The following is a 72,089-nucleotide window of genomic DNA, read 5'->3' on the forward strand; positions in this document are numbered from 1 at the left end:
TTCTCCACAATGATCAATGATAGTAATGTCTCTTTGAAAGAAGTTGTTCCATCGGATATCTGAATGAGATAAAGACATGATTCTGTAAGACCATTGTGCTCTTTGTTCATTTCTCAGTACTGATCGGGGAAGATGACATGTAAACCACCTAGCCAGCAGTGGTATACAGCACATGAGAGTTCCTCGCTTCTTCGTGGTACGAGTGTGTAGAGAGTGTAGGATGTCTCCCAGCAATGTTGGTACCGGGTTGCGAATTAGGAAAAGGTTGATGATGTGTACACTTATGAACTGGTCGGAATTAGGGAACAAAACCAACCCATAGATCAAAAGAGCCATAACTTCTTCAAAAGCTGGATAACTTTTGTTTTCTAGCAGTAGTCGAGCCTTTTCCAGTAAGAATTTGGCAAGCAAACCCTCAACTCCACTCTTTGTTTCCCAATTGGATTTGATTTCTGACTTTTGCAGATGTAAAGCAGCAGCAATGACTTCAAGTTTTGGTTTTCTTTCTAAACCAGTGAAAGGTAATTGATCTCGGATTGGTAATCCAATTAATTCAGAGAATTCTTCCAAAGTGGGTACCAACTGGTAATCAGGAAATGTGAAGCAATGATGTTCAGGGTCGAAGAACTGGAACAGGACCCGTATCATGTCTTCTTCAAACTTTGAGGTAACCAAATGGAGTAAGTGACCATGCTTTTCAGTGAATTGAGCATTCCTGGGGAATTCTGCTACCAAGACTTTGAGTTCAGATGGCACCGTTGAGATATTGATTCGGATGTAATCTCTGGTGGCGGGAGCCATTACCTGCAAAAACAAAAGTAAACTCTTTGATCCTTGAAATGTGTAGTGAAAAATGATGTGTTTATGATGCAAACATGTGGCACACAAAAACAAATCAAACAATAGCCTTAGGTTTAAAGGCTTGCATGAGGTTGATAGGTGATACCCTCCCCTCTGAAGTTGAGTTGGTTGAAAACCTGTCCTAGAATAGTATTCGGGTTCTATGATCCTTGGAGACAACATCTCAATACGGCGCTCGGACGGCCGATCAAGAATATTCCTCGAGGATAACTAGCTTCGATCAATTTCAAAGCTAGCCACTTAATAGGCCACAAGTCAAGTTCAACTAAAAGGTTCTAAGACAAATTAGTGTTAATGACACTTCGGAAGCCTAATATACTCCTTGATCGCTTTCAAGGGACATCAGTATAAACCAAAGTATCACACTAACGATGACTACCAGATCAACCGTATCGGTACATGCCGTACAGTTTCCTTGGTCTATTGTCATATACTTAAGGTATCTCGAGATTCGGGTTAGAATCTTTCACACAAGCAAAGTACCCAAGCAAACCTGTGAAAAGTAAAGCAATCAGATCAAACAATTGAAAACATCGAAATGATCTATACTCTAAAGGTAACCCCTTTTGAAAACATTTTGAATTTGTATTCCCCAGCAGAGTCGCCAGTTCTGTGGACCGTCCTTTCGGGCCATACCCCTCCGTGGGTGGGATACGTGAACTGACTCTTTTTTGTCGATCGGACGCTTTCGCGTCACTTTTGAAAAAGTTTACAGAGTCGCCACCGACCTTTTATTTTATCCAATGAAGGAAAGGTTTATAAAAGAAACAGAAAAAAGACCTTTGAGAGATTCTGGGTAAGGGGGTAGGTTATACAAAGGGAAGGTGTTAGCACCCTTTGTATCCATGGTTATCCATGGGCTCTTTAGTTTGCTTAGCTCATTTGCTTTACTTTTCAATTGATTCAGAATGCTTTACCTGTGTTTTTGAAATACCTTTGCAAATAGAATTTGTAATGATCCTTGTGCGGATATATACAAATGCTTGTTTATCTTTCGAAAGATGTTTTGAAAAGATCGTTAATTTTGTAATGATCCGTGTTTGGATGTATACAAAATATTGTCTTTTGGAAAATTCGTTTTAAAAAACAACAGTGTATGAGAATTTTGTTTGTTTTGATTTTGAGCAAGCAAACTAGGAGGTCTACCCTGAGTTAGGAGGTCTTTATCCTTGTTCCCTTTAAAAATCTATCCATTCGTCGGATATAAACAAAAGGTTCGATTTTGTACTCGAAACAGTAGAAATGTAACTTTGATTTTGAAAAGAGTGAAAAGGGGTTACCCTAGGAGGTGCAAATGTGATTGTGATTGAATTCAGATATTTATCTTTGAAGTTAGTGATCTGACGGTTCAGTTTTATCTTTGACATACACGCAGTTTATATGGGTGCTGGAAATTAAAATGCGGAAATGTAAAGTGCAGAAAGTAAATCTACGCTATTACATCGATTGTGCGGGAAATGTAAACTAGCCTATTTACATGAATTTGACATCCTATACATTTATCTAGGAATTTTAAATTGCAAGAAATAAAAGGCATATTTTTGTATTTTTATGATTTATTTTAAATATAATTAATGCATGATTAATTAATTTTAAAATAAAGAAAAGATGAAAAAATGATCAAACTTAGAAAATAAGTTTAGAATATGTACAAAATGTTTGTTAATTGATTTTAGAACAAAACTAATTTTTTTGGAATTTTTGAAATTGTTTTTGGATTTTTTAAGTTAATTAAAACATAATTATATAAATAATTACACAAATAATTAAGACTTAATGATAAAATTATCCTAAATATGTACAAAATTAGTTTATGATATATAAACAATATTTAACACAAAGAACAATTTTTTTATGATTTTTTGACTAATTAAAATAATTAATAAGCAAATATATAAATACATACTAATTAATTATGAAAAATATTGAAATTTTGAAGAAAAATAAAATATTTTTATTTCAGAAAATAATATATTATTTTAGAAGTTTAAAATATTTTTTGGGGAATTTTTTGAATTTTTAAACTATTTTTAATTAATTTATCAAAGAAATTAAAATAAAATAGAAAATAAAAAAGGATACTTATTCAGTGTGGAAGTTGACTGAGGGAGCATGGTGTAGCTGCGTGTGTGAGGCGTTGGATTGGAGATTGAATTGATCCAAGGGTTCAGATCTGAGGTCACATGAAGCACATGATTAAAGCAAGGCATGGGATTAGTGGGAGACCAAAGTCAGACTGGTCCCCACCCTCGCCTGCATGGACCAATGGAAACAGAGGAGAGAAGGTTGAAAAGTTGACTGACGAACCACGCTCGGACGCGTGGTCGTCTTCAACCTCCGTCCCATGCACTTTTTCAGACAGATAGCGGGGGTTTTTAACCCCCTCTATTTCACGATACAAAAACGTTATTTTCGGTAGCTTCCCAAACCTGCAAGAACACACGTTAGCAACATATGAAAACAACCCAGATCCACTAAACATGATGCCCTGAATCCAAATATGTCATTAGTTTCGTGGTTTGATGCTCATAGCTATAGGTTCGAAGATGTTAAAGTATGAACACTCATAAGCTTATGTTAATGGCATATGGCTATCCTCACGTGGGAGTTGGCATGTTAAGGCCCAGATCATTTGCATAGGACCTTATGAGCATGATAGGATGGTTGGTTAGCATTGAAATCAGTTGCATATACAAAAACGAAAATAAAATTCATATGTACATGAAGAGTATTATATGCTTTATACGACTCTCATGGGCCTGTGTTTAAAGTTCAATCTTACTCTATTATCTTTGAGAAGATGATTAGAATGCTTGGTTTGTATTAATATTGATTGGAAAATTGATTTTGAAAATTACAAAGTATGGAGATTTTTTGAGAATTTTGAGAGGTTTGTGGCTATTCTCTTGCTATCTCTTCGTGTCCTCCTCTTGTTGCTGAAGTATGCTACTCCTTTTATAGCCCAAAGGCTGCTTGGAAGTGAAGCAAGAAGCTATAGTTGCCTTTGTTGAAAGTTTGGTTCTTTAATATTAAAAAACTTTGAATTTTTGACCAAGCCTTGACTCCATTCAATGCTCTTGCCTTGGGCATCAATCTTCTGCAGAAAATTGAAGATTTTGGAGGTGAGTCATACTTGGAGACCAAGTCACCAATTATCCATGCAATTTTCCTTTGATTTTAATCTTAAAATAAGATAAAATCATGTCAAAAATGGATAATATAGATGTGGGCTTTGTCTTGGTCGTGGGAGGCCCATAGTAACATGGAAAAGATGTTTGGACCACAAAAACTTGGCATCTTTTGGAAAAAAAACATTTTTGAGCAATGTTGATTTCATGCATTTTCCCAAAATTTAGCCAACTTCAACAAGGTGTAAATCCTTCAATTTTTGTCATATGAAGGAGATCTTGCACTTTTTGGAAACCTCAAAGAGTCCTCTAACCAATGTCTTTGGTCTCATGTCAAAATGATTTTTGGTTCTCCTTGTGTGTCCTTTTGAAAAAAGTGTCTTTTTGTTGACTTTGAAAATGACCTGTAATGTCTTTGGCCATATTTTCCAAATGGTGAATGCAATGACCATGGGATCAATTGCATTTGAAAGATAATTGAATTTCCTTCAAAATGAGCTTTGGTTGACATTTTTTGGATGAAGGATGAGAGAGTTATGATCAGTCAAAGTTGAGTTGACTTTGCAGGCAAAAACCCTAATTTTGAATCTTAGGGTTTTGTTGATTTTTGATCTTTTCTTGATGAATTGTGATCATCCAATGATCAAATGTTGAATCCTTTGACAAAATATGGACTTTGACAAAAAATTTCATTTTTGACTGTCAGTTGACTTTTTTGGTCAAACGGGTCGTCTGTTGACTGTTTGAGCTGCTGACGGTGCGTCTGAGTGAATTGAAGTTTGAAAATTTGTATGATGGTACTTTGAGATGTATGGATGTATATGAAATCCATTTGAGCTCTCAAAACTTGTTGCTCCTGTTAAAACAAGAAAAACCCTGATTAGGGACTGTCTGTATAGGAGGCAGTTAAGCGTACCTGATTTTTGTGCAGTGTTGAGTTTCTGCTAATCATGTGATATTCAGAAGACTTCTAACACAAAAATCTTGGAAATTTGAATTGTGAATGATTGATTTGATTGATTGTACAAATCACTGAGAATTGTACTGCCAGCAGTTTGGCTGTCAACTGACTGTCCAGGTATTGATGCAGCAGTTAGAGTGAAAAATCAACAGTCAAAGTTAATTTTCTTTTTTTGTTGTTTTTGTTTTATGTTTGAAAAATTAAAGTTATTTACATGACTTGTTAAAAACACAGACATAATAAATAACTAATATATACTGTTACCAGTACAGTCTGAGTTTCCTGATTCTGCGCCTGCAAAAAGATTTAACTCTGTACCAATTGTGTCAGTACTATTTATCTGTAAATAAATAAATAGCATGTGTGAAGTAATAAACAGTATTTGGCGTTTGCGTAAGAATAAATTCAACTGCAAGCCAAATTACTGTATAAGAAAAATTCTAAAAACTAAGTATTTCATATGTCAGGATATTTGTTGAAATAAAAATCCATGATTATATGAGACCCTTAATTTTCAGATTGGAGTTTTCTTGAAAAATAGGTGGGCAAATTTTGGGGTATAACATGGGCAATACCATTTTCTTTGAAGAATTCCTCAAAGAATCTGTTCTCAAATTCACCACCATGATCACTTCTGACCTTTATGATTTTGCACCCTTTCTCAGATTGGATCTGAGTGCAGAATTCAAAGAACACTGAATGAGACTCATCCTTGTGTTTCAAGAACTTTACCCATGTCCAGCGGCTATAATCATCAACGATGACTAATCCATATTTCTTCCCTCTGACAGATGCTGTTTTGACTGGGCCAAACAGATCAATGTGCAAGAGTTCTAACGGCCTTGAGGTAGACACAACATTCTTAGACTTGAATGCAGGTTTGGAGAACTTGCCCTTCTGACATGCTTCACAAAGAGCATCTGATTTGTATTTCAGATTTGGGAGTCCTCTGACCAGATTTAGTTTGTTAATCTGAGAAATCTTTCTCAAACTAGCATGTCCTAATCTTCTGTGCCAGACCCATTGCTCCTCAGAAACAGACATAAGACAAGTCACCTTCTGCTTCTCAAGATCAGAAAGATCAATCTTATAAATGTTGTTCTTCCTCTTGCCTGTAAATAGGATTGAGCCATCCTTCTGTCTTACAGCCTTGCAAGACTTTTGATTAAAGATTATATCATAACCATTGTCACTTAATTGACTTATGGACAATAAGTTATGCGTCAATCCTTCTACAAGAAGTACATTAGTTATGGAAGGAGAGTTACCAAGACTTATGGTTCCAGAGCCAATGATTTTGCCCTTCTGATCTCCTCCAAACTTGACTTCTCCACCTGGCTTAAGCACCAGGTCTTGGAATGTAGACCTTCTTCCCGTCATGTGTCGCGAGCACCCAGAGTCCAGGTACCATGACATTTTGCTTTTTGTCCTCTTTGCCGCCAAGGATATCTGCAACAGAAATTATCTTCTCCTTAGGTACCCACAATTTCTTGGGTCCTTTCTTGTTAGTTCTCCTCAAGTTCTGATTGAACTTGGGTTTATCAGAATATTTAACAGGAGGAACAACATGATATTCTTTAGGTTTGTCAGCATGATATTTCTTAGGATGTGTCACATGCTTCTTGGTGTGAACAGTGTTAAACTTCTGTGCATGTGAAGTGAGCCTAATATCATGAGCATGGCCATATTTGAACTGATCATACAATGGCTTGTATGTGATCTTCAGATCATCAACAGGTTCAAATTTATGTGAGGTATCACCCTCATAGCCAAAACCAAACCTTCTGTTTCCAAAAACACCATATATCATAGAAGCAAGATGACTTCTGCCAATACTTCTAGATAAGAACTTTCTGAAGCTCGAGTCATATTCTTTCAGAATATGATTCATGCTAGGAATGGATTTTTCTGTTTCAGAAGGACATCCACTATCTTTGGATAGATTTAAAACTTTTTCCTTCAGTTCAGAATTTTCCAATTCCAGCTTCTTAGTTTCAAATTCAAACTGCTTTTTCAGCTTTTTGTATTTGATACTAAGATGAGCCTTGAGTTCCAGAAGTTCTGTTAAACTGGAAACTAACTTTTCTCTAGATAGTTCAGAAAATACCTCTTCAGAATCTGATTCTGATGTAGATTCTGATCCATCATCTTCTCTAGCCATCAGCGCGAAGTTGGCTTGCTCTTCTTCAGAGTCTGATTTTGATTCTGATTCAGAATCATCCCATGTTGCCATAAGACCTTTCTTCTTATGAAACTTCTTCTTGGGATTTTCCTTCTGAAGTTTTGGACACTCGTTCTTGTAATGTCCAGGCTCATTGCACTCATAGCAGACAGCCTTCTTCTTGTCAGATCTTCTGTCAAAAGATTCTCCTCGTTCAAATCTCTTTGAACTTCTGAAGCCTCTGAACTTCCTTTGCTTGCTCTTCCAGAGTTGGTTTACCCTTCTGGAGATCATGGACAGTTCATCTTCTTCATCAGATTCTGATTCTTCAGGATCTTCTTCTCTAGCCTGAAAAGCGTTAGTGCATTTTTTAACATTAGATTTTAATGCAATAGACTTACCTTTCTTCTGAGGCTCGTTTGCATCCAGCTCTATTTCATGGCTTCTTAAGGCACTGATAAGTTCTTCCAACGAAACTTCATTCAGATTCTTGGCAATCTTGAATGCAGTCACCATTGGACCCCATCTTCTAGGTAAGCTTCTGATGATCTTCTTTACATGATCAGCCTTGGTGTAGCCTTTATCCAGAACTCTCAATCCAGCAGTTAGAGTTTGAAATCTTGAGAACATCTTCTCAATATCTTCATCATCCTCCATCTTGAAGGCTTCATATTTCTGGATTAGAGCAAGAGCTTTAGTCTCCTTGACATGAGCATTTCCCTCATGGGTCATTTTCAATGACTCATATATATCATGGGCAGTTTCCCTGTTAGATATCTTCTCATACTCAGCATGAGAGATAGCATTCAGCAAAACAGTCCTACATTTATGATGATTCTTGAAAAGCTTCTTCTAATCATCATCCATTTCTTGCCTTATAAGCCTTACGCCACTAGCTTTCACTGGATGTTTGTAACCATCCATCAGAAGATCCCATAGTTCACCATCTAGACCAAGAAAGTAACTTTCCAGTTTATCTTTCCAGTATTCAAAGTTTTCACCATCAAATACTGGTGGTCTAGTATAACCATTGTTACCATTGTATTGCTCAGCAGAGCCAGATGTTGATGCAGGTGGATCTGTTGGAATTTCACCAGCCATCTTTTACTGAAGCGTTTTTCTCTTCCTGAATCTTTTCTAAACACGATTAAGTGCTTGCACCTTAGAACCGGCGCTCTGATGCCAATTGAAGGATAGAAAAACACTTAGAAAGGGGGGGTTTGAATAAGTGTAGTCTAAAAACTTGAACGATAAAAACAATTTGCACAGTTATTTTTATCCTGGTTCGTTGTTAACTAAACTACTCCAGTCCACCCCCACGGAGTGATTTACCTCACCTGAGGATTTAATCCACTAATCGCAACAGATTACAATGGTTTTCCACTTAGCCCACGACTAAGTCTTCTAGAGTATCCTGATCACAACCTGATCAATCTAGGAACAAATGCTTAGACACAAGCTAAGACTTTCTTAGAGTATCCTGACCACCACGTGATCACTCTAATTACAACTGCTTAGACACAAGCTAAGACTTCCTAGAGTATCCTGATCAACACTTGATCACTCTAGTTACTTACAAATTAATGTAATCAAATTTAAGAGTATTACAAATGCTTCTGAAAAGCTATAATCACAACAGTGATATTTCTCTTAACGTTTAAGCTTAATCTCACTAATATATTATAACAGCAATGTAGTGAGCTTTGATGAAGATGAAGTTTATGAGCTTTGAGTTGAACAGCGTTTCAGCAAGTTTTTCAGAATAAGTTCGTTCAGAATTGGTTAACCTTGCTTCTCATCAGAACTTCATATTTATAGGCACTTGAGAAGATGACCGTTGGGAGCATTTAATGCTTTGCGTATTCCGTACAGCATTGCATTTAATGTTTCACGCTTTTGTCAACTACCTCGAGCCTTGTTCACGTTGTGTCTACTGACGTTGCCTTTAATAGCTTCCAACGTTCCTTTTGTCAGTCAGCGTAGCCTGCCCCCTGTACTTTCTTCTGATCTGATGTTTGTGTATACAATGTTTGAATATCATTAGAGTCAAACAGCTTGGTGCATAGCATCTTCTTGTCTTCTGACCTTGAAGTGCTTCTGAGCGTGATACCATGAGAACTTCAGTGCTTCTGCTTCTGATCTCAAGTTCTTCTGATGCTTCCATAGACCCATGTTCTGATTCTGCCTTGACCATCTTCTGGTGTCTTGCCAGACCATGTTCTGATGTTGCATGCTGAACCTTCTGAGACAAAGCTTCTGAGCGCTGATTTGTGCATACTCTTTATATATTTCCTGAAAGGGAAATTGCAATGTATTAGAGTACCACATTATCTCACACAAAATTCATATCCCTGTTATCATCAAAACTAAGAATATTGATCAGAACAAATCTTGTTCTAACATTTGCGGCGGAAGGCCTCACGGCCTTGGTGAAGAAAGCTATTATCATGGAAGAATACGTTGGATTTCTTGTTAACGGTAAGTGTTCCATGAACATCCTTCAATTCGCGGACGACACCTTATTGATTGGTGAAGGGAGTTGGAAGCAAATTTGGGCTATAAAGGCTATTTTGACGGCGTTTGAAATGGTTTTCGGCCTCGACATCAACTATCACAAAAGTAAGTTGATTGGGCTTAATGTCTCCAACAATTTGGTCAAAGCGGCTTCTTCTCTTTTGGCTTGTAAGGTGGAAGGCAAAGTTTTCAATTTTCTTGGTATTCTTGTGGGCTCGAATCCTAGGAGGGTTTCAACTTGGAATCCGATTTTGGAGAAGGTTAAGAAGCGGCTATCGTGTTGGAAGAATCGGTATCTCAACTTAGGAGGGAGAATTACTCTTTTAAAGTCCATCCTTTGTTCGCTTTCAATTTTTACGACGTCTTTTTTTAGGATGCCGGCTACGGTTGTTAAAGAGCTCACCAAACTTCAAAGTAGCTTTTTGTGGGGCGGATCGGATGAAAGTAGAAAGATTCATTGGGTGGGATGGAACGTTGTGTGTCTTCCGGTAGAGATGGGAGGATTAGGAGTGAGGAAGATCGGCGATTTCAATGTAGCTCTCTTAGATAAATGGAGGTGGAGGATTCTTGAAGGTTCGGACTCTATTTGGTACAACCTTCTTTGTGCTAGGTATGGTGATATTTGTTTACAAGTGACCAACGGCGGAGATTTTACCCCTTCCCGTAATACTCAATCTCTTTGGTGGAAGGACATTCTCTCTTTAGGAAAGAATCCCTTTAAAGATGCCATAGTGAACAATTGCAACTTTAAGGTGGGAAAAGGCTTTAATACATCCTTTTGGCATGCAAAGTGGCTTGGCGGAGTTCCGTTGAAAGAGTCTTTCCTTTCTCTTTTCGCGGATTCCTTGCTAAAGAATGCGTCCGTCGCTTGTATGGGGGCTAGAAGGACGATTTATGGCATTGGGGAAGCTTCAGAATTCCAAATTTTGTGGCTGCCAGCACCGAGATAGGGTCTGCTGCCTGTCAAATAAAAATATGTATTTGCTAAAAAAAAATAATCCTTTTAATAGAATCCTTGCCTATTAAAAAAAATATATTTTTTAGAATTAAAATTTAGGTAATGTTTTTTCATTAAAAAATTGTGCAACTTTTTTGGCTTTGTCTTTTACAATACAATTTGTTTCCTAATAGTTTAATGAGAGTTTAAATCCATTTTTTAATAGTTTAGTGGGAGTTCAAATTGCCGTCTTTTTTTATATAAGTTTTTGGTTTAAGAAATATTCTTAGTTTTTTAATTTTTCAAAATATTTATTTTAAATATTTTATTTTATTAGTGATGAATGATGAATTGGTCACTAAATTTGTCATTAATTAAATAAAAAAAATTAATATAATGTATTTTAAAGATTGAAAAGTTAATGATTAACATGACAATTTTGTTTAAGTTAAAAGATCTAAATGAATTTGGGGTTAATCTATAGGACAAAAAAGGAATATTGGTTTTTCTTATAGAAAATTTGATATTTGTAATTCAAGACAACACATAGATTGTTAGTACATAATGGAATGTTTGAACATAAAACTTCGAGAAAAATATATTTTTAAAATCTAAATATTCACCAACAAAATAAGCGTAAAAGTGTGTTTGGATGAAACATTTTAATAAAAGAATATGGAGTTTTAAAATAATTTAAAATTATTTGTACAAAATTTATTATTTGGATAAAAAATATGAAAAGTTATTAAAATGATAAAAATCTATAATATATTTTGTTCAAATTAAATTTAATAATTTTGAAATAACATTTAAAATCAAAGAATTTAAAATTTCTCTTATACTTGATAGAATGTAGATGTTAAATTGAATATTGTTATTATTTCAAATTTTAGAAGTTAAACCCCATATTTTCCAAAATTTACAATTTATCCCTTAAAATTTTCAAAATAATTGCAAATTAATCCTAAATAATTTTTAAATTTTACAAATTAATCCTCTAAAATTTTAAAATTGAAATTTGGCTACTCTTTTTCAAATTTTAAATTTGTCATCGAAATTTTAGAACTTACAAAATAACTATAAAATTTAACAATGAAATAATCTCATACTTCATCCAAACAAAAAAAATATAAAATAAATAAATTTCAATTAAATTATTGATATTGCTTATAATTTTAAATTTTATAAAAAATTTCAATTATGTCATCCAAACGCTCTTAACATTTTTGAATCTTAGTCATTCCAATCAAATGTCTTTGTACAACTATTATTGAACTGACTTAATTTAATTAAAATAATGCAATTTAGAAGCATTAATTTGATCCAAAAAGAAATCTTTCAAATATCAAAGCTCATATCCTATATATAGATGGACAAACCCTTTGTTGAATACATCATTCACAACAATAACTACAATGGCCAACTCCAAACCAAAACTCCTTGCAACACAAACCATCTTCTCCATTTTCCTTTTAACCTTTCTCTTCCTAATCACCAATGTCAAATCCGAATCATTTTCTTTCACCTTCCCCAAATTTGAATCAGACACCGAAAGCATCCTCCTTGACGGAGATGCCAACACAACAGATGGAGTACTACATCTAACCAAAAAAGACCAACTTGGCAAACCATCTCCACACAGTGTTGGCGTCTCCTTATTCTTCGGAGCCATACATCTCTCCGATAAAACCAGCGGCAAGGTCGCTGAATTCACCACCGAGTTTACATTCGTGGTAAACCCGAAGGGCTCACAGCTTCACGGTGATGGTTTCACATTCTTCATCGCTTCATTAGATTTCGAGTTTCCTGATAATTCAACCGATGGCGGATTCCTTGGACTATTCGATAAAGAAACCGCCTTCAATACCTCCAAAAACTCTATCGTTGCTGTCGAGTTTGATAGTTTTAAAAATGAATGGGACCCTCCTTTGGTGAACTCAGCAGCTCATATAGGAATCGACATCAATACGATTAAGTCTTCCATCGTTGCTCCATGGCCGATCAATAGTCAACCGGAGGGATCGATAGGAAAGGTGCGAATCAGTTATAGTACTGCCACACAAGAACTGAGGGTAGCTGTAAGTTATCCTAATAGTCCTGTTGAGGTTGGTGTTGCGGTATCTTATCCGGTTGATTTTGCGGCGGTTTTGTCCGAGTGGGTGCTTGTTGGTTTTTCTGGTGCCACTGGTCAACTTGCTGAAACACATGACATTCTTTCTTGGTCTTTTGCTTCCAACTTATAGATATTACTTGTGGGAGAAGAAAATAAAGAATGATATTTACTGCTCTTTTATTTTGCAATTGTTGTAATGATTCGGTTGTTTAATAATGTAACACAAAAGTTATGAATGATATTTATGTTATGATGCATTTATCCTGCTGGTTATACTTCATTTGATCTATAAGGTTAATTTCATAAGATTCTGTCTATGCCCAGCAATAAGGAAAAGGCTAGTTAGATACATATTTGAAAACTAAAAAAGAAAGTGGTTTCTTCATCATCATTGATGGGCAGAAATTGACGTAAAACCTTATTATGGAATGATCCATGGGCAGATGGGACATATTGAGGTAAACATTTTGTAGGATTTTTATTCTAGCCATTGATAAATAAACATTAAAGGATGACATGTTAAACTCAAGTGTTTTTTATTAATAGGAGATAGTTGTGGTTAGTATTTGAAGTATAATTCAGTTTTTGTACATTGTTGTTAGTAACATTTTGAACGTGTTCAGGTGTTGCAACACAAGCAACTTAACTATGATGTAAAATTTATTATGGCTTCTCTAATTATATAAAGGGAAATGTTAACTAGTGTCCTCAGGACAATAGTTAAGACTTTAAAAATAGTAAATTTATCTCGGTAATCTGCGTATTTAATATCTCGAAAATTGAAATATTACATTTTTTATAAAATATTTTCTTTTTTTGGAATGCTTAACCATTGCCCTGAGGGCACTGGTTAGCAAGACCCTTATATAAATGCCAATTCTCTTGTACATGTACATCTCAATTCATTCAATTAATATAAACCTCTTCCAAATTTACTTTAATCTCTATTTAATTTATCAACTTGTGAAATAACTTAAAAGTCAAGTTACCTAATAAATTGGTATCAGGAGTATAAGTTCGATTCACAGTTTCCATCCATGACAAATGGGAGAACAACCTCCAATTAATTCCCAACCAATCTACAAGTGTTTAAAGGAGAATATTGTGATAGATGTTGTGCACATATGAGAGTTATATTCTAATTTCAATATTTGCTTGAAATCTTGAATGGTTGTTTTTTTTTTTTTTGGCATTAGAGGAAAATATTACTAAGGCACAAATATATGCTCATTGTGAATTGAGCAAGAAGGATGGAAAATATCTCTTCTTGATCGATTAGTGTGTGGATTCAAACATCTTTGAGAAGATAATTGAGGAAAAAATGGCTAAAGATATGTGGTACACTCTCAAGAAGTTGCATGGAGGTGATGAGAAATTGAAGAAGGTCAAACTGCAATTTGTAAGGAAACAATATGAGAACATGCAGATGAATAATGACGAAACAATTGTAGAGTTCTTCTCAAGATTAGTGATGCTAACCCATCAAATAAAATCATGTGGAGAGAAGATAACTGAAGTTCATAAAGTTGAGAAGGTTCAAAGATTTTTAACTGCCAAAGTCAATCATATAGTCGTGGTCATTGAAGAATTCAAAAACCTATATAAAATGAAGCTTGAAAAATTGCAAGCATTTCTGAATGCGCGTTAATTGGGAATGAAACAAAGAAACTCAAAGAAAGTTGCGAAGCAAGCTTTGCAGGCCAAAGAACAATCATTTTGCTCGAAGATAGAAAAAATTCGAAGGAACCTAACTCTATAAGGGGAGTGTACCTCCCCTCCCCCCTCCCCACAAGGAATTGAGAGACCAAATGTAACTTTATTAACAACACTATCTCGAAACCAGTCTAAGTGATCTTCTCAGGATAGAAGAATTCAGAATAACTCCATATCTAATAGAGAGAGGATATCCTGCCATATACCAGAGTCTCCCAAAATCAACCATCACTACTCCTACTTACCCAACATAGCTATATTAACTAGCCGGAGGTCGCGAACACCTAAGCCACCAAATCTCTTGGCTTACAAACATCAAACAACCTAATTTAAGCAATCTTAGCACCCACTTTAATACCACTCCACAAAAATCTTTTTTGAATTTTCATAATCTTCTTTCAAATCTTAACAAACATCTTTAAAAAAGACCAAAAAAAAAATAATATAGAAATAGCATTAAAAATATAATTGAAAAGAATCATCCGTTTTCGTAGAGACACATGCCTATGTCTCCAAGAGTGAAGCCACCTAGTGATAAGGCTAACCGAAATTTCTCACGTAGAATTCAAATGACGATTCGTTCCCACCAGAAGATCTAGATACTTGAAGAGAAAAAACTCTTAATGATAGGAAAAAAATTACAAACTAGATCAAGGAAAACTGTAATACCCGATATTATATTTATTCAATCTTTATATTTGCTAATATGATTAGTATGAAATAAGGTGGATAAATATGGTATATATATATTTCTATTAATTGGTTTATGGGACTAGCTTAACCTATTAGTAGCAATAAGAGGGGCATATTAGTAATTTCACCCTTAAATAGAAATGGGGCATGTTTGGTTGCTCATCTTCTTTCTTTCTAAAAAACCAGAATTTTTGGTTAGAGAAGAAAAGGGAGAGAAGTGTGAAAAGAGAGGAAGAGGAAGAAGAGTCCCAAAACTCAGTCCAAGCTTCATCCTTGCATGCAACCAGTTCTGTCCCAATCTTGCTCTTGTCATCATCATCTTGCTTTCAGCTCTGTCATCATCATCTTCTCCAACTCTAAGGTGAGTCCCTAGTTAGCAACCATGGGGTTTTGCATGTGGGGATTCAATTGGGGTTTAGGGATTGTGAGCAAATCATGAATCAATGATGCTAACTATGTTGTTCTGCTATAATCCTTGCATGCTGATGTTCTTAAATGTATTTGTATGATGCAATTTCGTTGGGACTGTTTTATAAGTGTAGGGGATCAACCATGGGATGTTTGGGACTGATTTAGAGCTTCTAAAACGCAGAAAATTGATTCTGCTACAGGGTATTCGGTTACGGGTCTTTGGGTAACCGATTACTCTGTTAAAAATGCAATTTTGGACTGTTTTTAGTGCCAGTAATCGGTTACTGAGTTTGGGTAATCGGTTACCCTGGGCGCAGAGGGAAAAAAATCAGCAAACTTCGGAAATTCGTAACTTTTGCGTCGTAAGTCCGTTTCGCGCAAACTTTATATCGTTGGAAAGCTAGCAACGTGTACTTTCTAATAAAATTGGTCCCCAAACCAAAATGCTAGATTTAATTATATTTGAACCCCACTTAGTGTGTCGCGTCGAGTGAAATTGAATGTTGCTATTTCCCCTGAGAACAGTTTCGTTCCGTAAAGGGAACCGAATGTCTCCTTAGTCACGTGAGACTTGTTTAATTGGTATTCAAACATGCTAATGTCATATATGATCATGGATGTGGTAATTTTAATATGTGAATTATGCATGATTAGAATGAATTAATCTCATTGCACTTAATTGCTACATTATGTTTACATGTGAATGCTATATTGTGATGAGACATGAATATATTGTTGATGCTCGTTGTTTCGGTTAAACAATTGGGATTGTGTGCCTGTGTGATTGGCGATTGATATGTGTGTATGCTTGAATCGAAACGGGCCGGGGGCTAGGTTGCATTATGTCCCGAGCTTTATGATCAATGGGACAGCCCCGATCATGTGATCTTGGGCTCACACCTGAGCTACCGTTGCAGTGTGCTTGTGAGGGTCTTGAGGCATTTTCCCACTTGGAGTTAACACACTTGCGTGCTCGGTATGGTGGCGTTGTGCGGCCAAGTAGGCCTACGCATGACAGGTAAACCATCTCTAGTGGTGCCATGTAGGCTACATCACTAGGCTTTCGCCCGATGGACCCATGTGTCAAGATGGCGTATTGTACTCGGCGTTAACACATGTGCGTGAAGATGGTTAACGGGACAATGACGCCAATTAGGCTAAGGTCATCTCGCGGCCATTTAGGCTTGTGCGAACCCGTCTAATCATCTTGCGGTGTGCTTGTACAAGTCTCTTGACAATAGGCATGGGCGTGATTCATCGAGGGTGTGTTTTTATAACCTAGTCGAGGCATTAACGCGTTTCTGGATTCCCCGTATATGGATGCGGGTTTTGCATACTTGGTTTCTTATATAATTGTACATTTGCATTATTCATCCAATGGCGGATGAATTGATTATTTGCTCCGTATTTGTACCGGAAGTAAGAATAACCCCGAATCAATGGTGGATTCGTTCATTTGTAGTATGTTCCCTTTAGATCCGAGTGGACTAGTAGGATAGGTGGACTCACTGAAATTTAGTAATCTCATCCCATTCCAATTATATTTTTTCAGGTGGTTCGAGACAAGATCGCGGTAAGGGAAAGATGGATTAGATCTCTTGGCGATGCTTGGATGTTTCTTTTAGTTCTTATCGTGCTTGCTAGTTTATGTGTTTTGGACATGTACTATTATGGTGTACTTGTATTTTGGCCATGATACATTCGGCTTTTGTATTCGTACACTTCTACTTTCCGCTGCAAAACATTATGTATTTGTCGTCTTATGAACCATTTATAATACTTTATGCATATTATTCTAGACAAATATGTGTGAGGTGTTACAGTTGGTATCAGAGCAGGTCGATCCTCGACTTTGCTAGGACGCATCATAATGCAGTACAATTCTGCCTCATATGTGTATAATCAGTAGGATTCCTTATGTCTTATTTATGGTATTGAGCCTGATCAACTTGATTCCATGCGTAGGACAGACAGGGAGATGGCTGAGCAACGCAGAGGTCCCGGAAGGCCCAGAACTAGGCATGTGGAGCCCGAGCAAGAAGCTGGAGGTGCAGGCGTGCCTTGGCAACAGATGATGCAGCAGATGATGCAGCAGAACCAGATGATGGCTCAAATGATGCAAGGCATGCAGGGACAACAACCTCCTGCTCAAGTTCCCGTTCCTCAAGCTGCAGCTGGACCTGATTTTCGTGCCTTCTTCAGGATGGATCCCCCAGAGTTTGTTGGCGGACTTGATTCACTCTTGGCTCATGATTGGTTAGCGGGTATGGAGAGGGTGTTTCAAGCTATTCAGTGTACTGAAGAAGAGAAGGTGATCTTTGCTACTCAGAAGATGAAGGGACCAGCTCTTAGGTGGTGGAACACTGCATCCACTTATTTCACCACTCAAGAGATTCCTAAGGATTGGCAACACTTCAAAGTGGCATTCTTGGAGAAGTATTTCCCTAATAGTGTGAGGACTCAGAAGGAAAGAGAATTCCAGAACTTCAAGCAAGGTGACATGTCTGTTTCAGAATATGCGGAGAAGTTCGAGGACTTGGCAGACTACTCCAGACAGGTTGTTTATGCTCCAGATGAACTATGGAAGATTGATCAATTCATGATGGGTTTGAGGGCCGACATTGCTCATAGTGTTTCCCAAATAGAGTTCACCACTTATGTTGAATGTTTGAGGCAATGCTATGTTGCCGAAAACAGCTTGAAGAGGGTTCAAGAAGAGAGGAACCAGAACAAGGCTAATTTTAGGGAGCAAGGGAGATCTACTCAACATTTGAGGCCCCGTAACCCTCCATCAAAGAAGAAGCAGGTTTATGGTGACCAATCAGCTCAACCGCCTTATTGTCGCAAGTGTAATAGGAAGCACACTGGGGAGTGCCCCAACTCTTCAGTGACTTGTTACGAGTGTGGCGAGCCAGGTCACATATCTAGATTCTGCCCCAAGAGGAGAGCTTCTGGGAAGACTACCGGTCGAGTTTACACTTTGGATTCGAGGAAGGCTAAGGGAAACCATAATCTCATTGCGGGTACGTGTTATGTTAACAATCAACCTTTATGTGTTTTAGTTGATTGTGGAGCCACTCATTCTTTTATCTCCACCGAGTGCGTCTACCGACTTGGTTTGGAGGTTATTCCGTTACCTGAACCCATGATTATTTCTTCGGCAACGGATGATACTGTGGAAGCTCGACTAATTTGTAAAGATTGTTCAGTGTCTTTTAATGGTCGTGACTTCCCGATTGATCTAATTTGCTTACCCCTCAAGAAGCTTGATGTCATTCTAGGGATGGATTGGTTGTCTCTTAACTCGGTGTACATTGGTTGCAAAGAGAAGGCCATATTCATTCCTGCTGAAGAGACTTCTTCCGATGATGCAATTACCAAGTTGATAGAAGGTACAATCAGCACGGTTAATTATCTCTTTTCTCAAGAAAGATCCTTTCTTTTGGTTCTTTCCAAAGAACCTTCTGTGAGAGTTGAATTGTCGGAGATTCCGGTGGTGTGCGAATTTCCTGATGTATTTCTTGAGGATATCACTTCTCTTCCTCCAGAAAGGGAAGCGGAATTCTCAATCGATCTTGTTCCTGGAACAGCCCCAGTTTCCATCACTCCATATAGGATGTCTCCTATTGAACTCAGAGAACTGAAGCGCCAATTGGAAGAGCTTCTTGCTAAGCATTTTATCCAACCCAGTGTTTCTCCATGGGGAGCTCCTGTTCTTTTGGTAAAGAAGAAGGACGGAAGTATGCGCCTGTGCATTGATTACCGTCAGCTGAACAAAGTTACCATAAAGAACAAATATCCTCTGCCACGGATTGATGACCTCCTAGATCAGTTGAAAGGAGCCAGTGTGTTCTCGAAGATTGATCTTAGGTCAGGATACCATCAGATCCGAGTGAAGAGTTCAGATGTACCTAAGACTGCATTCAGGACTCGATATGGTCACTACGAGTTTTTAGTTATGCCTTTTGGTGTAACTAATGCTCCAGCAGTTTTCATGGATTACATGAATCGGATCTTTCAACCATATCTGGACCAGTTTGTAGTGATCTTCATTGATGATATTCTTGTGTATTCTCGTACTCCTGAAGATCATGAAGAACACTTGCGGATTGTGTTATCTACTCTTCGAGAGAAACAGTTGTATGCCAAATTCAGTAAGTGTGAGTTTTGGCTATCCGAAGTAAGTTTTCTTGGTCACGTCATCTCAGGAGGAGGCGTAGCAGTGGATCCTTCTAAAGTAGAAGCAGTGGTGAATTGGGATAGGCCAAAGAGTGTGACTGAATTCCGAAGCTTCTTAGGTTTGGCAGGTTATTACCGGAGATTTATCATGGGGTTTGCTAAGTTAGCCTTACCATTGACAAAGCTTACGCGAAAGGAGGTTGCTTTTGAATGGGATTCCGAGTGTGAACAAAGTTTCCAGAAACTTAAGAAGAAGTTGACTACTGCACCCGTGTTAGTGATTCCGGATCCAAACCGATCCTATGAGGTGTTCTGTGACGCTTCTAAGAAAGGTTTAGGTGGAGTATTGATGCAAGATGGTCAGGTGGTAGCCTATGCCTCTCGGCAGTTGAGATCTCATGAAGAGAATTACCCGACCCATGATCTTGAGCTTGCTGCAATAGTTTTTGCACTTAAAGTGTGGCGACATTACCTATATGGCGTTCACTTTGAAATGTTTAGTGACCATAAAAGCTTGAGATATCTCTTTGACCAGAAGGAGTTGAATATGCGACAAAGGAGATGGATGGAGTACCTCAAGGATTATGACTTTGAATTGAAGTATCATCCAGGAAAGGCCAACAAAGTGGCAGATGCATTAAGTAGGAATGAATTTCGAGTTGCTGAGTTGATGATGTTAGAACATGGATTGTTGGAAAGGTTTCGAAATCTTAACCTTCGGTTTGAATGGACGCCCAATGGTGTGTTGATTAGTAACTTGAGCATCCAGAATGAGCTACGGGAAAGAATTCGGATATCCCAAGGGTATGATGAGCAATTGCAGGCGAGCGAAGGCATGCCTGATTTTGTTAGAGCACCTGATGGGGTAATCTTGTTTCAGCAACGGATGTGTGTACCAAATGATTCTGAGTTGAAGCGTTTGATTCTGGATGAAGCACACAAGAGTAGATTTTCTATTCATCCTGGATCGACTAAGATGTATCAAGATTTGAAGAAGGACTTTTGGTGGCCAGGTATGAAGAAGGAGATTGCGGAATATGTAGCACAATGTCCCATTTGTCAACAGGTTAAGATTGAACACCAGAGGCCAGGAGGAATGTTGCAACCACTGGAGGTACCAACGTGGAAATGGAATTCTATCTCTATGGATTTCATTGTGGGATTACCTCGTACTCGAGGCGGACATGATTCTATATGGGTAATAGTGGACAGGTTGACTAAGTCTGCTCACTTTTTGCCTGTAAAGACCACTCACAAGGTGATTCATCTTGCAAGGCTTTTCATAGCAGAGATTGTACGGTTGCATGGAGTGCCGTCCAGTATAGTGCCTGATCGTGATCCAAAATTCACTTCGAGATTTTGGAAGATGTTTCATAAGGAATTAGGGACTAGATTGGATATGAGCACGTCTAACCATCCTCAGTCTGATGGGCAGACGGAGAGGACAATCCAGACAATTGAAGATATGTTGAGAGCTTGCATTTTAGAAGAAGGTGGGAGTTGGAAAGATCATTTGCCGTTGGTAGAGTTCGCTTACAACAACAGTTACCATGCTAGTTTGGGTATGGCTCCCTACGAAGCTCTATACGGGAGAAAATGTCGATCACCATTGTGTTGGGCTGAAGTAGGGGAGAAGAGTATTCTTGGACCAGAGATTATACAAGAAACTACCGAGAAAGTTAAGATGATCCGGGATAATCTCAAGAAAGCCCAAGACCGACAGAAGAATTATGCGGACAAGCGGAGGAGACCGTTAGAATTTGAAGTTGGTGATCATGTGTTTTTGAAGGTTACTCCAAGATTGAGGTTGGGAGGACCGTTCAAGACGCGTAAACTCAGTCCGAGATATGTGGGACCGTATCAGATTATGAGTCGGGTAGGTGAGGTGGCTTATCAGTTGGCATTACCACCTTCACTATCCGGGCTGCATGACGTATTCCACGTATCTCAGCTCCGGAAGTTCGTGCCCGATACCTTTCATCCTATCCTTCCGGATTCTGTTGAGGTAGAACCAGATCTTTCCTATGATCCTCAACCTTGCTGTATCTTGGAGCGTGCTAGCAAGTCCCTCCGGAGTAAGGAGATACCTATCGTGAAAGTGATGTGGGATGAGACGCGTCCTGGGGAAGCTACTTGGGAACTTGAGTCAGAGATGCGGGAATCTTATCCTCACTTGTTTTGGTAAGTTTCCTTTGAATTCGAGGACGAATTCTATTTAAGGGGGGAGAATGTAATACCCGATATTATATTTATTCAATCTTTATATTTGCTAATATGATTAGTATGAAATAAGGTGGATAAATATGGTATATATATATATATTTCTACTAATTGGTTTATGGGACTAGCTTATCCTATTAGTAGCAATAAGAGGGGCATATTAGTAATTTCACCCTTAAATAGAAATGGGGCATGTTTGGTTGCTCATCTTCTTTCTTTCTAAAAAACCAGAATTTTTGGTTAGAGAAGAAAAGGGAGAGAAGTGTGAAAAGAGAGGAAGAGGAAGAAGAGTCCCAAAACTCAGTCCAAGCTTCATCCTTGCATGCAACCAGTTCTGTCCCAATCTTGCTCTTGTCATCCTCATCTTGCTTTCAGCTCTGTCATCATCATCTTCTCCAACTCTAAGGTGAGTCCCTAGTTAGCAACCATGGGGTTTTGCATGTGGGGATTCAATTGGGGTTTAGGGATTGTGAGAAAATCATGAATCAATGATGCTAACTATGTTGTTCTGCTATAATCCTTGCATGCTGATGTTCTTAAATGTATTTGTATGATGCAATTTCGTTGGGACTGTTTTATAAGTGTAGGGGATCAACCATGGGATGTTTGGGACTGGTTTAGAGCTTCTAAAACGCAGAAAATTGATTCTGCTACAGGGTATTCGGTTACGGGTCTTTGGGTAACCGATTACTCTGTTAAAAATGCAATTTTGGACTGTTTTTAGTGCCAGTAATCGGTTACTGAGTTTGGGTAATCGGTTACCCTGGGCGCAGAGGGAAAAAAATCAGCAAACTTCGGAAATTCGTAACTTTTGCGTCGTAAGTCCGTTTCGCGCAAACTTTATATCGTTGGAAAGCTAGCAACGTGTACTTTCTAATAAAATTGGTCCCCAAACCAAAATGCTAGATTTAATTATATTTGAACCCCACTTAGTGTGTCGCGTCGAGTGAAATTGAATGTTGCTATTTCCCCTGAGAACAGTTTCGTTCCGTAAAGGGAACCGAATGTCTCCTTAGTCACGTGAGACTTGTTTAATTGGTATTCAAACATGCTAATGTCATATATGATCATGGATATGGTAATTTTAATATGTGAATTATGCATGATTAGAATGAATTAATCTCATTGCACTTAATTGCTACATTATGTTTACATGTGAATGCTATATTGTGATGAGACATGAATATATTGTTGATGCCCGTTGTTTCGGTTAAACAATTGGGATTGTGTGCCTGTGTGATTGGCGATTGATATGTGTGTATGCTTGAATCGAAACGGGCCGGGGGCTAGGTTGCGTTATGTCCCGAGCTTTGTGATCAATGGGACAACCCCGATCATGTGATCTTGGGCTCACACCTGAGCTACCGTTGCAGTGTGCTTGTGAGGGTCTTGAGGCATTTTCCCACTTGGAGTTAACACACTTGCGTGCTCGGTATGGTGGCGTTGTGCAGCCAAGTAGGCCTACGCATGACAGGTAAACCATCTCTAGTGGTGCCATGTAGGCTACATCACTAGGCTTTCGCCCGATGGACCCATGTGTCAAGATGGCGTATTGTACTCGGCGTTAACACATGTGCGTGAAGATGGTTAACGGGACAATGACGCCAATTAGGCTAAGGTCATCTCGCGGCCATTTAGGCTTGTGCGAACCCGTCTAATCATCTTGCGGTGTGCTTGTACAAGTCTCTTGACAATAGGCATGGGCGTGATTCATCGAGGGTGTGTTTTTATAACCTAGTCGAGGCATTAACGCGTTTCTGGATTCCCCGTATATGGATGCGGGTTTTGCATACTTGGTTTCTTATATAATTGTACATTTGCATTATTCATCCAATGGCGGATGAATTGATTATTTGCTCCGTATTTGTACCAGAAGTAAGAATAACCCCGAATCAATGGTGGATTCGTTCATTTGTAGTATGTTCCCTTTAGATCCGAGTGGACTAGTAGGATAGGCGGACTCACTGAGATTTAGTAATCTCATCCCATTCCAATTATATTTTTTCAGGTGGTTCGAGACAAGATCGCGGTAAGGGAAAGATGGATTAGATCTCTTGGCGATGCTTGGATGTTTCTTTTAGTTCTTATCGTGCTTGCTAGTTTATGTGTTTTGGACATGTACTATTATGGTGTACTTGTATTTTGGCCATGATACATTCGGCTTTTGTATTCGTACACTTCTACTTTCCGCTGCAAAACATTATGTATTTGTCGTCTTATGAACCATTTATAATACTTTATGCATATTATTCTAGACAAATATGTGTGAGGTGTTACAAAAAACCTTTTACATTATCTCGTTGGCTTGCATTTGATCCATTTAAAAGTATCCAACTATTATTGTTTCTTGTCAAAAGAGTATTAACAGGAGGTCTAAATTTAGACATGAAAAACTCTTGTCCTAGCAAGTAAATTTTTTTTTTTTAAAGTTTGAAACTTTTCTTTTGATTATTATTATTATTGGAATTTTAGAGGTTTGAGGGGTGAAGAGTATTCAATATTATAGTTTCTATTATGGTGCTATGAACTTTTAATTTTAAAAAAATATATATATTTAACTATTTTCTTGTACATCTTGTACTTTGAATGAACTTTTTTAAATATGAATTTCGTTTTTTCAAAAAAAAAAAAAGTTTTTATATACTAAAAGAACACTTAGGAAAAACAAAGTTATGAAATATGAATTAATTAGTAATAACAATTAGTTATAAATTTATACAAGCTCAATAATAGATTTGTTTGTTGTTTTGCTTTTTAAAACAACAAGTAATATTCTCAATGAATCTGTAAACATTTTTTACCAACATACATCCTCATAAGCATATCCCTCAAGAATTTTATCCCCATCTCCTTGTTACCTTGTATACACGATCGTTTTCAACAAAGACATATTCTAACTTCTTCTAATCAACATACATTAGACTTACATAAGTTTGTAGCTTTTTCCCTTGGTTTTTCCACCTTTCCTAGTTGGCAAATGGCAACACACATACACAATGCAAGTTGCATGCCGTATTCATTCCGGCAATTTATTCTACTTTATTTTCCTATACGGCCAACAACACAATGCAACCCTATATATAACCACATTTCTTCCTCACTTTCTTGCAACATAAAATGTCTCTTTCTTCAACACTCATTAAAATCTTCATCACTTCTCTTTTCCTACACTACATCAATGTCAAGTCCCAATCACCTTCACAATCAGAAACCGTTTCTTTCAGCATAACACGCTTCGAAGAACAAAACCCCGACATAATATATCGGGGTGATGCCTCGATCTCCGATGGCATTTTAAGATTAACAAAAACCGACCAATCTGGCAAACCACTCCCAAACAGCGTAGGACGCGCAACACATGTTACACCAATTCACATATGGGATAAAACCAGTGGAGAGCTAGCCGATTTCTCCACTGGTTTCTCCTTTATCGTGAACACAGACAATGCACCACTTCACGGAGATGGATTTGCTTTCTTTATAGCACCACTTCATTTCGACATACCGAAAAATTCAAGTGGTGGCTATCTTGGTCTTTTCAACCCGGAAACCGCGCATATTCCATCTAAAAATCCAATATTAGCTATTGAATTTGATGGTTTTACAAATGACTGGGATCCTCCTTCATCATATCAGTCTCCTCACATAGGTATCGATGTCGGGGCGATTGATTCGATTGCGTATGCGTTGTGGCCTATTAACTTTGTGCCAAGAAATGCTATAGGACATGCTAGTATAAACTATAACTCTGAGTCTAAAAGATTGAGTGTGTTTGTGGCTTATCCTGGGACTGAGTGGAATTCAACTAGTGTTTCTTTTGTTGTTGATTTGAGGAGTGTTCTGCCTGAATGGGTTAGAGTTGGATTCTCAGGTGCTACGGGAGAGTTGGTTGAGACGCATGATATTGTTAATTGGTCTTTTGAATCAGCTTTGTAACCAATAATTTTAGATGTTCTTGTGTCAATCAACATGAGTGGATAAAACTATTAGACTATGATTAAAAGAACATGATGCAATCGTGTTGTTTGTTACTATGATTGTTGATTATTTTGACTTAGATTTTTTAGCTATGTACGTGTTGCTTCCTTTAGAACTGAGTTTTGGGCGTATTGTGAAATGAAAAGTATTATCATCATCATTTTTAAGAGAAATTTTTGCATGGAAACGGCCCTAAATCCATTTCTTAGATACAACCAATAAGAAGAGAGTGTTTTTTAGTTTATTTTAATTTTAATTTCATTTTTAATTGGATTCATAGGGTGGTTGAGATTATGAAGGAGAGAGAAAATTCTTGATTTATTTTTTAATTAATTAAAATTTTGTGATTGGTTGTGTGTAAAACAATTTCTTGCATCCGTGACCACCTAAGAATTTTTCCATTTTTAACTTACTCATGATTATCATCATCATTATTAAGTTCATCATCAATGGACACGCTAACATTATTATTTTCAAAAGATAAACCATTAAGAATTTCAACATCAATATTATCAATATAATGACTTTTATTTAAGACTTGTGATTCTTTTATTAAAATTTTAAAGAACTCTCGCTTGAGATTGAATTGATTATTCAAATTTTTTTCTTTTTTTTCTTAAGTTTATCCTTTTTACAAATTAGTAACAAATCCGTGCGTTACGGGTTCTGGTACGGGATGCGAATTTGTTTCAGATATATATATTTTTTTAATAAAAAAATATCTGGTTACCCATGAAAAAATAATAATTGAAAGTATAATTAATAAAATATTATTGTGATCAGTAACTTCATGTGTAACACCCTTCTAAACCCCATGAATATTCATGTAATATTAAGAATTTAAGTCAGAGTAATTCATAAAAAGGGTGCAACATTTCTTCATAAAACTTCTTAATAAAAACACCCTGCTCCGTAACACGGGTTCTCAAAATTCATACCTCAACATCTCAGAGAAATAATTTATTCAAAAACATCTTTATTAAAATACTTCAATTTAAAATGTATCGTCAACTTCATAATTCATACATCTTGTTTAAATCATTTTTAAAACAAGATAAAACACTTCAAATACATCATCATCAACATATAATTAATTAATTCAAACGATCCCCAACAACCCGATGTTAGATCTATCAGAGCAAGACCCTCTTCACTACAGAATAATAACTAGACTTCACCAAGAACTATCTCAAACTTCCACTGCTATTTTTTAGTACCTGCCCATTTCCCATGGTAGGGGAAATATCAGCAGAAAGGGTGAGAAATCACAATCATTATAAAAAGTGTAAGGAATAAATATAGTAGGACAGCAGTATACTCATATAACCCACTTACCAACATACTTTACCACTTATTACACATATCAACATTTACAACATGATCACTAGAATCAACCTGATCAACATAACCAACTTCAACTATAAAATCATCATAAACACCTTCATCAACTTCAACAAATATACACAACATATTCAACTTCTTCAACATCAACATAATCATATAAGCAACTTCATCAACATAAACCACATAAACAACTTAATCGAATTAATCAACATAAAAAAACTTCATCAACTTAATCAACATGAACAACTTAATCAACTTAAACAACATAAAACAACTTCATCAACTTAATCAACATGAACAACTTAATCAACTTAAACAACATAAAATAACTTCATCAACTTAATCGACATGAACAACTTAACCAACTTAAACAACATAAACGAATTAATCACTTCAACAAACCCAATCAACATAAACATCATAAATAATGCGACACAACATGCGACTCAACTATGCATAATCAGGTGTCATCAAGGCCAACTTAATCGGATGCCATCAAGGCCAACTTAAACAATGCAATGTATGCGACATTATGAATGACATACAATCAACAATATCAACAATATCAACAACAACAACAAATCAAACATGCATTAATAGCATAAACTTTAACCAACATTGGTCGTTCGACCTACAACTTAAACATGCCCATGAACTGGGACAAAACAACATATTCAACGTACGAGAAAATCCACACATTCTCAAAACTTAAGTAAAATTACGCACAGAAAGTCATATCAATTTACCAAGAATTATGCTACTGGTTTTGAAAATAGTTTTACAAGATATAAAATAATTTTAGTTTTCCAACGGTCCAAACGGCGTGTCAAACGGACACCCGAGTCAAAAGTTACGAGTTTTCTAAGTTTTCGGAAAGCGCAAACGCCGGCATCATACACTGACACAACAAAATCTCATTACACACCAATTAAATTTATTTCCATAACATAAAACTATTTTTATAAGAAAATACACATTATTAGCTTTCTAGCGCTTTGAACGGAGACTCAAACGGACTTACAGATCAAGAGATAGGAATTTATGAAGTTTTCCCCAAAACCGGATTTTTGCCCAGGAACAACTACGAGTTTTATGCATCTTTCCATTAAAATCCAACTAATTCAATTATTTTTCATGAAACAAACACATATTCATTCGTACCTAACATATAGTAGTGAATTGGAACCATAAAACATGAATTTTAACACATTGATTTTGATCCCAAATCTCAAATCCCAACATACCAAATCGCTATAACTCAATCCAAAACTCCCCAAATCATACCAAATAAAATTTCTCCATTGAACCAGTTCCATGCACATATTATACAACAACTCAAACAAGATTCTAACATTAACTATGATCAGTTTTCACAAATTAACTCAAAACAACAAACAACCAAAACCTAACTGTTAGAACAAGATTTGTTCTGATCAATACTCTTAGTTTTGATGATAACAATGTATATGAATTTTGTATGAGATAATGTGGTACTTTAATACTATGCAATTTCCATTTCAGAAATTATATAAAGAGTATGCACAAAATCAGCGCAAGAAGCACTGACTCAGAAGGTTCAGCATGCAATATCAGAACATGGTCTAGCAAGACATCAGAAGATGGTCAAGCAGAATCAAAACATGGTCTATGGAAGCATCAGAAGAACTTGAGATCAGAAGCAGAAGCACTGAAGTTCTCATGGTATCACGCTAAGAAGCACTTCAAGGTCAGGAGACAAGAAGATGCTCTGCACCAAGCTGTTTGACTCTGATGATATTCAAACGTTGTTTACACAAACATCAGATCAGAAGCAAGTACAAGATGGCAGGCTACGTTGACTGACAAAAGGAACGTTAGAAGCTATTAAAGGCAACGTCAGTAGACACAGCGAAAACAAGGCTCGAGGTAGTTGACAAAAGAGTGAAACATTAAATGCAATGCTGTACGGATTATGCAAAGCATTAAATGCTCCCAACGGTCATCTTCTCAAGCGCCTATATATTGAAGTTCTGATGAGAAGCTGAACACAACACTTGCGCAAATATACAGAAACGCTGTCAAATTCAAAAGCTCTCAAACTTTATCTTCAACCTCACTACATTGCTGTTGTAATATATTAGTGAGATTAAGCTTAAACTTAAGAGAAAATCACAGTTGTGATAATAGCTTATTAAGAGCATTTGTAACTCTTAAACGATTTTGTTTACATTAAGTTGTAAGAGCTAGAGTGATCAGGTTGTTGATCAGAATACTCTAGAAAGTCTTAGAGGGTATCTAAGCAGTTTGTTCCTAGAGTGATCAGGTTGTGATCAGTATACTCTAGAAGACTTAGAAGTTGTCTAAGTGGAAAACCATTGTAATCTTGTGTGATTAGTGTATTAAATCCTCAGGTGAGATAAATCACTCCAAGGGGGTGGACTGGAGTAGTTTAGTTAACAATGAACCAGGATAAAAATCATTGTGCAAATAGTTTTTATCTTACAAGTTTTAAAGCTACACTTATTCAAACCCCCCCTTTCTAAGTGTTTTTCTATCCTTCAATTGGCATCAGAGCGCTGGTTCTAAGGTGCAAGCACTTAACCGTGTTTAGAAAAGATTCAGGAAGAGAAAAACGCTTCAGTACAAGATGGCTGGTGAAGATCCAACACCTACATCTACATCTGGCTCTGCTGAGCAACACAATGGAAATGGTAACAATGGTTATACTAGACCACCAGTATTTGATGGTGAAAACTTTGAATACTGGAAAGATAAACTTGAAAGTTACTTCCTTGGTCTAGATGGTGACTTATGGGATCTTCTGATGGATGGTTACAAACATCCAATGAAAGCTACTGACGTAAGGCTTACAAGACAAGAAATGAATGATGATCAAAAGAAGCTATTCAAAAATCATCATAAATGTAGGACTGTTTTGCTGAATGCTATCTCTCATGTTGAGTATGAGAAGATATCTAACAGGGAAACTGCCTATGATATATATGAGTCATTGAAAATGACCCATGAAGGAAATGCTCAAGTCAAGGAGACCAAAACTCTTGCCCTAATCCAGAAATATGAAGCCTTCAAGATGGAGGATGATGAAAATATTGAGAAGATGTTCTCAAGATTTCAAACGCTAACTGGTGGATTAAGAGTTCTGGACAAAGGCTACACCAAGGCTGATCATGTAAAGAAGATCATCAGAAGCTTGCCCAGAAGATGGGGTCCAATGGTGACTGCATTCAAGATAGCAAAGAATCTGAATGAAGTCTCTTTGGAAGAGCTAATCAGTGCCTTAAGAAGCCACGAGATAGAGCTGGATGCAAATGAACCTCAGAAGAAAGGTAAGTCTATTGCATTAAAATCTAATTATAAAAAATGCACTAACGCTTTTCAGGCTCAAGAAGAAGATTCTGAAGAATCAGAATCAGAAGAAGAAGATGAATTGTCCATGATCTCCAGAAGGGTTAACCAACTCTGGAAGAGCAAGCAAAGGAAGTTCAAGAACTTCAGAAATTCAAAGAAGCCTAAAAGAGGAGAATCTTCTGGAGGCAGAAGATCTGACAAGAAGAAGGTTATCTGCTATGAGTGCAATGAGCCTGGACACTTCAAGAATGAATGTCCAAAACTTCATAAGGAGAATCCCAAGAAGAAGTTTCATAAGAAGAAGGGTCTAATGGCAACATAGGATGATTCTGAATCAGAATCAGAATCAGATTCTGAAGGCGAGCAAGCAAATCTTGCATTGATGGCCACAGTGGATGATGGATCAGAATCTACATCAGAATCAGATTCTGATGAGGTATTTTCTGAACTATCTAGAGAAGAATTAGTTTCTAGTTTAAGTGAACTTCTGGAACTCAAGGCTCACCTTAGTATCAAATACAAAAAGCTGAAAAAGCTATTTGAATCTGAAACTAATAAGCTGGATGTGGAAAATTCTGAACTGAAGGAAAAAGTTTTAAAATTATCCAAAGACCATGGATCTCCTTCTGAATCAGAAAAATCCATTCCTAGCCTCAATCATATTCTGAAAGAATATGACTCGAGCTTCAGGAAGTTTTTATCTAGAAGTATTGGCAGAAGTCATCTTGCTTCTATGATATATGGAGTTTTTGGAAACAAAAGGATTGGCGTTGGCTATGAGGGTGATAACCCACGTAAATTTGAACCTGTTGACGATATGAAAATCACATACAAGCCATTGTATGAGCAGTTCAAATATGGCCACTCACATGATATTAGGCTCACTTCACATGCACAGAGCTTTCACACTACAGACACCAAGAAGCATGTGACACAACCTAAAAAATATCATGCTGCCAAACCTAAAGAATATCATGATGTCCCTCCTGTTAATTATTATGCTAAACCCAAGTTCAATCAGAACTTGAGGAAAACTAACAAGAAAGGACCCAAGAAATTGTGGGTACCTAAGGAGAAGATAATTTCTGTTGCAGATATCCTTGGCAGCAAAGAAGACAAAGCACAAAATGTCATGGTACCTGGACTCTGGGTGCTCGCGACACATGACGGGAAGAAGGTCTATGTTCCAAGACCTGGTGCTTAAGTCTGGTGGAGAAGTAAAGTTTGGAGGAGATCAGAAGGGCAAGATTATTGGCTCTGGAACCATAAGTATTGGTAACTCTCCTTCCATAACTAATGTACTTCTTGTAGAAGGATTAACGCATAACTTATTGTCCATAAGTCAATTAAGTGACAATGGTTATGATATAATCTTCAATCAAAAGTCTTGCAAGGCTGTAAGTCAGAAGGATGGCTCAATCCTATTTACAGGCAAGAGAAAGAACAACATTTATAAGATTGATCTTTCTGATCTGGAGAAGCAGAAGGTGACTTGCCTTATGTCTGTTTCTGAAGAGCAATGGGTCTGGCACAGAAGATTAGGACATGCTAGTTTGAGAAAGATTTCTCATATTAACAAACTAAATCTGGTCAGAGGACTCCCAAATCTGAAATACAAGTCAGATGCTCTTTGTGAAGCATGTCAGAAGGGCAAGTTCTCCAAACCTGCATTCAAATCTAAGAATGTTGTCTCTTCCTCAAGGCCGTTAGAACTTTTGCACATTGATCTGTTTGGCCCAGTCGAAACAGCATATGTCAGAGGGAAGAAATATGGATTAGTCATCGTAGATGATTATAGCCGCTGGACATGGGTAAAGTTCTTAAAACACAAGGATGAATCTCATTCAGTGTTCTTTGAATTCTGCACTCAGATTCAATCTGAGAAGGAGTGCAAAGTCATAAAGGTCAGAAGTGATCATGGTGGTGAGTTTGAGAACAGATTCTTTGAGGAGTTCTTCAAAGAAAATGATATGGCCCATGATTTCTCTTGCCCTAGAACTGCACAGCAAAATGGAGTTGTAGAGCGAAAGAATAGGACTCTACAAGAAATGGCCAGAACCATGATCAATGAAACCAATATGGCTAAGCACTTCTAGGCAGAAGCAATAAACACTGCATGTTATATTCAGAATAGAATCTCTATAAGACCTATTCTAAATAAGACTCCTTATGAATTGTGGAAGAACAGAAAGCCCAACATGTCATATTTTCATCCTTTTGGATGTGTCTGTTTTATTCTGAATACTAAAGATCATCTTGGTAAGTTTGATTCTAAGGCCCAGAAATGTTTCCTTCTTGGATATTCTGAACGCTCTAAAGACTACAGAGTATACAATACTGAAACATTGGTTGTAGAAGAATCAATCAATATCAGATTTGATGATAAGCTTGGTCTTGAAAAGCCAGAGCAGTTTGAGAATTTTGCAGATATAGATATTGATATATCAGAAGCTGAAGAACCAAGAAGAAAAGTTTCAGAAGCTGAAAGTCTCAGAAGCAAAGGATCAGAAGATCAAGTTGCAGCATCTTTAGAGAATCTCAGAATTTCTGAAGAGCCAACAGTCAGAAGATCTTCTAGACTCACCTCAGCTCACTCAGAAGATGTGATCCTTGGAAAGAAAGATGATCCTATCAGAACTAGATCATTTCTAAAGAATAATAATCAGAAGCAGTGATCAGAATTAGAAGATGAAAAGTTCTATTCGCAATCAATGCAACACAGCTGTCATCTAGTGTTTTCTGATAGTAAACACGTGTCTGTACAGTTGGTAAAAGCGTGAGTGAATCTGATGGGACGCCGCCCTAGGTAACTGTGTTAAATCATTTCAATTACCACGTTCTCTCACCTAACGTCACTCATCATTTAATGCAATTGATTTCATTTGATTCTGTAACTGTTCATTCTCATAATTTTATTGCATTCTTTTTCAAATCCGTCTCTATAAATACATTTCAAATCATAACGTTTATCTTTTTCGCTCCCATTCTCTTTCTTCTTGCATGCATTTTTGCAACCTCTTTGGTCTTTTCTCAAACCCTAAGCGCAAACCCAGATATATTTCTTGTAATCTCAGTACTGTTTCAATGGCTGCTTCGTCGTCTCTCAACACTGGCTCATTTGTTCCTCTTCATCTCCAAGAAGAAGATCAACAAATTGTTCCGGTTATCTCCTATTCTATTCCCAAAAAGGAGTTGGAAGTTATCTGTGAACTCATGGTAGACTTTGATAGTCTCGAAGAACATGAATTTCACCTTAAAGAAGATATCATTTTTCAAGGGTGGACTTCATTATTTGCTGAGTTCTGTGGACCGGTTTACCCAGATCTAGTAAAGGAATTTTGGGTGCATGCTGTTGTTGCCCCTAAATCTATTATGTCCTTTGTCCATGGGAAGTTTGTGGTTGTTACTGAAAACATCCTGAGAATGATGTTTGACCTAAGAAACCCTGAAGGTGTTCATGAAATTGATCAAAGGGCTGAGTGGGATGAGGTTTTGGCCACTCTTTATACAGACGTGAAGCAAACAAAGCGAATCAAGGACATGAAGGATCTCTACAAAGTCTAGACCAAGATTCTTCTGGGGTGCTTCTATCACAGAAAAGCAACCCATTCTGCAGATTTTGTCAACAATGAGCAGAAGTATATTCTTTATTGCATCGCTACTCAGAAGAAGGTTGATATTATCTACATAATCTTCAACCACATGTGGACTGCTGTAAGAGATTCCAGAAACGCTTTCAGAGTAAAGAAGGGTTGTATTATTCCTTTTGGAAGAATTATTACAAATCTTCTAGTTCATTCCAAGATTGTTGAGGACTTGGAAGCTCAAGGGATCATCAAAGACCTTGTTGTTGATACAGGAAGCTGTTTGAATGCTCTCACCTTGAGAAAGATGAATGTCATTAAAGCTATCAAACAAACCCCTCAACCTCTCCCAGGAGCAAGAAACAGAAGAGATCCTGTTCTTTCTGACTTTGAATCCTTCTTCAGAAGTGAACTGCCAGGAGTCAGAACTAAGTATCTGAACTCACTAAAGGAAGAAAAAGACAAAGATGCTCCTGCTAAAGGTGGTCGCAAGAAAGTCTCTACTTCCAGGCATGTTGCTTCAGAAGATGCTGAAGTTGTTGTCAAGAAGGAAAGAAGGACAAAGCGAAAATTTGATCATCCTTCTGTTACCCAGGAGAAGGTAGTCCAAAGTGTAGCTGCTGCTACTGCCGTTGTTGAGAAAGCTATTGAAGAAGAAGTTGTTACTGAAGAAGTTCAGGTTGTTTTAGTTGAAAATAAAAATAAATAAAAAGAAACTGTTGAGAAGAAAAAGAAGAAGAAGAAGAAGAAAAAGACGAATAACAAAAATGTGGAAGCTGAAAAGGCTGTTGAGAAGAAGAAGACAAGAAAAAGAAAATTGATCATTGAAGCCTCAGATGAAGATGAGGAAGTTCAAGAAGCTGTGAATCAGCAAGAAGAAATCATTCAAGGACCAACAACTCAAGAAGTTGAAGGTCAAAAGGCTGTTTATAATGAGAAGGAGAAACTAGAATCTGCCAGAAGAAGAGAAATCTCTCTTGGGAAGGCAAAGGTTATGGAAGAGCAGAAGAATAAGAAGCAGAGGAAGCTTGAGGCTGTGTTTGAAGAAATTCAGAAGGTGTCCAAAGGTATACATCTCTCTGAACCTGATTCTGTTCCTGCTTTACGTTCAGAAGTTGCACCAATAAATGTTGCTCAAACCCCTGAACCAGTAAATCAACCAGAAAAAGCCCCATCAGACATAAACATCCATGTTCTCACACCTCCTTCTTCTCCTGTAACCAATACTCTTACCCCTTCTCATTCACCCATCTCAAATGTTCCCATTCCTACATCTCCACCCACAACCAACATTGCTTCTGACCAGGCCCTTGAAACCCCTGTTCTTGATATCCAACCCATTCAAACTCTCTTTCCACCTCACACAAATATATCCACTTCTCAACCACCACTTCATGCACACTATGAACCCATTCCTTCCACCTCTCAAAACAATCCCTCAGTATCTGATCTTCCAGATTCTGCATCACATGAGCAATTGCTCCGTGACTGCAACTACACTCCCAAGCCTCGTCCTGAAGCTGAACTGGTAGTGTTAGATTCTGAGAATGAAGCAGAATCATCATTCCGCCTTGATAGAGAACCTCAACCCTACCTTGTTCTGAAACCAGACTCTCCCATAACCAAAATCAAATCCCGCCGAGCATACCCTATTGGTGTAATTTATGAAATGGTAAAGAGGAATATCAGAAGAGTCTTTGATACTCTTAGAATAGTTGAACATGCTGGATTAAATGATGTTGCTATGCGAAAATTCTGGAGAATCTTCTGAAGAAAAGTAAATGCTTATTTTGAAGAACTTCAGGAAATTTGTGTAGAACTTGCTCCACAACCTTGTGGAATTCTGAGGAACTATGAAGACTTCTGGTTCAGTCGTCTTGGAGGGAGATATTGCTTTGAAGAGAAGGAATTCATTGATGAACTTGCAGAAGCACGAATTTCTGCGGAAATGGAAGACAACCTCTGCAGGGATATTGTGGTCTGGAGACCTAAGTATCCAGTTCTTACTGGAGACTTCAAATCTTTATTTGACTTTCTGAGGGAGAATCCTTCTGAGGAAGACCCCAATATAGTCATTCCAGAAGTTGCTGATCCTCCAGAAGTTGTAGGTCCTTCTGCTCCAAGGAATCTTGCTACCATTCTTCAAGCTCTTGAGAATGGAGATTCTGATCTTCCTGCTCCAGAATATGAAGAAGATGCTTCTATGGAAGAAGCTGATGCCGTAGGTCATCCTGCTGAAACTATTCCTGTTGAGGAAAATCAAGTTGATGATCTCACAATGGAAGCTGCAGTTGTGAATGTTGTCCCTCTGGACAGAAGTTGTGAAGCCTCTTCTGGCGAACCCTCTCTTCTGGCAAAGACTCTAGAGGTTATTCAGAAGAACCAGGCTGAGATGGCTTCTCGAATGGAAGCGCAAGATACTATCAACGCTGAATTCCGCTCATTCATGGAGAGGCAGACTGAGAGCAATGCTGGGATTCATGACATGCTGGCCAAGATTATGTCTAAGCTAGGGTCGTCTTAGTCCTTTGTGTCTTAGTTGTTTCTTTGTTTCTTGCATCTGTCTTCCTTGCATCTCTTTGTATCTTCTGATAATTCTCTTTTTCTATCAATGAAAATTATCTTTTTTTTCTCTCATATTGTTTTGTTTTTCATCTGAATCTTTTGTGTTTTTGATGTTATGACAAAAAGGGGGAGAAACCGTAATAAATGATCTGATTTATTTTATCAGTTGCTGGGAGAAAGTCTCCACATTTCTAACAGAACTTGCAAGTTCTGTGTCTTTGAGTGTTTTGCAGGAATTGAAGATATTCTTAAAAGCTCAACATGAGAAGAAAAGACATTAGGAAAAGCAATTATGTATGGAATCAAGCTCATGGAAATTGAAGCAAGCTGAGTGTTGTGAAGCTTCAAGATCAGAAGCAAGAAGGAAGAATGTTATGATATTCTGATGATAGAATATGCTCTAACACATTCTTATTCCTTATATGTTCTGATGCATGTTTTAGTTCTAAATATGCTCTGAAACATTAATATTTTTGCTCTGATACATTTTATATGTTCTGATACATATATTATGCTCTGATTCATTCATGCTCTGACTTTTGTCGTTTAGTTTGTTCTGTAACATTTCAGGATGTAGAGATGCTCTGATGATGCTCTGGTACATTCAACAATGTTCTGATACAATCTAGCATGCAATGATTCAAGAAGAAATTCAAGCTCTGAAGTTGTTCTATGGAAGCAAGAAGCAGAAGCTATGAATGTTCTGAAGATCTAAGCATGTGTGATCGTCTCAACTGAAATGGAAAATACTCAGGGAAGTCCTTTATTTATAAATTTCTTCCAGTATTTATTTTAGGGGGAGATTATTTATCTCAGGGGGAGATTGTTAATCTCAGGGGGAGACATATTCACACACTATGTTTATATGCTTATACTATAGCTGTGTAATTGTCTTTAGCCGTCTGATATTCTGATTGCAAATTCATATCATTTATATATGTTTCTGTCATCATCAAAAAGGGGGAGATTGTTAGAACAAGTTTTGTTCTGATCAATATTCTTAGTTTTGATGATAACAATGTATATGAATTTTGTATGAGATAATGTGGTACTCTAATACTATGCAATTTCCATTTCAGGAATTATATAAAGAGTATACACAAAATCAGCGCAAGAAGCACTGACTCAGAAGGTTCAGCATGCAACATCAGAACATGGTCTGGCAAGACATCAGAAGATGGTCAAGCAGAATCAGAACATGGTCTATGTAAGCATCAGAAGAACTTGAGATCAGAAGCAGAAGCACTGAAGTTCTCATGGTATCACGCTAAGAAGCACTTCAAGGTCAGAAGACAAGAAGATGCTCTGCACCAAGCTGTTTGACTCTGATGATATTCAAACGTTGTTTACACAAACATCAGATCAGAAGCAAGTATAAGATGGAAGGCTACGCTGACTGACAAAAGGAACGTTAGAAGCTATTAAAGGCAACGTCAGTAGACACGGCGAAAACAAGGCTCGAGGTAGTTGACAAAAGAGTGAAACATTAAATGCAATGCTGTACGGATTACACAAAGCATTAAATGCTCCCAACGGTCATCTTCTCAAGCGCCTATATATTGAAGTTCTGATGAGAAGCTGAACACAACACTTGCGCAAATATACAGAAACGCTGTCAAATTCAAAAGCTCTCAAACTTTATCTTCAACCTCACTACATTGTTGTTGTAATATATTAGTGAGATTAAGCTTAAACTTAAGAGAAAATCACAGTTGTGATAATAGCTTATTAAGAAGCATTTGTAACTCTTAAACGATTTTGTTTACATTAAGTTGTAAGAACTAGAGTGATCAGGTTGTTGATCAGAATACTCTAGAAAGTCTTAGAGGTTATCTAAGCAGTTTGTTCCTAGAGTGATCAGGTTGTGATCAGTATACTCTAGAAGACTTAGAAGTTGTCTAAGTGGAAAACCATTGTAATCTTGTGTGATTAGTGGATTAAATCCTCAGGTGAGGTAAATCACTCCAAGGGGGTGGACTGGAGTAGTTTAGTTAACAACGAACCAGGATAAAAATCATTGTGCAAATAGTTTTTATCTTACAAGTTTTAAAGCTACACGTATTCAAACCCCCCCCCCCTTTCTAAGTGTTTTTCTATCCTTCACTAACCACAAAACCCACAACTATCGAAACCTTATACCAATTATAATAATTAAGATAACTCCCCTTACCTTAGATTGATGAGCTTTTTCCTCTTCCTCAATGGGTTCCTCAATTCTTCTTGCCCTAGCCTCTTCTCCCTTTTGCTCTCACTTTCACGTATGATTAAAACTCCCTTCTCATTCTCTAATTTTTTTTTATAAAGTCCCTCATTATGGATTACCTCTTTTACCTTCACTTACTACTCTTCTACAATTGGCTATTTTGCCCTTATTATCTCTAACGCCAATAATACTTCATTTTACTAATTAAAAATAATTATAAATAATTATCTTAATTATCTAAAATCATTTAAATAAACCTCATAATTATTTCACTTCACTCTACCCCACAACACGTCACCTCAAGACATCATATTCATCAAAACATCACAGAATTTCACCAATAATTCACGATTAACACAATAATTAAACCCACTAAATAAATAGTCTGATATAATTATAATATTATTAACAATATTATTTCTATAACTTAATTAATTAATATTCTCCGAAAATTAATATTATTTCTAATATTAATTTCTCCCGACTAAATCAACTATTCACCCGATTATCAACTTATCATCTCAAACAACATATTCAACATATTCAACAATTATTCAGGAAATACTTAAGAATATTTCAATCATATTATTTCTAATATAATTCTACGACTAAACCAACAAAAATACCGACTTAGCAACTTAAATCACCGCAACACAATATCAGCCAATAAATCACGAATAAATAATTAAATATTTAATTCAATAAATAGTCCAATATAATGATATTATTTCTAATATTATTCCTCCAATCACTATGTCAAACAACAACTTTTACAGCGCTTTTTTGGGCTTTTAGAGCGCTTAAGAGCCAATGAACCTGGAGCTACAAAAGAACCTGTAGAAGACAAAGAAATACGTCAAAAATTACTAGCTGTGTTGTGTTGTGTTGAACTTAATTAGTGTATATGTTTGTGGAACTTTGTGTTGCAGATACAAGTAATTTGAGAAAGAAATTTACCTCAGATTTTACCGAACTCAAGAAAATGCAGAGAATGAGCGATGTACGTCGAAATAGGTCGGGAAACGCTACTAATTCAAAGGAAAGAAGAGAATTAGTAAGTAATCAAATTTTATTGTTTGAATTTATAAATAATGAATTGAGCATACAAGCAGAAAGCAAACTAGAATCTTTATATAGTGAGTTTGTCTATATGATACTTGTGTGTGTACATATGTACATTCCTCCCACATAAAGCATTTCAAGTCCATGTTCTATCGATAAACAAATTTTATTTCCATACTGCACAAATGTAATATTAGAGTTAATTCTGATTTCATAACTATAAAAATAGAGTTATCAAGACATCTAAAAAATTAGTCTAACTTGAAACCATCTTATTAATAACATCATACAAGATAGATGTTTCATAAATCAGTCTAACTTCAAACCATCTAAGTATTAGCATATCAAATATAAAAAATATTCTATAAACTATTCGCATACAGCAATAGGAACTTAAAAATCTAAAAGGGCCACAGTTAGTTAGGAGAATGAAACAACTAAAAAGAACAAGAATTTCCTCCATGATGTCAAGAATACAAGTCTGCACAACACGTGACACAAGGGTTGTGATACTAAAAACTACATTCTATAACAATTATCACCTTGCGAAATCAGCATGGCTGTACTCGAAGAGGTGCAATCAAACTTAGAATGATATCAAATATACATTAACTAACAAAACATTTTATACTCAAAATACACATCCATAACAACCAATTTCTAAACATGATTTAGTAAAGGAAATCATCACACATGCATTATCCAACTTATCTTCAAAAAATTGAAGCCAAACTTTTAACATAATTGTTTTTAATGTCGTTATGTTATATTTTCTTATAATACCTTTAAGAACTACAGAAATACCGCAATCCCTAATCCCAGTCAAGAACTATATCCCAGTCAATCCCTAAATAACCCCATTACATCAGAATCAGCATACAGAATCAGCATACAATCGTAAATGAAGAATTGACATGAAAATGGAAGAACCTACGTTTCTTCAGAATCAATATCTCCTTCGTCTTCTCTTCTTGGCTTCTTCTGTGCTCTGTGCGTGAGTTGTGGGAGATTCGAAGTGGTTTCTGTAGATTCGAAGTGAGGGCGACGACGGTTGAATGCGTGAATGCGTGAAGTTTGCAAGTTGAATGCGTGAAGTTTGCAGTTTGCAGCGATGGCAGTGAAAGATTTTTTGAGTTTTCTGGGCAGCGATGGCAGAGAAAGAGGAATTAGGGATTATGAAACGCGTTAGTATAATTTTGTTTTTAAAAATTTTAATTTTAAAAAGGCTATGACAGCGCTTTTGAAAAGCGCCTTCGTACCCATGCCTTTACCAGCGCTTTTTAGGGTAAAAGCGCTTTCGTAACCCCCCCTATAGCAGCGCTTTTAAAAGCGCTTTCATAACCCCCCCTATAAGAGCACTTTTGAAAAGCGCTTTCGTACCCATGCCTTTACCAGCGCTTTTTAAAAGCGCTTTCGTAACCCCCCCTATAAGAGCAATTTTTTTATCAGTAATTTCATGTCCCGTTAATAATCAATATTTTGATCAATAACTTCATGTTTTGTTTCAAATGTAATTTTTTTTAATATTAGATGTACATTTTTTTAATATAAATTTTTTTTAATTAAAATTAATAATCATTATTTGGGAAATAAATAATCAACATTAAATAACTTCATGTCCCGTTAAAAAAATATTTTGATCAGTAATTTCATGTCCCGTTAATAATCAATATTTTGATCAATAACTTCATGCCCCGTTTCAAATGTAATTTTTTTTTTGAATATTAGATGTACATTTTTTTAATATAATTTTTTAATTAAAATTAATAATCATTATTTAGGAAATAAATAATCAATATTAAATAACTTTATGTCCCGTTAGGTATGAACCAAATTGACATCTGCATCTATGTACAAAGAACCCCAAATAATAGAAACATAAATTTAAAACGGTTATAAAATAGATTGGTTTAGAACCAAATTGGTTAAGGTCAAACTGAATTAATATCATAAATAGGAGCACGTGAAAAGAGTAGCATTATAAGTACAAACTTTTTCTATAATATGAATTGAGAAGCCACGTGACATTGTATATTAACACATACCAACCTATAGATATACTATTCCTAAAGTCTACTATTATGACATGATCTAAGGGCATCTTTAGCGCAGGGTTGCTAACACTTAAATTCTTTATAGCTTACGTTAGAAATAAGGAACCTGCACTATAGTAATGATGGCATGGCAACTAGTGGACTAAAATTTAGTTTACAGCATCTATATAACTAACGTAAACTCTCCAATTTCAAACATAAAATAGTATTATTTTATATTATAAAATATTCCAACGGTATTAAAGTTTCAAACATAAAATAATATTATTCCATATCATACAATATTTCAACGGCACTAAAAGTAACGACATTTTTTTTGAAAATTATAACAGTAACATTAATACTTTTCACCTTCTATAAATTCTATAGTAAAACTTTTTTTAACACACAATTTTACTTCTATATTTTTTAATTTAATTTTCAATCATATTTATCAAATGAATCCCAACCAATGGAATACTTATTATAATTATTTACAAACTCCCACCGGTGACAATTCTCAAAATTTTCAAATGCGTCTGCGACCATCGCTCCCTATTGGTGACAGTTCTCAAAATCTCCAACCTTTTATGTTTCAATCACCGTCATTCTCTACTAGCAACAATTCTCAATATCCCCGTCTGTTTATGTTTCAACCACCACCACCCAACATCACTAGCCAATATACGCATTCAATGGGTACCAACGACGTTGTAGAGTCTCCTAATGTTGAATCAGAATCACCAATTGGTTCCACTACAGATTCTCAGGTGCCAGTGTTCTCCATTCAAGATGGTCTAGAAAATATTACTTTTGCAAAAGAAGGAGAGCGTTCAACCCAAAAGAAACAGCGTGTCAGGTTCTTAGAAGAAGAAGATAAATTGCTTATCCAGACATGGCTTAACATTTCAAAAGATTCAGTTGTGGGAGTTGACCAAAAAGCTGATAGTTTTTGGAGTAGAATCAAAGAAGGCTATAACAACTATCGTGGACCACTTACAGTGAGAGAGTGGTCTACACTCAAATCTCGATGGCATTAATTGAATAAACATTGTCAATGGTTTTGCGGTAGCTACAAACTAGCTGTTGCTAATAAGAAAAGTGGACAATCGGAGACCGACGTCATGGATGAGGCACGTAAAATTTTTGTACAAGTACGTCATCAACGTTTCACAATGGAGCATGCATGGAGGTTGTTGAAGGATGAACCTAAATGGAAGGGACAAGAAATGAACAACTCTTCAAAGAGATCAAAGATATCCTCTGACGGGACATACTCATCGACATCTAATTCAGAAAATCCCATAGATTGTTCAGAATACAATAGTGTAACTCAGACCGACCGCCCAACAGGACAAAAGGCGGCAAAAAGGAAGGGTAAGGGAAAAGCATCTACGTCTATAGCACCCATAGTGGATTTGACTGGCTTGGAAAATGTCGTAGAAAAGAAATTATCTATCTACAGGGCCGTCTCAAACAATTTGGAAACCCTGTTCGAATTTTTAAATTAAAACCTTAAAAATTAAAATTTTAAAATAATCTTTACTCGTAAAAAGAGGGGGATGAACAATTAATATATTATACCTTCAAATTAAATGCACAGTTCACTTTGTTACATGCTAGATATTCTATTTTACATGACACAATTCTCAAAAATTAAGATATCTCGTGTAATATATTCTATACACTCTTTAGGTTCAAGGTAGATTCAAGTATTAAGAATCTTTATGTTTTGATTGAAAATATTATTTGGTTAAAATTAAATATAATAATTCAGTATAAAAATAAACAAATTTTAGCTATTTTTTGTTCTTAATATGATTACTTCGTTTCTTTAATCTAACAATATTATAGATAATTTATAATAAAATAACGTATGTTATTAAATTAAAATTTATAGTGTTAAATACTATTGTTAAAATATAACAAAATTATCTTTACTTTGCAATTTATAGATTTCAAAATTATTATTCATTTATTTCTTGATGTTAATTAAATTTAAAATCTAACAAAATGTGCTCTCCATTCCTTTTTTTTAAAATAGAAATGAATTTTTTTTTTACAGAAACCAACAGCAAGAAGATGGGTAAAGTGTGTTGGAGTTATAGAAAGAGAGAGAGGAGTTTGGAATACCATATTTAATTTTAACTAACATGAAGAGATATTAATTGTCTAATATAAATATACATAAGTATAAGTCCCACTTTGGAGGTTTGGTAATCTTCAAATAAAAAGTAGCCTATAAAACAAAATAACTCACCGCTTGAAAATTTTAAGGTTTGACTCGCATTGTTAGTGTGGGACCACGAGTAACAACCAGCCGATTAAGTTATATTTTACCAACCTTAAAAGAGATAAAAGGGGACCTATAAAATCCAGAGGCCCTGTGCAACAGCTCTTGTTGCACATGCTTTGGGCCGGCCTTGTCTATCTATGGTAAAATAGCTGAAGCAAGGTTGGCAGAGAGCATACCCATGTTGTATGAAATTCTCATAAAGGACAAATCAACAATGAATGATGAACAACGTCGAGAGCATGAAGAAATTTGTCAAAGCATCAAGGAGAAGTATTTCAAGAAAACTTAGGTGTATTATTATTATTATTATTATTATTACTATTATTATTATTATTATTATTATTATTATTGTTGTTGTTATTGTTTAGTTTTGAATATGTATTTCATATTACGATTAAATAAGTTTTTGGTCCTTGTAAATATCTCAATTTTGGTTTTTAGTCCCTATAAAAAAATTGTTGACTTTTAGTCCCTATAAAATCACTTTTGCACTCACTTTTAGTCCCTCTACAGGGACTAAAAGTGAGGGCAAAAGTAATTTTATAGGGACTAAAAATCGACTTTTTTTAATAGGGACTAAAAGTAGTTTTTGGTAATTTTATAGGGACTAAAAACATATTTAACCCTTCATATTATTGTAATTTTGTTCTAAATGATTGCAATTTTAATTTTGTATCTATGTTTCAAATTAGTTATGAAAAACTGGTTATTATATAAAACTAGTTAAAAAAACTAGCCGTTGTAAAACTAGCCGTTATAAAACTAGCCGTTATAAAACTAGCTGTTGTAAAACTAGTCGTTGTAAAACTAGCCGTTTTAAATATAACTGTTTTAAAACTAGCCATTGTAAAACTAATTGTTTTAAATATAGCCGTTATAAAACTAACCTATATATACCACACATGTTTTCCCATTCTATTATCATTATCATATCTCCAATGGATCCAAATGTTGAATGGGATAAAATCTGGAATGAAGTCGTAGATGATTGCCTTAACAACAACACTGAGGAAGAGGTGATAAGGTTAGTACGAGAGGCACAACAACAAGCCAACATTTCAAGTAAGCATAGAAAAAGAAGAACAGTGATAGATCGAAGTCGTGAAGAAGGCCATAATCGATTGTTCAATGACTACTTCTCTAAAAATCCTGTATACACGGAGGCTCAGTTCAGACGAAGGTTCCGTATGAGAAGACATGTGTTTCTTCGCCTTGTTGAAGCTCTTGGAAATCATGACGAGTACTTTCAAAGAAGGATTGATGCAGTGGGTAGAAGGGGACTTTCACCATTGCAGAAGTGCACCGCTGCTATTCGTATTCTAGCATATGGATCACCAGCTGACATTGTGGATGACTATGTTCACATTGGTGAAAGCACAACATTGGAGTGCTTAGACAAGTTTGTTATGGGCGTGTGCACAATATTTGGTGCTCAATACATGAGAAGACCAAATAATGAAGACATTGCACGCCTACTACAAATTAATGCGACACGTGGTTTTCCAGGTATGTTGGGTTCAATTGATTGTATGCATTGGGAATGGAAAAATTGTCCTGTCGCATGGAAAGGTCAATTTTCTAGAGGTGATCATGGTAAACCCACAATCATGCTTGAAGTTGTGGCATCTCAAGACTTGTGGATTTGGCATGCATATTTTGGCACCGCGGGTTCTAACAACGACATTAATGTGTTAAACACGCCTGATGTTTTTAATGATGTTTTGAACGGAAAAGCTCCTGCAGTGCAATACACGGTGAATCAGACAACATACCATATGGGGTACTACCTAGCAGATGGCATTTATCCTGAGTGGGCAACATTTGTCAAGACCATCCCTATGCCGCAAGGAGAAAAGAGAAAATTGTTTTCCTAACGACAAGAATCAGCACGGAAGGATGTTGAACGGGCATTTGGAGTGCTCCAAGCCCGATTTGCTATTGTACATGGTCCAGCACGTGCTTGGCATGTGAATACAATGAAACACATAATGTTAGCATGTATCATATTGCATAACATGATTGTCGAAGATGAGCGAGACACATATGCTGGTAATTTTGATTACGACCACATTGATAATAATTTGTCCACAACTGAAGTATCTACAAGTCCTGATCCCAGCTTGACAACATTGTTTGAAAGGATAGCACATGTTCATCAAAGGCAAAATCATCGCCAACTTCAAGCAGACTTGGTGGAGCATATGTGGGAGAAATTTGGTCATGAGAATAACAAAAGTTAATTTTTGTCTTATTTTTGTATTTCGGTTAAAATGTAATTTTTTTTACTTACTGTCATGTAATATTTTATATTTCTAAGAAAATGTAATTTTTTATGTATTATTGTTGTGCATTTTGTATCAGTTTAATTTTCTAATCATATATACAATTTATTAAAATACTTTTTTTTTTGTAATTTTAAAAATTAATATATTTTTTGACAAACAAAATTAATATTTTTATTCATTATAATTAAAATAATGTTAATTTGAATAAAAAATAGAAAATATGAGATCAAGTTTTGGTTCTTTATAAACAACCACCACTAAAGTAAAAACTTCTCAAATCAACTATAAATTTTTTAAATCCTACACATTATTTTTGGCCCATAAAAACTATCTTAGTTTACCCACTTAGTTTACTCCCACTAAAGATGCTCACATTTTCTTTTAAACTTTTAATCCCACTTTTCTTTTATTTTCAAAAAGTAAAACTCACATTTTCTTTTAGACTTCTGATAAGTGCCAAAATGTACTTATTTTGTGTATGTAAATAGTGGCACTTATCGATACTTTTGTTAATACCGTTTGAATAATTCCCCGTTTTGTGTATAAATACGTATACTTTGTGAATAATTGTATTTTCATATACTTTTATACCAATTAATAGTTTTCCATTCATTTTATAGGTATTCATGCATCTTTGGAGCATTGATTAATAAAGACCAAAGGCTAAGCTTCAAGAATGCAAATTCTACCAATTCATCAAAGAATAAGGCTCAAAATAAGGATGATAAAAATTATCATTTTGGTTTCCATTCATTCATTATTAGATAGAGCATTGAATAAGCTTTCCAACGCTTCGAACCGGGCGCAATCCGGAGTTACGGTTCTCAACTTATGGCGAAAACAAGATTTCACTTTTGTTGTCATCCGCTAAGCGGAGGGGGTCCGCTGAGCGGAGCTCCAGCGGAGCAAATCAGAGGTTGGATGCAATTTTGAGTCCGCTGAGCAGACCTGCGCAGAATTTTCTTTATATTTCTTCATTTGAGACATTTTAGGGTTATGGTTTTGGGAAAGTTTTAGTCCCAACTCCATCATTTTCATTCTTAGATCAAAATTAGCTTAGAAAACAACTTCGAAGGTTGCATACGGATGATCGGGGGTGGATTGAGCATCGAACGGAGCTGACAAACCGAGAGATTTTCGGTTCATTTCTCTTCTTCTTTGTGTATTTCTCTTTGGTTGGGTTTTGTTTGTATATTTACTTGAATCTTATGTATATTTACCGATTATAATGTTATGTTTAACTTGCTTTACAAATCTGTGTTGATGTTATCTTGGATTTTTGCTCTATGCTGAGAATTTGGGGTGCTTTAGAGATAAACTTCTTGAATCCTTATCTAGGATGATTATCTGTTAGTTTCTGAACTCTAGAGATAGATTTAGAGCTAGCATTCACTGTGGGTATCTGTACTTAATGCTTTCGTGTTTGAGCGGCGCGCGAGAGATCGCCCACGCGAGAATATGGATGTTCTCGCGACTTCGCGTTAGAGATAACCTTAGTTGTGAGATGATCTCGTTCGTGCTCCAGAGATGGACGTTTATGTGAGAGATACGTGATGACATAGATGAGTATCGTAGGTTGAGTATAACGGGTTAGTAAGTGTATGTTTGTGAAGAGTGAATATATTTACATTCCTGATAAGTTATTTCTCTTCTAAGAATGTGTTTATTTTTTCCTGTTTATATCTTTTTATCTTTTGTTTATTCAAACCCAAGCTCGAAACCGTAGAAACTGTTGAATGGCATCTCTCCATCTCTGAGGACGATAATTCCCGGATTAATATTTCCAAATCTTTTTTGTTGCTTGCCCTATACTGCATTCAACAACTTCTAATTCCACTTTTATATGAAACTCACATATTTAATTAAAAAGTATATATTTTAAATTTTATCATTGACATTTATTTTTTATAAATTAGAATTTAAAAATAATTAATTAAATACTCAACACGTTTTAAATATGAAAGTATATAAAAATTAAAACAAACAATGTATTTGTATTTGCTTGTTTTGATATAATAGTAGAGTTGGATTACTTGGTTCAATTCCAATCATCCATTTAATTTACCGTAATTATATAACATTCAATCTCAATTTTTATTAAAGCCCTTCAAAATATGGGAGAGAAGAAATATGTAGTTACTATTACATTTAGTGCATTATTATATGCCATTTCTTTAAAGCATGAGGGAGAAATGATATGTATGATTTTTAATTAGAAACAATTTTAGATTTTGTACAAAAGAGTAGCCGTCAAGTAGATGCATAGAGTTGAATCATTATGTGTGCATAAAATAAATAAATAAAAGGGGTATTATATTAAACATTGGGTAAAACATCTATTTTAATATTTAATATTATATTACATAAACTATTAAAATATTTTATAATATATTAAATATGTACACTCTCCCACAATGTTAACACATGTAGTTATTTTTAAATATTTTTTTGAATAAATGGTCAATACATCTATCAGATTTATTTTTATTTGTTTATTTAGACAATATTAACACATGTATTTATTTTTAAATATTTTTTAAGAAAAGTGGTCAATACATCTATCATATTTATTTTTATTTATTTATTTAGTGATTTATTTTAATAGTTTATATTTTAAATAAATTATTATTTATAACATATTTTATTAAATATTTCGAATTTTCTTACATAAAAATGAATATTACTAAAAACAATTGTGAAATTCACATTTAGTTTATTTGTATTTAAGTTAGCTTATTATTTTATAACATTTTATTAAAACTACACATAAAAAACAAATTTCACCCATTATTGTAAAATAAAAATACAATATAATAGTGTTTGAAGTTATAAAATTAAAAGAATAGGCAACATATTTTGAAAATATACTTTTTTCAAACTATCTAAATAGGGAATGATTACATACAATACTTTAATTCTTAATAATTATTTTATATAATGTATATAGAAATCAAACGTAGAAGGAATTATATTATCTTCCTCATTTTCAAGTGAAACCCATTTAAAAACTCTTATTGTTCAGACCAATTTATACATCCAAAAAAACAAAAACATTCAAATCATTGACCTTGTTCATCAAATTTTAAAGTTCTTATTACACCAAATGAAATAAAAAAAAACACAAATAGTTAAAATGGAAGAAAAAAACATAACTGATTACCATTGTTCATCATCATCATCTTAAAAAGTGAATTTCAGACCAATCTTTACTAAAAAAAACAAAAAATTGAAATTTTTGGCATTGTTCATAATATTGCCTCAAAATTGACAACTTCGTGAGAAAAGCTCCGGCCCCTCTTCATCACCACTCAGTAAAAATAACAAAAATTCATATCCAAGAGAAAAGCTGCAAATCGAACAAAAAAATCAGATTTACCATTCACTAACAACAACAACAACAAAAACTCATATCTGAGAGGAAAACTACAAATCGAAAACCATTAAAATTTAAATATTTTACTTTTTATAAATCTGAATGTGAATCGCTAAAATTTTGTGTTCCGTTGATGAAAAATAGCAGATGATATGAAAAATGAAGCAGAAGTTTTGAATATGGGTTATGGTTGAATATGGAAGAAGGTGTTTGAAGAGAGAGATAGCAAAGTGATAGTATGGTAAGTGTAGGAAGAGAGGTTGAAGACGGAAGATGGTTAACTTTTCAAGATGGAAGATGGTTGAGTTATAAAGATGGAAGATGGGTTTTGTAGATGGGATATGGTTGAATAAGGAAGAAGGGTGCTGGAGAGAGAGAGAGAGAGAGAGAGAGAGAGAGAGAGAAGTGGTTGTATAGGTGATCGTGACTTTATATAAGTCAATCGGGATATCGCTGCAAGTATACAGCTTAGTCGTTAAGTTTTAAAAGATATCGAACCCACAAGGACTGAGGGTCAAATAATACGGTCTTTCGTTGCAATTGGCAGCGAAGGCTTTCGATATTCGTTGGTTTAGAAATGAAACTTAATTAAATTAAGGTAAACGTTAATTAATTAATCAGGTGTTTAGACACCGGTGTGCAATAGTCCGACTTCTGGGTTTAGCAACTTAATGGCATATTTTAAATAAATGTAGTCACTTTTCAGAATAAGTTATTCGAGTTAAAAACCTTTACCTCACACTTTCGTGTTTATTGACTCAGATTATACTACCAGTCCTAAAGTCCGCTCTCGCTAAATCTTTACAAACTGAAAATAATTTTTGAAAGTCGAATAAAATATAATCAACTCTAAAGCGCTCTCGCTGTATTTAGAGTTGATGTTCGATGACCGCTATCCGGTAAAAACCTCACACTTTCGTTATTTTGATTTTAGACCTTAGGATGTAATTTACTTCCGTAAAAAAAACAATTCAATATTAAAATAGGAAATCAGAACCAAAAAAATGCTTTGTGGAAATTTAAGCCAAACAGTTACTAAACCTGTCCGTCTGAGACCTTACACACCGGTTCAATAATTTAGCCGGACATATTATATTCTTCAATCAAATAGGAAACAGAATATGAATAAATTAACACAAGCATAGCAGTAAAATTATTAAACAATGTAAGCATGTAAAAGAAACCTGTAGACTGAATGATTAAATTGAGCTCTATGTTCCAAAGCTCCAAACAGGTTCAAGCAATTCTTCACGTAACAGTACAGATCCGGAAATTAAATACTTAAACTAAACTAAGTGTAGTAATCCTTCAATGCAAAGAATTACTACTTTGGATGGTGAATTAAAAAGGGAACAAAGGTTCTTTGTGCAGAAATAAAAATATACTGGAAGCAAAAACTCTGAAACTGAAATTCGGTGCGGAGAGGAGAGAGGCTTCAGTTGTGATATCTTCCTCTTTTTATATGCTTCATAAAATCAGGTTAACTCGTATAATCAGTCTTCCACTTTCCTCATTTTTCGGATGCAGAACCGTCTCACGTTTTGCTGAGAAACAGGCGTAAATAGTGGAAAAGGGGTTTGTGCCTAGGGGCACACGTGAGTGCCTAGGGGCACACTTCACAAATTTGCATCCAGTTCCGAGGGGCATACTCTGAGTGCCTAGGGGCACACGTGAGTGCCTAGGGGCACACGTGCTTTTCCTTCTTGGATCTTCGTTCTGGGCTTTTGCACATGGGTTTGGACTTTTTGCATTTTTTTCTTCATTTTCTTGTTTCTAACCCCCCAATTGCTCATTATTCCCAATACTTGAGATTTATTTAAAATTCCTGAAACAAATAACAAAACAGCATAAAACCATAATAAAATAAAATAATAACCAATTAAATGTTACGGATTGTGTCGTAATCGAGACCGATAATACGGTATAATTTCGTGTTATCAAACTCCCCTATGCTTAAATCTTTGCTTGTCCTCAAGCAAATAATTATAAGAAATCAATTTTTGAGAAAAAAATATTTTAAATGCAATTCATGGCATTACCCGAATTGTATAAGTCGCAATAACTTCAAAGTAACAGATACGGTAAAAATACTGAAGAATCCCCACGTTTGCAAACCATTCTGAGTCACGACACTATAGCTCTCCCTAAACTTTTTCGCCTAATTCTTACCCATTTTCATTCTAGCGCAATCACATTAAGCCCTTTACCTTAACATTCACATAGTAGGATAACCGGTTAGCGACTATGATCCCTGTTTTATCGTTTTCGCAACTGAGGAGTTCTGGTGCGTAAGGTTTTCGACTCCTTTTATTTATCCGTTAACAAATTGCGGGGGATCGAACCGTAGCTCGCCCTACCAAGTTCAGCACCAGAGAAAACTGAACCAATCTGCAGCGGCTGAAATATTATCATTATTATTTTTTTTTAACGGAATCAACACTGTTGGGCTAAACGACCGGGTGAGGATCATCTAACTTAGTTAGGTGCTGCCGTTAGTTAATAAAGTTTAATTAATAGCTTAGTGTCGCTACCGCGAAAAATGGAATCAGAGTCGCCACTAATATATTTATCCCATAAGGGAAAGGAATACCAGATAACCTAACTCGGAATAAGAACAAGGTCTTTCGACCAGAGAATAGGGCACGGGGAGTCGGTTACGCAAGGGGAAGGTGTTAGCACCCCTCACGCCCATCGTACTCGATGGTATCCACCTATGTTTGTTTCTATCTAAAGGGTGTCTAATGTATAAACCTAAATGCGAATGCATGCAAAAGAAATACGGGGAAAAGAAGGAATTATTTACAAGTGTGCTCGCTTAGGCCCCGCGACCCAATGCCTACGTATCCCTTACAAGGAATCAGAGCGACCGTAGTTCGGCTCCATAGTTTCCATTTGTTTTGTATTTTTTAGTTGAACAGCGGTTAAGGTCACAATCCACGATGCTCGACCTTTGGAGACTTATACGCCTACTTTTGGAAAGGACTTAACTTGTTCTTAGGTGCCTAACAAGGCAAAAGAGTGAACTTGGGTTTGTGTTTTTTATGTAACTACATGATGAACAAAACCCAATACAAGGTTTCGCACCACTTCATTACTTTGTTTTAATTTGAGCCTTTATTAAATGTTTTGAATGTTTTTGGTTGGGTATTTTTTAAGGGAATTTACTTTGCGATTAGAATCACATAAAAATGTATAATGATCGAGAAGCAGATTAGGGAATGAATCCCACTCACTTCTATCCCATTATATAATGTTCAAGAAACAGATTAGGGAATGAATCCCACTCATTTCTATCCCATTAATTAATGTTCGAGAAACAGATTAGGGAATGAATCCCACTCATTTCTCTCCCATTAAGTAGTGACCGAGAAACAGATTAGGGAATAAATCCCACTCATTTCTATGCCACTAAGTGATTGAGAAACAGATTAGGGAATGAATCCCACTCATTTCTCTATCACTTTCTTAATGTGATTCGCATCTTTATTTGTTAATGTTTTAAAGTTGAAAAGAAAAAGAATGAAAAAGGGAGACTAACCTATTTCTCTAACCTAAGTGTTATCCTAATTCTAATTCTAAAGTTAACATGGAGACTAAATTCTAAAAGGGGCATTAAAATGGTATTAACAAAGTAGGCCAAAAATATGGCCAAAAACAAGTAACAAAATCACACAACAATTATACAAAAAATAGCATGGAAATGGTACAAAAACAATTCAAGCATTAGTACAAAGTTAACCTAAAAAATACTACTATTTTTATGGGTTTTTTCATGAAGGAGAATTGAAAGGATTAATGTCAAAATTAACCTAAAATCTACTATTTTTATGAGTTTTCTAATGTCAACGATCACCTAATAATCTAACAAAATGTTAAAGGTTTTATCACGTTTTTATCAACTAAAAATAATAAAAAAAACTATTGTGAAGTGAACCTAAAATCTACACATTTTAATGGAGTCAGGGGGTTTAAAGTTGAAAATGGTGGTGTCAGTAGTAAATGGGGCGCAGGCCCAGGCAAAGAGCCCAACAGAGTTTTTGTTGTAGTTTTTGGGAAATGCCAAAAATGGCGCCTGGGCCTCAGAGGGAGTTGCAATCAGAAATTCGGCCCAATGGATCTTTGTGTTATTCAGATTTTCCATTAATCTTGTTGATTCAAGTCTTGTACTCAAATCCTAATTACGCTAGTAAACACCGATTAACTACTATATTAATATTAATCTTAATAATCACTCTAGACTAAACGTTAAATATTCACATTTAATCCACTAACCTAAGGTTCCACGTATTAACCCAATTTCAATTAATTCAAAAAAATAAAAATGAAATAAAATAAAAATATGAAAGAGGATTAGGGTTCAAACACTTGTGACGTTTGGAGTTCTTCTCCCTCCTCTCTCACTCGCGGCGGACCTCCCCTGCTTCTCCCTATGAACTCGCGGCGGTAGCGACGAACGCTCTCCACTCGCCGATCAACCCAAACACTCGCAGTGACGGTCGGAGAACTCTCCTCTCATCTCGACCTCTCCGTCCCAAGCTTTCCGCTCTGATTCAATCAAAGCAGCATAACAACCTCTCGCCCTCGTCCCTGAACTCAACTCTCCGATTAGCTCTCCTCTCAAACGAATCTCTCTCTATTAGCTCTCACTGTGTTCGTTCCGTTGAAGTTGATGTGAAGGTGTCGTTATTGTTGCGTGGTTGCGATGATAATGATGAACAATATGATGATTGCCGAAAGCGATTCGAAGATAACGAACGAAATCGCGTTGAAGATTGCTGGTCGCGTTCTTGAAGGTGATGGAGATCGATGTTGATTTGCAGAGATTCAAGGCGGATGTTTGGGTTGAAGTATGAAGATTGGCCGTTGCAGGATTGGGGTTGAAGAGGTATAAACGGTTATTGAAGAAAAGAGAAAGATGAAGATTGGTGGTTTGAGGTGTGAAGAAGATGAAGAGAGAATTGATGGATTCTGTTACGGTTCAGTTAAAGGTTGGTTACCCTTCTTTCTCTCTCAATCTTCTTCTTCTTTTCTGTTATGAACTTCTCTGATCTCTTCTATATTTTTATTTCCTGGTGATTGAATTGGAGATTTTGGTGGTGATTGAAGATTGGAAGAAGAAGGTTATGGATGGTGGTGAGTTTATGATGAAGTTTATGGCGTGAGGGAATGTGAGAGAGTGATGGTGATTGAAAATCGACTGGGAATTGAGAGGGCTCGGAGATTCTGTTGAAGCGTTGGTGATGATTGAATGAGTGATGAAGATGATGAAGTTGAGAGCAGATTGAAGGTGGGAGAAGAATGAAAAGAGAATCCAGAAAAATGCTGAATGGAGAGGGAGCTCTGTTATATAGAGGTTGAAGGAGGTTTGAGGTTAGTTCATCTCTGATTTTTCAGTTTGTTATTTCTGTTACATCTTTTTCTCCATTCTGTTATATTCTGTTAGTTTAGTAACTGAATCGGTTAGCGAGATAATTCTGTTACAAATCGGTTAGATGGAAAATGTTAGTTACAACATGATAGGTTGGTTAGTTATATGGACAATTGGTTAGGATGTGTAACTGAAATGTTTGGATTAGTTTTCTGTTATGGCAGTTGGGTAGTTACAAACTATTGGCTGAATGTTGGTGGGGATTGTAGAGATTAGAACCTGTTGGAAAGTTCTTGCTGAGATGCTAATGAACCAAGTATGGATGTTAACTTTGTGCTTGCCCTGTAGGTGTTAAAACTGAATTTTATGCGAACTTGAGCTGAACCGACCTCGTGTTGATGGCAATTGTATGGTAAGATGAATGTTTGGTTTTGAGTGTGGATGTATGTTCTGTATGGTGCTGATCTGATTTGGATGGTTTTAATGAATGTGCAGGTTCAGCATATGGCTTATTTTGACCAGCTGTTTGGCGTCAATTCTGAAGAATTTTATGCGGGCGCCGGCCTTGGCTTGCTGATGGTGTGGCTCGGATATGGCTGCAAGATCATGGTTTGGGGTGAGCGTAACTGTTATGATTGGATACGGCGCAGGTCCTTGATAGTAACTGCGTTCATCTTGAACTTCGGAATATGGTTTTTCTGGTTCACTTGATTGTGCGCAGGTCCTTTAAATTGTGTTAGATTTTGTTTGTGATGTAGGATGTGTTTGTATCTGTTTCTTATAGTTTTCTGTTATAAGGGGTTAGCCTTTTGAGAAGTATGATTCAACTCTTGTTTATTTGTTGTCAGTTGTATTCTAGATGAAAGGTTATACATTCTGAGTTGATAATTTTATTGACAGGTTAGCTGTGAATTGGATGTTACTGCTGCAAGGTTATTTTGATCCCGATGTGCGTTTGGAGAGATGGCTCCACCCATGAAGAACACAAGAACTTGAAGGATAGTGGTGAAACTTCCATTACAGATTTGGTCTAGGAGATTTAGGATAAGTCTTAGGAAATAGTCAATAGAGTCAAAGGCAGTGGTTAATAGTCAACAGTATCACTTTTGTATTTTTAACTTTTGTAATTCAATTTGGATTTTTGTAGCTTGGCCTTTTTGTAATGGGCTTTGTATGGATGGGCTTTGTGCATATGGGTTGGACTCCTGTAATGAATGAGAATCTGTAACCTTGTAAATTTTCTCTTATGAATAACTTTGAAACCAATGAGTCCTTGAATTTATCTCTTGACTTTGTGGGCATCCCAACAATGTTTCTTCCGATTTTACCTCTAAATCTCAATGACATGAAGGATGAATGAAGCTTGGACAATACTTGAATGAACTTGAATCGAATGTTGAACTTTCCTTCAATTAATAAAGCTTTTACAGATATTCCAAATTCCTTCCGCTTTATCTTCCAATCTTGTGTGCTTGAGAACTTTGATTCATTTTACAAAGGTAAAGACAAATTCGACTTCACTTCTCAAGGAACCTTGACTTCAATTCAATCTTCTAATCCATATCAAACTTGTGCGACACGTGCCAGGTGATTGAAATAATATGACTTAAATCCCATCTTCAATTAATGGGCCTCAATGAGCACATACCAAAAACTCTTAATTCCTTTATTTGAGAGGCAGCTTCATAACTTGATTTGTTCGAGAAAGAACCAGAGCATTAATCCCACGCAAACTTATTTGAACCCTTGACAGACCACCTAAATATTTGATCTCTCGAGAAGCTCTGATGAAGGTGCTATTGTAGTCTGGAAACCTTGAAAAATGAGAAGATCTTTACAACCATGAGGAACCCAAACCACCAACGTCCTTGATCCCACTGCCAAGTTCATTGATTAATGATGCATGATATGTTAGATGAACTAATGGAATGTATGTACATGAATGATATGTGAAAGCCAATTGTGTATAAATAAGTGGGCAAATTTTGGGGTGCAACAGCTGCCCCTATTCAATCTTCTTGAACCTGAATGTACGAACGACACAAGTTCTGGACATGAGAGGTGTAAGTGGATTGAATACCCAAAAGTACCATCAAAATTTGCATTCCGTGGTAGAGAAAAGAGTGTTAAGTTATATCAAAGGTAGACCAGACAAGTTGCTAACCTTAGTTAGACTTTGAAAAGATTGCTATCCTTAGATAGACTTGAAAAGGATAGTGCTAACCGTAGTTAGACTTGAAGAAGAGGCGACACCACCGTAGCGTGACTCCGCAAGGAAGAACCATCCTTAGACGACTCAACCAAATTGCTAACCTTAGTTAGACTTTGAAAAGAAGACACAACCGTAGCGCGACTCCACAAGGAAGAACCATCCTTAGACGACTCTACCAAATTGCTAACCTTAGTTAGACTTTGAAAAAGATTGCTAACCTTAGTTAGACTTTGAAGAAGATTGCTAACCTTAGTTAGACTTTGAAGAAGATTGCTAACCTTAGTTAGACTTTGAAGAAGATTGCTAATCTTAGTTAGACTTTGAAGAAGATTGCTAACCTTAGTTAGACTTTGAAGAAGATTGCTAACCTTAGTTAGGCTTTGAAAAGAGACACAGCCGAAGGGTGACTCGATAAAGGATGAAACCAGCCGAAGGGGAATCCGATCCTAATTTGCTAACCTTAGTTAGACTTCAAAAAGAGACACAGCCGAAGGGTGACTCGATAAAGGATGTAACCAGCCGAAGGGGAAACCGATCCTATTTGCTAACCTTAGTTAGACTTCAAAAAGAGACACAGCCGAAGGGTGACTCGATAAAGGATGAAACCAGCCGAAGGGGAATCCGATCCTAATTTGCTAACCTCGGTTAGACTTGAACAAGGAGACGTAGCCGAAGGACGACTCCAAAAGGAAGAAACCAGCCGAAGGGGAATCTTACCAAATTGCTAACCTCAGTTAGACTTGAAAGAGAGACACAGCCGAAGGGTGACTCGAGATCTGAAAGAGTATGCCAATAATCATTGGACTTGGCTGAAGTATTGTTATTCATGAAACATAAGAACTACAAAGTCCCTTCAGGCCGAAAAGCGGGATGTAATTCTACAAGAGTGACAATCATTCGAAATGCCACACACAAAGTATGAGTTATCTAAATGATTGAGCTCAGCAAACGGGAAATCACCAAAGAAATAATGATCTTTGTGAAGAAATACTTTGTATCCAATCCACACTGGAGAGAGAAAGTGGGACTTCTTCTGGGGATATATTACCTTGTGCCTTTGGAGCACGTACAAACTTGGCTTATGCGTTGATGCATGTTTGAACTTTTCCATGGCGTAATGCTCCATAATCATGGAAATGCTGCGCATTTTTTGTAGATGCAATGCGAATGCAATGATTACTATATGTGGAGATAATGGGGGCCCTTTAGAGAATATTCCGTCGACTTGTCGATCGAGTTTCATCTCTGACCTCGGGAGAGGTAAACACCAGGGAGAATCCCCTTAGTGTTAAGAACTCCGTGGGGGTGCCAATAGACATTGGACTTTAACGTGCAAGATATACTTCTTCTTGACTTGAAGGATACTTTTGACTTCTCACCCTGTGCCATAGCTCGGAGAATTTTCAGCATTGAGGAGATTCCCTCAATTCACCATGTTGGGGATTAGGAATCCGGATAAGGAACCCTTTCTGGGATGAGTGGAATAACTCCGAGGAGAAATAAACTCCTATACTTGGGGAGAGAATGAATTCTCAGGAGAAATAAACTCCTATGCTCGGGGAGAGACTTTTCTAGGAGAAATAAACTCCTATGCTTGAGGAATAGAATCAACTCTCAGGAGAAATAAACTCCTATGCTTGGGGAGAGAGTAACTTGCTGGGGAAAAGCATTGTGATACTTCTCCACTATGTGATGACGGTTCTACAAATACAAACCAAAATGATTATGCCCTAGGCTGCCTGACTTGTGAAGATATCTGATTTAACGAAGACATTTGCCTCGAAAGGATCCTTACACCACAATTACTTGAGAAACTTCTGCCCCAGCATATTCAAGCGTTTGAAATATTCTTTCTCTTGATCCACGGATCCTTGAAGAGATTTGTCGAATCTCGACGTAACTGCCCCAGATTGAGTGAGTTTGAGAGATTCCTCGACGTCACTACTTCAGATTGATTGAAATCAAGAGAGAGATTCCTCGACTTGATTAACCCTGATTGGTCCACTTTGAGATGTCAAACCTTGATTTTCTTGCCCCAGGTCGGCTGAACTCACGGGAGAGATTCCTCGTCGTGACTGCCCCTGATTATGCACATCTTATCAGAATCCTTGAGTTTACTTCCCTTGAAGTCAACCAAACTATGGAAGTAACTTTATCATACTCAATGGAGTCTTCATACTCTTCCCCTCAAGGATACTTAATCAAAATTCATCTACTCAACAGAGTATTCAGACTTCTCCCCTTAGGGTAATCGATCAAAGAAGGTATAAACTGATTATGCTCAATGGAGTCTTTAGGCAACATGCCCCTTGATATATTAGTCTCTGGAATGATTTCTTTTTACTCTGAGGAGTTCTCAAGTCTCTTTTACTTTGACATGGTCAAGCTCTTCATGGATTCTCACAATGGAAACTTTCTTGATGTTTAAGCAAATGTTTTGTATGCAAAAGAATGTTAATTCTAAGAATGACAATTCTAATACAAAGCCTATGCTAGTCTTGAAGTTTAAAACTTTTTATGCAATGAGGTGGCCACCTCTTGTGAATGAAATGCAAAGCGGGCATACAATACCAACATGGACACATGTTACGCTTCATTGGGGGTCAGCTAAACGCTATCTTTTCGGAGTGTGTTTTCAAAATAAACCCTACTTCAATTAGGACTTTTAAGGGTTGTAACTTGGCCAGGTTCACGGTTTTCAGAAACAAAGGATTTTTAAGGCTCAAAATTATTTGGTGCCCACCCCCTTCGTGATGTTCTCCACTCCTAAGTTCAATTAACTCAATATGAGTGTTCATCCCTCACCAGGAATTTTAAGATGGTTGAGGAATCAATAAGGTTTTTTGGACATGGCAGTCGCTCACCTTTTATTATTCTGATTCATTGTCACACGACCTTGTTTTTGCTTTATTTTCACCATTATTTTTTCTTTTTATGGCTATATTTTTCTTTCATCCTTTTTTCCTTTTCTTTTCATTTTTGCCTTTTTTTTTCTCTTTTTTTTTTAAACAAGTCGTGTGACCTCGCATTGTATTTAATTTGTGGGAGATGATTGTGACTGCCTCACACCTTTGATTGATGAAGAATTACCATTGCGGTATCGTCATCTTTTGTCCTCTTGGTAGGTGAAGGATAACCATTGCGGTTTTGACATTCCTCAACCTTTTGAAGGATAACCATTGTTGTATCCTTGGATGCATATCCTTTATGAGTTTTGAACACTTGATCAAGTTAAATGAACACTACCCTGCCCCAGGGTTAAAATTAAGGGTTTTTCTGAACAGAAAAGAAACTCCTACTTCAAGGCTCAAAGGGGTTGACGAGGGTCTATCTCCCTTATATCTCCGGTGTTTGGGGATTTGAAACAATGCCTGTACATCATCAGTAGGGTTTTATTCAAAAACACACAATTAGGGATTTTGCATTTTTTATCATCATTCTCCCTCCGCTCTTTGCCTAAGCAAGAGATTAATAAAGTTGGTATCGTAATGCCAAAAACTTTTTTTTTTGAGTGAAAACGAATGGATTACTTCAAGACAAACATAAACAATGCATTATGATTTTCATTCAGAAATTAACAAATTTTTACATACTAGAAATGCTTAAACAAACAATGAAACGTTACAAATGAGAATGCAATAAAGAACTAAATGAATGCCATTGTTGAGGAGACTTGACTCCGTATGGACTTATTGCTCTCGAATGCCTTTGCAGTTTTGATACCCCATTGAGACTTCAACTTGTGCATAGGACCTCTTGGAGTGGATTGTGGTTATTCCGAAATCAACAAGGACTTGAATTCTGCCTTTGAATGTCCTACCACCTTCAGTTGAATGGCTAGGTGCCCCAGCATGGTAGCCACTTAACATTATCATATGTTTCTTCCACACACTTTAGATTACTTCCCAGAAGAATATTCCAACAAAGGCGTACAAGAGTGGTGCATTTTTGCCTTACTTTAAGGATTCGGGCAATGCAAATGTTGCAATACTCAAGATAGACAAGGTCTTGCTTATCCCTCGGTCGGGAGCCCCAAATATAGATGCTAGAACAGTAATCACCATCATGAATGGAAGAAGATAGTATGATCATCACACTCAGGAGAGCTACGTGTGGTAAGGAAAGCCCAAAACACCAACTGGAATACCAACAATCAAGGATATAACTGAGTACAAGGCCTTGAAATTACATTACTTCGTTTCCCATATTGTTTTTGTCTCATATTCTTTCTTTCTCTGTCGACGATCAAATGTCACTGAGAAGAAAATTTCGGGAAGAGATGACTCATGATATGAAGCAAAAGCTTGAGAATGTGAAATGTCTTCGTAGAACCCTCTTGATTATCTCATGGAAAAATATTCTGACGAAGTTGCACAAGAATTTGTAGTGCTTTAAGGGATTCGAGCATGCGAATGGTGCAATGCTCAAGATAGACAATGTCTTGCTTATCCCTCGATCGGGAGCCCCAAATAACTTCCACTTGTGTACAAGAGATGATTACCACTTTGGCTTCAATATCCAAACCATTTGGAATGAGAGTAAGTCACCCTTGCATTTTTTTTGACATCAGGCGCTAGGCACAAACCAACAATATCTAAATCAGCGGAGTCACGACTTTTTATGGCTTCCAAACTTTCCTCCAAGAGGTGGAACCTTTTTGTTACTTTCAGTACTCGGAAACTTGAAGACTTCAATGATGTGAACTCTCCTTACCAAGAATAGGAATCTCAACATTACTTCAGACATGCTGATTCAAAAGACCTTCTCTTGAGGTGAGATTAACATTGCATTTGGCCTCTGAGGAACTTGTCTCAATTCTTCTTGTCAAAGAGAAAAGGCTTGAATAACCTCCATACACTGATTCATGTCAACCCCCATTTTTGTCCTCATTTTAGTCAAGACATCACGGAGTTGTTCCATTATTAAAATTTGAGCACGTAGCGGTGAGAAGTCAATTTGTCGTTGAAATCCAAATTTGTATAGAAAGGGCCCTCATAAGCTTCTGATAGAACCATGAAATGCATGATTTTATGAATGCATGTTTCATTTACAAGGGATCCTAAAGTCCTTTCACACACTTTTTGTTTCTCTTTTATTATTATTTTTTTTTTTTGCATATAGTATCTTTTCTTTTTTCTTTTCCATCTTTTCTGTTTTTCAACTTTTTTCCGTTTCCCTTTTTTTTTTTTGGAAATAGACTTTAGAATCCCCCACAAATGAAGTGGATAGAGTGATAATGTTATGCAATGCAAAACATGGGATCAAGGTCCATATAACCTTAGTAACCACTGTACAATCCTTTGAATAACTGATATAGGTCAGATGTCATGAGATCAAAGGTCCGACACCTTTTTGAATACCAGGAGAACCAATAGTCACCAACAGAATATGAATAGTCACCAACGGTACCTGTCATGTATATCCCACCCCACTCACAGGTGAATCTAGGTCAAGGTAGGTCAAAAGGTCTCCAGCGTTAACAACTCTCCTGAAACACCATCATTGTTGCAAATACATGCCAACAACGGTATCCCATTCGAGTCTCGGCTGGTCGTGGGTCTCATGATCGCAATCAACAGAACCTGACATTCTGTTGGCGTCATGACTATCCACTCTATCCTAGGTATCCTATGTGTCAACTCTGGCCTGGGTATTGGGCCTTTTACCTCATAGAACATCCCACCCAACCTGCAAAACAGAACAGAAGACCCCAAGGAACACAGAATATAATCCATATGCATGATGTGCAAACAGAAATAAACATGATATGCAAGCAAAAAAGTAAACATGTAAACATATATACAAGGTATAGACATAAAAACAAATAAACACCCAGTAAATAAACAAACAAACGCAGGCTAGGATCGACTCACTAAGGATGGACCAGCAACAGGTCTAGCAACATCCCCAGCAGAGTCGCCAGCTGTCGCTACCGCGAAAAATGGAATCAGAGTCGCCACTAATATATTTATCCCATAAGGGAAAGGAATATCAGATAACCTAACTCGGAATAAGAACAAGGTCTTTCGACCAGAGAATAGGGCACGGGGAGTCGGTTACGCAAGGGGAAGGTGTTAGCACCCCTCACGCCCATCGTACTCGATGGTATCCACCTATGTTTGTTTCTATCTAAAGGGTGTCTAATGTATAAACCTAAATGCGAATGCATGCAAAAGAAATACGGGGAAAAGAAGGAATTATTTACAAGTGTGCTCGCTTAGGCCCCGCGACCCAATGCCTACGTATCCCTTACAAGGAATCAGAGCGACCGTAGTTCGGCTCCATAGTTTCCATTTGTTTTGTATTTTTTAGTTGAACAGCGGTTAAGGTCACAATCCACGATGCTCGACCTTTGGAGACTTATACGCCTACTTTTGGAAAGGACTTAACTTGTTCTTAGGTGCCTAACAAGGCAAAAGAGTGAACTTGGGTTTGTGTTTTTTATGTAACTACATGATGAACAAAACCCAATACAAGGTTTCGCACCACTTCATTACTTTGTTTTAATTTGAGCCTTTATTAAATGTTTTGAATGTTTTTGGTTGGGTATTTTTTAAGGGAATTTACTTTGCGATTAGAATCACATAAAAATGTATAATGATCGAGAAGCAGATTAGGGAATGAATCCCACTCACTTCTATCCCATTATATAATGTTCAAGAAACAGATTAGGGAATGAATCCCACTCATTTCTATCCCATTAATTAATGTTCGAGAAACAGATTAGGGAATGAATCCCACTCATTTCTCTCCCATTAAGTAGTGACCGAGAAACAGATTAGGGAATAAATCCCACTCATTTCTATGCCACTAAGTGATTGAGAAACAGATTAGGGAATGAATCCCACTCATTTCTCTATCACTTTCTTAATGTGATTCGCATCTTTATTTGTTAATGTTTTAAAGTTGAAAAGAAAAAGAATGAAAAAGGGAGACTAACCTATTTCTCTAACCTAAGTGTTATCCTAATTCTAATTCTAAAGTTAACATGGAGACTAAATTCTAAAAGGGGCATTAAAATGGTATTAACAAAGTAGGCCAAAAATATGGCCAAAAACAAGTAACAAAATCACACAACAATTATACAAAAAATAGCATGGAAATGGTACAAAAACAATTCAAGCATTAGTACAAAGTTAACCTAAAAAATACTACTATTTTTATGGGTTTTTTCATGAAGGAGAATTGAAAGGATTAATGTCAAAATTAACCTAAAATCTACTATTTTTATGAGTTTTCTAATGTCAACGATCACCTAATAATCTAACAAAATGTTAAAGGTTTTATCACGTTTTTATCAACTAAAAATAATAAAAAAACTATTGTGAAGTGAACCTAAAATCTACACATTTTAATGGAGTCAGGGGGTTTAAAGTTGAAAATGGTGGTGTCAGTAGTAAATGGGGCGCAGGCCCAGGCAAAGAGCCCAACAGAGTTTTTGTTGTAGTTTTTGGGAAATGCCAAAAATGGCGCCTGGGCCTCAGAGGGAGTTGCAATCAGAAATTCGGCCCAATGGATCTTTGTGTTATTCAGATTTTCCATTAATCTTGTTGATTCAAGTCTTGTACTCAAATCCTAATTACGCTAGTAAACACCGATTAACTACTATATTAATATTAATCTTAATAATCACTCTAGACTAAACGTTAAATATTCACATTTAATCCACTAACCTAAGGTTCCACGTATTAACCCAATTTCAATTAATTCAAAAAAATAAAAATGAAATAAAATAAAAATATGAAAGAGGATTAGGGTTCAAACACTTGTGACGTTTGGAGTTCTTCTCCCTCCTCTCTCACTCGCGGCGGACCTCCCCTGCTTCTCCCTATGAACTCGCGGCGGTAGCGACGAACGCTCTCCACTCGCCGATCAACCCAAACACTCGCAGTGACGGTCGGAGAACTCTCCTCTCATCTCGACCTCTCCGTCCCAAGCTTTCCGCTCTGATTCAATCAAAGCAGCATAACAACCTCTCGCCCTCGTCCCTGAACTCAACTCTCCGATTAGCTCTCCTCTCAAACGAATCTCTCTCTATTAGCTCTCACTGTGTTCGTTCCGTTGAAGTTGATGTGAAGGTGTCGTTATTGTTGCGTGGTTGCGATGATAATGATGAACAATATGATGATTGCCGAAAGCGATTCGAAGATAACGAACGAAATCGCGTTGAAGATTGCTGGTCGCGTTCTTGAAGGTGATGGAGATCGATGTTGATTTGCAGAGATTCAAGGCGGATGTTTGGGTTGAAGTATGAAGATTGGCCGTTGCAGGATTGGGGTTGAAGAGGTATAAACGGTTATTGAAGAAAAGAGAAAGATGAAGATTGGTGGTTTGAGGTGTGAAGAAGATGAAGAGAGAATTGATGGATTCTGTTACGGTTCAGTTAAAGGTTGGTTACCCTTCTTTCTCTCTCAATCTTCTTCTTCTTTTCTGTTATGAACTTCTCTGATCTCTTCTATATTTTTATTTCCTGGTGATTGAATTGGAGATTTTGGTGGTGATTGAAGATTGGAAGAAGAAGGTTATGGATGGTGGTGAGTTTATGATGAAGTTTATGGCGTGAGGGAATGTGAGAGAGTGATGGTGATTGAAAATCGACTGGGAATTGAGAGGGCTCGGAGATTCTGTTGAAGCGTTGGTGATGATTGAATGAGTGATGAAGATGATGAAGTTGAGAGCAGATTGAAGGTGGGAGAAGAATGAAAAGAGAATCCAGAAAAATGCTGAATGGAGAGGGAGCTCTGTTATATAGAGGTTGAAGGAGGTTTGAGGTTAGTTCATCTCTGATTTTTCAGTTTGTTATTTCTGTTACATCTTTTTCTCCATTCTGTTATATTCTGTTAGTTTAGTAACTGAATCGGTTAGCGAGATAATTCTGTTACAAATCGGTTAGATGGAAAATGTTAGTTACAACATGATAGGTTGGTTAGTTATATGGACAATTGGTTAGGATGTGTAACTGAAATGTTTGGATTAGTTTTCTGTTATGGCAGTTGGGTAGTTACAAACTATTGGCTGAATGTTGGTGGGGATTGTAGAGATTAGAACCTGTTGGAAAGTTCTTGCTGAGATGCTAATGAACCAAGTATGGATGTTAACTTTGTGCTTGCCCTGTAGGTGTTAAAACTGAATTTTATGCGAACTTGAGCTGAACCGACCTCGTGTTGATGGCAATTGTATGGTAAGATGAATGTTTGGTTTTGAGTGTGGATGTATGTTCTGTATGGTGCTGATCTGATTTGGATGGTTTTAATGAATGTGCAGGTTCAGCATATGGCTTATTTTGACCAGCTGTTTGGCGTCAATTCTGAAGAATTTTATGCGGGCGCCGGCCTTGGCTTGCTGATGGTGTGGCTCGGATATGGCTGCAAGATCATGGTTTGGGGTGAGCGTAACTGTTATGATTGGATACGGCGCAGGTCCTTGATAGTAACTGCGTTCATCTTGAACTTCGGAATATGGTTTTTCTGGTTCACTTGATTGTGCGCAGGTCCTTTAAATTGTGTTAGATTTTGTTTGTGATGTAGGATGTGTTTGTATCTGTTTCTTATAGTTTTCTGTTATAAGGGGTTAGCCTTTTGAGAAGTATGATTCAACTCTTGTTTATTTGTTGTCAGTTGTATTCTAGATGAAAGGTTATACATTCTGAGTTGATAATTTTATTGACAGGTTAGCTGTGAATTGGATGTTACTGCTGCAAGGTTATTTTGATCCCGATGTGCGTTTGGAGAGATGGCTCCACCCATGAAGAACACAAGAACTTGAAGGATAGTGGTGAAACTTCCATTACAGATTTGGTCTAGGAGATTTAGGATAAGTCTTAGGAAATAGTCAATAGAGTCAAAGGCAGTGGTTAATAGTCAACAGTATCACTTTTGTATTTTTAACTTTTGTAATTCAATTTGGATTTTTGTAGCTTGGCCTTTTTGTAATGGGCTTTGTATGGATGGGCTTTGTGCATATGGGTTGGACTCCTGTAATGAATGAGAATCTGTAACCTTGTAAATTTTCTCTTATGAATAACTTTGAAACCAATGAGTCCTTGAATTTATCTCTTGACTTTGTGGGCATCCCAACAATGTTTCTTCCGATTTTACCTCTAAATCTCAATGACATGAAGGATGAATGAAGCTTGGACAATACTTGAATGAACTTGAATCGAATGTTGAACTTTCCTTCAATTAATAAAGCTTTTACAGATATTCCAAATTCCTTCCGCTTTATCTTCCAATCTTGTGTGCTTGAGAACTTTGATTCATTTTACAAAGGTAAAGACAAATTCGACTTCACTTCTCAAGGAACCTTGACTTCAATTCAATCTTCTAATCCATATCAAACTTGTGCGACACGTGCCAGGTGATTGAAATAATATGACTTAAATCCCATCTTCAATTAATGGGCCTCAATGAGCACATACCAAAAACTCTTAATTCCTTTATTTGAGAGGCAGCTTCATAACTTGATTTGTTCGAGAAAGAACCAGAGCATTAATCCCACGCAAACTTATTTGAACCCTTGACAGACCACCTAAATATTTGATCTCTCGAGAAGCTCTGATGAAGGTGCTATTGTAGTCTGGAAACCTTGAAAAATGAGAAGATCTTTACAACCATGAGGAACCCAAACCACCAACGTCCTTGATCCCACTGCCAAGTTCATTGATTAATGATGCATGATATGTTAGATGAACTAATGGAATGTATGTACATGAATGATATGTGAAAGCCAATTGTGTATAAATAAGTGGGCAAATTTTGGGGTGCAACACTTAGGGATCATTCACTTATATTCATCGGCTTCCTACGTAGTTCATGTCAAGATGGTGCCGACTGCTAAATAAACTACTCGGGGTAATTAAGAAGGTTCAAAGTCTAAGGTTTCGGTAAAGTGAATACTCAAAACGATTCAACAAGCGTGGGGTCCTAAAGTATTTGGACCGTACCTATCTTCAAGCGATTGGTACTTAAGTACCCTTCGGGTGTTTAGATCTATGCATTTAAATTTTTAAAATTTTGTTATGGTTCAAATAAATGGGGAAGTTCGGACAAACACACGAAATTTGCATTATGAACTCGAAAGTACACAATTTTATTCAAGGGAAATTGCGGGAAAGGGAAATTATGCTGAAAAATAAATCTACTAAGAAAAATAAAGGACATAAGGCATAAAATAGATTCTAACTCCCCTATGCTTATTCCAAGCATTGTCCTCAATGCTTATGCTACCGGTCGCCTTGGTCGGGAGGTGGTTGGATGGTAAAGTGATTGTAAAGGCCATCCACCCGCATAGAAAGGCATAAAATAAAGATAAAAATAAGATAAAATCAGAAATATGGGTTGCCTCCCACAAAGCGCTTTGTTTAATGTCGGTAGCTCGACACCAGTCAATGATGCTTAAGTGGTAAGCTGAGTGGGAAGTTCTACTAATTTCATACAGTTAGAATATTCTTTGTTATCTATGAAATAGTAGTGTTTTAACCGTTGTCCATTAACTATGAATGGTTTGCTAGATCTACTCTTAATTTCTACAGCTCCACTAGGTAGAACTTTGGTTATTTCGAAGGGACCAAACCACCTAGATCTAAGTTTTCCTGGGAAGAGTTTAAGTCGAGAATTAAATAAAAGTACGATATCTCCTATATTAAATTCTTTTCTCGATATTCGCTTATCATGCCATTTTTTCGTTCTTTCTTTATAGATTCGGGCGTTTTCATAAGCGTCCAATCTAAGCTCTTCTAATTCATGAATATCTAAGATTCGTTTTTCACTGGCGGAAGAATAATTTAAGTTAAGGGTCTTAATTGCCCAATAAGCCTTGTGTTCCAATTCGACTGGCAGGTGACAGGATTTTCCATAGACCAATTTGAATGGTGTGGTTCCAATGGGTGTTTTAAAGGCAGTTCTATAAGCCCAAAGTGCCTCAGGTAGCTTAGTGGACCAATCTTTCCTAGATGTAGCAACAGTCTTCTCTAGAATTTGTTTAATTTCTCTATTTGAGACTTCGACTTGTCCACTAGTTTGTGGATGGTAAGGTGTTGCTACTCGGTGGTGAACTCCATATTTTAACAGAAGTTTCTCAAGAATTTTGGATATGAAATGTGAGCCACCGTCGCTAATTACTACTCTAGGGATACCAAATCTAGGGAAGATGATGTTTTTAAAGAGTCGGATTACTACTCGCGTGTCATTCGTAGGAGCGGCAATAGCCTCGATCCATTTCGATACGTAGTCAACAGCGACGAGTATGTATTTGTTACCAAATGAAGAAGGAAATGGTCCCATGAAGTCGATTCCCCACACATCAAAGACTTCGACTTCCAAAATGCCTTTCTGAGGCATTTCATCGCATCTTGATATATTTCCAGTGCGTTGGCACCGGTCACAGTTCTTAACAGCGATGTGGACGTCTTTCCATAAGGTTGGCCAAAAGAGACCAGCTTGTAGGATCTTTGCACAAGTCTTGGAAGTGCTTACATGTCCTCCATATGGAGCAGCATGACAGTGAGAAATTATGCTTCCTACTTCTTCTTCAGGGACGCAACGACGGAATATACCATCGGCTCCTCTTTTGAAAAGAAGTGGTTCGTCCCAATAGTATTGTTTCAGGTCGTGGAAGAACTTCTTCTTTTGTTGGTAAGTTAGATCTGGCGGTAATATTTTAGCGGCTAGGTAGTTAACGAGATCAGCGTACCAAGGTACGGTTGAGTTTGCTATATATGCTTTGGCAGTTCTTTCTACTTCGGTGTGAGTATTGTTTAAAGTTTCTGTTACCGAAGCGATGTCTAACTGGGCTATGAGTCGCTCATATGGGAAATCATCATTAATGGGCACGTCGTTAGGTTTATTTCCTTCCATTCTTGATAGGTGATCAGCAACCACATTTTCGGTGCCTCTTTTGTCCTTAATTTCAAGGTCGAACTCTTGCAAGAGTAGGATCCATCGAAGGAGTCTTGGTTTGGCATCCTTTTTGGTTAATAAGTATCTAATAGCGGCATGGTCGGTATAGATAATAATTTTCGCTCCCACTAAGTAAGATCGAAATTTGTCTAACGCGAATACGACAGCTAAGAGTTCCTTCTCTGTAGTGGCGTAGTTCATCTGCGCAGGGTCTAAGGTTCTACTAGCGTAGTATATAACATGAAGTTTCTTATCTTTTCTCTGTCCTAGGACAGCTCCTACAGCGTAGTCACTAGCATCGCACATAATTTCAAATGGTTCGTTCCAGTTAGGTGGTTGCATGATTGGTGCGGATATCAGTGCTTGTTTAAGAGTTTGAAAGGCGTTTAGACATTTCTCATCAAATATGAATTCCGCGTCCTTCATTAGTAGCTCAGTCAGTGGTTTGGTTATTTTAGAGAAATCTTTTATGAAACGGCGGTAGAAACCAGCGTGTCCTAGAAAACTCCGTATTTCTCTAACACTTTTCGGGGGTTGAAGGTTTTCAATAATTTCGATCTTAGCTTTGTCAACTTCAATCCCTTTATCAGACACGATGTGTCCAAGTACGATTCCTTGTCTTACCATGAAATGGCATTTTTCCCAATTTAGTACCAAGTTGACACTTACGCATCGTTTAAGTACCATCTCCAGGTTCGAAAGACATCCTTCAAAACTTTCTCCACATACGGAGAAATCATCCATGAATACTTCCATCACGCCATCGAGAAAATCAGCAAAGATCGACATCATGCATCTTTGAAATGTCGCGGGTGCGTTACACAATCCGAACGGCATTCGTCGGTAGGCGAATGTGCCATAAGGACAGGTGAACGTCGTCTTTTCTTGGTCATCAGGATGGATAGGTATTTGAAAGAATCCTGAGTAACCATCTAAATAGCAGAAATGGGAGTGTTTAGCCAGTCGTTCGAGCATTTGGTCAATGAAAGGTAAAGGAAAATGATCCTTTCGAGTGGCTTTGTTGAGTTTTCTGTAGTCAATACACATTCGCCATCCAGTTTGAGTGCGTTGCGCTATTGATTCGCCTTTAGGGGTTGTAATGACAGTGACACCTCCTTTCTTGGGCACGACATGTACAGGGCTTACCCACTTGCTATCGGATATAGGGTATATGATTCCTGCTTCTAACAGCTTTTGAACTTCCTTTTTCACTACATCGCTTAGAATTGGATTGATTCGTCTTTGATGTTCTCGCGAGGTCTTACAGTCTTCCTCGAGCATAATGCGATGCATGCAGATAGAGGGGCTTATTCCCTTTAGATCAGATATGTTATAGCCTAAAGCGGTAGGATATTTCCTAAGGACATTGAGTAACTTTTCAGTTTCGATCTGTCCAAGGTCAGCGTTTACTATAACAGGTCGTTCAAGCTCTTCATCTAGGAATTCATACCTTAAATCTTTGGGCAGTGTTTTAAGTTCTATAGCAGGTTTCTTAGGGCAAGGAATAGGATCAGGGGTTAATGCTAGGCATTCACTCAGATTATTATCTTGGTATTCCTCACGCCAGTTATCGTCCTCGAAAATAGGTGGCATTGGTATTTTTAGAACTTCAGAGTAGGTGTTTTGTTGTTTCTCCATTTCTTTAACGCAT

The 72,089-nt window shown here is 36.7% G+C and overlaps 4 protein-coding genes across 4 annotated transcripts; all 4 read left to right on the forward strand.

Moving 5' to 3' along the window:
• Positions 1 to 11,977: 11,977 nt before the first annotated feature.
• Positions 11,978 to 12,887, forward strand: LOC131646580 (lectin 8-like). Its single transcript, XM_058916590.1, has one exon. The coding sequence runs from the start codon at positions 11,978 to 11,980 to the stop codon at positions 12,803 to 12,805; it is 828 nt and encodes a 275-aa protein (XP_058772573.1). The 3' UTR covers positions 12,806 to 12,887.
• A 12,121-nt stretch (positions 12,888 to 25,008) lies between these two features.
• LOC131646581 (lectin 10-like) lies at positions 25,009 to 25,827 on the forward strand. Its single transcript, XM_058916591.1, has one exon. The coding sequence runs from the start codon at positions 25,009 to 25,011 to the stop codon at positions 25,825 to 25,827; it is 819 nt and encodes a 272-aa protein (XP_058772574.1).
• A 16,714-nt stretch (positions 25,828 to 42,541) lies between these two features.
• On the forward strand, positions 42,542 to 43,519 carry LOC131649746 (glutathione S-transferase T3-like). Its single transcript, XM_058919503.1, has 2 exons — positions 42,542 to 43,020; positions 43,081 to 43,519. The coding sequence occupies exons 1-2, from the start codon at positions 42,542 to 42,544 to the stop codon at positions 43,517 to 43,519; spliced, it is 918 nt and encodes a 305-aa protein (XP_058775486.1).
• A 1,723-nt stretch (positions 43,520 to 45,242) lies between these two features.
• LOC131646582 (uncharacterized) lies at positions 45,243 to 46,178 on the forward strand. Its single transcript, XM_058916592.1, has 2 exons — positions 45,243 to 45,810; positions 45,874 to 46,178. The coding sequence occupies exons 1-2, from the start codon at positions 45,243 to 45,245 to the stop codon at positions 46,176 to 46,178; spliced, it is 873 nt and encodes a 290-aa protein (XP_058772575.1).
• Positions 46,179 to 72,089: the final 25,911 nt, after the last annotated feature.

The sequence above is a fragment of the Vicia villosa genome, linkage group LG2, assembly GCF_029867415.1.
Source record: "Vicia villosa cultivar HV-30 ecotype Madison, WI linkage group LG2, Vvil1.0, whole genome shotgun sequence".
Lineage (NCBI taxonomy): Eukaryota > Viridiplantae > Streptophyta > Magnoliopsida > Fabales > Fabaceae > Vicia > Vicia villosa.

What these genes read in the sequence shown, in the direction of transcription:
- LOC131646581 (XM_058916591.1), top strand. Translation starts at nt 25,009, where the DNA reads ATGTCTCTTTCTTCAACACTCATTAAAATCTTCATCACTTCTCTTTTC.
- LOC131649746 (XM_058919503.1), top strand. Translation starts at nt 42,542, where the DNA reads ATGCGTCTGCGACCATCGCTCCCTATTGGTGACAGTTCTCAAAATCTC. An exon ending in CCACTTACAGTGAGAGAGTG is followed by an intron (nt 43,021 to 43,080) that starts GTCTACACTCAA and finishes GTTTTGCGGTAG; the next exon opens with CTACAAACTAGCTGTTGCTA.
- LOC131646582 (XM_058916592.1), top strand. Translation starts at nt 45,243, where the DNA reads ATGGATCCAAATGTTGAATGGGATAAAATCTGGAATGAAGTCGTAGAT. An exon ending in TGCGACACGTGGTTTTCCAG is followed by an intron (nt 45,811 to 45,873) that starts GTATGTTGGGTT and finishes TCGCATGGAAAG; the next exon opens with GTCAATTTTCTAGAGGTGAT.
- LOC131646580 (XM_058916590.1), top strand. Translation starts at nt 11,978, where the DNA reads ATGGCCAACTCCAAACCAAAACTCCTTGCAACACAAACCATCTTCTCC.